The sequence below is a fragment of the Trematomus bernacchii genome, unplaced genomic scaffold (assembly GCF_902827165.1).
Source record: "Trematomus bernacchii unplaced genomic scaffold, fTreBer1.1, whole genome shotgun sequence".
NCBI classification, from domain to species: domain Eukaryota; kingdom Metazoa; phylum Chordata; class Actinopteri; order Perciformes; family Nototheniidae; genus Trematomus; species Trematomus bernacchii.
In genome coordinates this window covers 1,320,382-1,383,322 of record NW_022987640.1, presented here as the reverse complement: position 1 = coordinate 1,383,322, position 62,941 = coordinate 1,320,382, and the positions used below count along the sequence as shown (strand labels likewise).

The window sequence follows — 62,941 nt, the reverse complement described above, 5'->3', positions numbered from 1 at the left end:
TGATGCTGGAAAATGTGGCATTGAGGGCTCAGAAGGATGCCCTCAATGATGAGGTGAAGACCCTGCGCTCCAGGCTGAAAAAGGAGCTAAAACCCAGGAAGCAGAGTGCTGCTGTTCTTGAGGAAGAGGACGAATGTATACGATTTAAGGGCCTGGCAATCCCAAATACCTCCGGCATAAACACAGTAGCCTCAGGCAGCAATACCCCTGTGAAGAGCCCGGTGAAGACTGTCATGCAGTCCCCAGTAACCTCCGGTAGCGAGACCCCTGTGAGGAGCCCGGTGAAGACTGTCATGCTTGCAGTAGCCTCCGGTGGGAAGAGACCGGTCAAGAACCCTGTGAAGAGCCCAATGAAGACTGTCATGCTTGCAGTAGCCTCCGGTGGAAAGAGACCGGTCAAGAACCCTGTGAAGAGCCCAGTGAAGACTGTCATATTACCAGTTTCCTCCGGTAGCGAGACCCCTGAGAAGAGCCCGGTGAAGACTGTCATGTTTGCAGTAGCCCTCCAGTAGCGAGACCCCTGTGAAGACCCCGGTGAAGACTGTCATGTTTGCAGTAGCCTCCGGTAGCGAGACCCCTGTGAAGACCCCGGTGGAAACTGTCATGTTTGCAGTAGCCTCCGGTAGCGAGACCCCTGTGAAGACCCCGGTGGAAACTGTCATGTTTGCAGTAGCCTCCGGTAGCGAGACCCCTGTGAAGACCCCGGTGGAAACTGTCATGTTTGCAGTAGCCTCCGGTAGCGAGACCCCTGTGAAGACCCCGGTGGAAACTGTCATGTTTGCAGTAGCCTCCGGTAGCGAGACCCCTGTGAAGACCCCGGTGGAAACTGTCATGTTTGCAGTAGCCTCCGGTAGCGAGACCCCTGTATGCCGGAAGACCCGTGCCTCTAAGCTGGCTAATGACTTGCCCTCTCCCTCAAATTACTGGTCCACTGGGTGTGGACGGGGGAATACCATGCGTGAAATCACGTTGCCTAGAAGCATGGAGGCGTACCTTCAGACATACTTGGATCACTGTTTGGGTGTCGCTCCGACAGTAAAACAGAAAGACAATGTTGTGTCGAAGATCAGCCGGATAAAGAACTTCATAGTATACATGGCCCATGGTGTTAACCGCCTGTCAGACTGGCTGTTCCTAAGAAACATGAAGATGATCCGTGGCTGGAGCGAGTATATTGTAAAGCCGGGCCGGGCAGTCACAACATCAGAGTTCTTCCTGAAGAATGTGCACCAGTTCATGGGGTACATGTCTGAGTCAAAGCCCCGGGGGTGCAAGCTCACCCAGTCTGATATGACCCACATAATGAGAGAGGTGAAAGCCAACATGAAACACTTGAATAAGGCAGTCACTCTACATCAGTTTAAGGTGAAGAGGAACAAACTGGATCGTCTGCCGAGCCAGGCGGAGCTTCTCGCCGCCATGGCGGCCGCTGAGAAGCGCATCCCGGAGCTCCTCGACCTGATGGCCGGCACGCCGACCTCAACCACCCAGAAGCTTCTCTATGGCTATCTCACCCTCCATTGGAGCCTCCTGTATGGCCACCGTACGGGCGTGTACGCAAACATGAAAAACAGTGAGGTCTTAGAGGCAGCCATAAGGGGAACTGCTGAGGGCTACATCATCCATGTGCAGGATCACAAGACGGCCAAGACATATGGCGAAGCACAGCTGGCGCTTACAGTAGAGGAGTTTAGCTGGGTCATGCGGTGGATGGGGATTAAAGAGGCATTGCTGGGTCCTCAGAATGAATTCTTCCTTTTCACAAGGGGGAATCGGGCCTCCAAGAACCTGAACGCTCACTTGAAGAGGGCATGGGCTGATGCTGGGCTAGAAACAGCCGTCACCTTCACAATCCTGCGCACTGCCCTGGCTGACAATATCAAGCATCACCAAGATCCAGAAAGCCGGTCGATTCTCGCCAGGTTTATGTGTCACGACGTAACCACGGCGGACCGGTTCTACGCGAATGCGCCAGGTATAAAGGAGGCATTGAGAATCCGCTCCATGTTCAGGGCGTCATCAGATGCGGCAGCAGCTGCATCATCATCAGAAGGATGTCTACCGCTGTCAGATGGGGAGACCTCCGAAGAGGGCTGCTATAACAGTACAGCTCTATCATCTTCACCTGATGGGTCATTGGAGCGGCAGCAGCAGCGGAAGCGGAAGCGGGAGGGAAAGAGGCCAATGAAGTCGGGACCGGGGCTGGTTGACACTCCTGATGATGGGGCAGGGGCCGTGGACTCAACCTGTTTGCCCTGGTGCACCGTAAGAATTAGACGCCTAATTTGGTCCCCTGAATCCCGCTAAACATTGTGAATATGTATACCGTGTATATAATTATTATTATAATCCTGTGTATACATTTTGTAAATAGTACAATATCTCCAGGGCGCATAACTGCACTTTACAAGCCAGGAAAGGTGCCAGAATCCTGGGCATACATTTTGTTAATAGTGCAACACCTCCAGGGCGCATAACTGCACTTTAAAACGTAGGTTAAGAAATTTAGTAGTACTGTTATAGTAGCAGTAGTACGTGTAAATAGTTTATGTTTTAGCCTCTCTGTACTGTCAACTGTGTTTTTTGTTCAAATAAAATAAAAAAAAAAAAAAAAACAATAACCTTGATGGTTACCAGGGGCAGAAAAGTGCCACTTTCCATCAGCACCGGGGAGGCACTCTCCTTGGTGCTGAACCCTGTGATGAGCGCTCAAGTGTTGGCGGAGGAGGTGTAAGCCAGAGGAGGGTGAACAAAAGTTAAAGTGTTTGAACCTCCAGCCCAGAAGGGGGGGGTGATGCCGTGAAGAAAGCCGAATATGGATGCTGATGGGCGGACACAGAAGCACCATAAAACCACCCCCTTGTAAGGTCACCAGGGGCAACGAGAATACCCTCCAGCCCAGAAGGGGGGGTGATGCCGTGAAGAAGGCCGAATATGGATGCTGATGGGCGGACACAGAAGCACCATAAAACCACCCCCTTGTAAGGTCACCAGGGGCACGAGAATACCCTCCACAGAAGGGGGGGTGATGCCGTGAAGACGGCCGAATATGGATGCTGATGGGCGGACACAGAAGCACCATAAAACCACCCCCTTGTAAGGTCACCAGGGGCACGAGGTTCTGGTGGGTGTGAATACCTGTGTTTAGTCCGTGGGGGAGTGCTTAACTGTGGGGGCCCGGGGACTCAGGGTGTGCAAGGTTATGGAGGTCCCACTGTTAGGGGCCCATGCTGGAGGTAATTAGTCCGTCCTTGGGGCTCTGTGAGCGGGCAAAAAGAGGTGATTTCCCCCTGGTCTCTGCTGGAGGTGCAGAGTCCCACTGTTAGGGGCCCATGCTGGAGGTAATTAGTCCGTCCTTGGGGCTCTGTGAGCGGGCAGAGAGAGGTGATTTCCCCCTGGTCTCTGCTGGAGCTGTGAAAGAAAACAGAGTCCCACTGTTATGGGGACATGCTGGAGGTAATTAGTCCGTCCTTGGGGCTCTGTGAGGGGGCAGAGAGAGGTGATTTTCCCCTGGTCTCTGCTGGAGCTGTGAAAGAAACAGAGTCCCACTGTTATGGGGACATGCTGGAGGTAATTAGTCCGTCCTTGGGGCTCTGTGAGGGGGCAGAGAGAGGTGATTTCCCCCTGGTCTCTGCTGGAGGTGCAGAGTCCCACTGTTAGGGGCCCATGCTGGAGGTAATTAGTCCGTCCTTGGGGCTCTGTGAGCGGGCAGAGAGAGGTGATTTTCCCGGTCTCCGCCCTGGAGGTGTGAAATAAACAGAGTCCCCCTGTTAGGGACTGGTGCTGGAGGTCTCTAGTCCGTCCTTCGGTGCTCTGTGAGCGGGCAAAAAGAGGTGATTTCCCCCTGGTCTCTGCTGGAGGTGCAGAGTCCCACTGTTAGGGGCCCATGCTGGAGGTAATTAGTCCGTCCTTGGGGCTCTGTGAGCGGGCAGAGAGAGGTGATTTCCCCCTGGTCTCTGCTGGAGCTGTGAAAGAAACAGAGTCCCACTGTTATGGGGACATGCTGGAGGTAATTAGTCCGTCCTTGGGGCTCTGTGAGGGGGCAGAGAGAGGTGATTTCCCCCTGGTCTCTCCTGGAGGTGTGAAATAAACAGAGTGCTACATTTTGTAAATAGTGCAATATCTCCAGGGCGCATAACTGCACTTTACAAGCCAGAAATAATGTTTAAATGGTCGGGGAAAGTATTTTTAAATGTCTGGAAGAGAGTTTTAGACAGTCATTTTGCACGAAATCATTTAACATAGACGCTCTCCTGAAAATGCACAGAATATGTGCTTTTTCAGGAGACCGTCAATGTTAAATGATTTCGTGCAAAATGACTGGCTAAAACCTCGGAATAAGTGTTTGAAAAGCGGGGAAAAGTTGTTTAAAATAGTCTGATACCTCCAGGGCGCATCACCAAAAATGTACAAGCCAGGGAAGATGCCTGAATCCCGGATACTTTAGGTCTGTCACTTAGGGTGACCGCACCACTCCGACGCTCCCGAGAGTGGACGTCCATTGTTTGTAAGGCACCTAAGAGGGAGTAGAGATCCTCACTCTGAGAAACACTGTCAGCTACGGAGACACTATCCGATTCAGAGTCAGACTCCATATCTACTCCATCATAACCAGCTGATTTCCCCCCCTGCTCTGCCTCACTATCCAGTTTTTGTGACAGCTGAGCCTGTTTCCCAGAGACCCCCTGCAGCTCCCGCTCTGAGCACTCCATCACACCCTCTCTGCATCCAGCCCTGACCTGAGCCTCATCCTCCACAACTGCTTTCATATTAATCCCCGCAAACAGCGGCCTAACACCCACAGAAACTGCGGCTTTAACTGCCGTCATGGGACCAAACACAAACCCGCCTGGCACCACTGCTGCGGGTAACACAGGCACGGGCATGGCTACACTGGGCACAGCGAGTGCGGGTGCAGCGGGTGCAGCGGGTGCAGCGGGTGCAGCGGGTGCAGCGGGTGCAGCGGGTGCAGCGGGTGCAGCCGGTGCAGCCGGTGCAGCGGGTGCGGGTAACACAGGCACGGGCATGGCTACACTGGGCACAGCGAGTGCGGGTGCAGCGGGTGCAGCCGGGGCAGCCGGTGCAGCGGGTGCGGGTGCAGCAGGAGCGGGCATGGCGGCCCCCGGTGCTGCAGCCGTGTGCACGGCTGCACCGGGCGCGGGCACGGCGGCCCCGGCAGCTGCAGACACGAGCACGTCTGCCCCGGAAACAGGGGCCGGTGTTACCGTTTAACTGGTGACACCGGGGAACTCGTGACGTTCTATAACGGCAGGAATGTGTCAGGGGCGTGTACTTTGAGGAGCCACGAATAACCAGGAAATACACATTTCGATCGCTTCTTCTGTTGTTTACATTTATCTTTTGGTATATTTGGCTCCATAGGAAAACTTTGATGCACATTCAGTACCAGTGTGTGAGGTTGTGGTTGCGATGCCGATATCCGGACGCGTACAGCGAGGACTACACAATGACAATGAGGTGACTGGGGATGTCTGTTCAAAACATTGCAAACGTGAATAAATCATTTCAAATATATATTTGTCTCCGACTTTCATTTGTACATCGTTGTTAATGTGATGTTTAGTAGCTTTGATAGCTGTCCATGTAAGACACAAGTTGTTTACTCACAGCCCGAATGCAGCATCGAGATCCGTGGCAAGCTGTGATCCTCTCCGATTAAGTTGTGACAGGACTTCTGTAGCTATTCTCCAGCGAGTAAGGTTTTTATTAAATACCTCCATCCCTCTCATCACAACAACAAGACTCTACACTGTGCAAAATAAATGAAAATAACCTTGCTGGATAGCTTAGAATGAAACAAACAATCGTCCATGGCTGATATGTCACAGTAACGGGTAAAGCACAGAAAAGTCGAGCGGGACACAAGTTGAATCCATATAATGAAATTGTTATTTTATATGTATATACATATATATATATATATATATATACATACAAATACTGTAGATGATGATTGTTGAAAATGCACTTTTACCATAAAACGCCAGCACGACCAGTTGGTTGAGGCTCATAAAAACACTGTGTAGTCAGTCAAAAAAAAAGTAGTTTGTGGTAGTTTGTGTCCCATTTGATAAAAAAATGCAAACAAATAATTGTTCCATAGATTTTTTCTTGGTCTGGCAATTAAAGGGTTAAGCCTATATGTTTAAGCAATTATGTCTGCCTTCCCCGTCTTGCACCATTAGGACCCACTGATATAAAATGCTTAACTGCCTAAGTTGCAACTATGCACTTTGTGGCGCCAGCTTCACATATTTTTGGCTACGTTTAAAGTGCCCAAATGTAAGTTTAGATATTATGCAATGCAAAGTTTTTCTTGGCCTACATATATAGCATATATATATATATATATATATATATATATATATATACATATAAAATAACAATTTCATTATATGGATTCAACTTGTGTCCCGCTCGACTTTTCTGTGCTTTACCCGTTACTGTGACATATCAGCCATGGACGATTGTTTGTTTCATTCTAAGCTATCCAGCAAGGTTATTTTCATTTATTTTGTATTTTTTCTGCACAGTGTAGAGTCTTGTTGTTGTGATGAGAGGGATGGAGGTATTTAATAAAAACCTTACTCGCTGGAGAATAGCTACAGAAGTCCTGTCACAACTTAATCGGAGAGGATCACAGCTTGCCACGGATCTCGATGCTGCATTCGGGCTGTGAGTAAACAACTTGTGTCTTACTTTTAGGCTGTCTGAAGGTATGGACAGCTATCAAAGCTACTAAACATCACATTAACAACGATGTACAAATGAAAGTCGGAGACAAATATATATTTGAAATGATTTATTCACGTTTGCAATGTTTTGAACAGACATCCCCAGTCACCTCATTGTCATTGTGTAGTCCTCGCTGTACGCGTCCGGATATCGGCATCGCAACCACAACCTCACACACTGGTACTGAATGTGCATCAAAGTTTTCCTATGGAGCCAAATATACCAAAAGATAAATGTAAACAACAGAAGAAGCGATCGAAATGTGTATTTCCTGGTTATTCGTGGCTCCTCAAAGTACACGCCCCTGACACATTCCTGCCGTTATAGAACGTCACGAGTTCCCCGGTGTCACCAGTTAAACGGTAACACCGGTAGCTCCCCGCACGGGCCGAGCAATCCCGCTGTTTCCCTCTCCACTCTCATTCACAATATTTCCTTCCAAAAGAAGTGCTGCTATCAGTCTCTGTGGACAAGCGATCCTCTTGTGCCCCACATCACCACACCCAAAACACTTGACACTGCCAGCACTCGCATACACCATATAAAAACCCTCCTCATATTTAATACGGAAAGACACATCCAGTGTTTGCGATGTGCAGTCCAGAAACATGAACACCTGTCTCCGCAGAGACTGGACGTGCTTCAGCTTAGTCTCTTTACAGCCCAGACTCACCGTGCGGAAACCACTCGCCATTCTCCCGTAACGTTTGAGCTCTTTCTCCAGCGTTTCATTAGGAATAAATGGAGGGACTCCCGATATGGTAATCCGGGTAGAAGGCACTGCCAGCGGGGACACCTGTATAAACTCATCATTTATGTTTAAGCCACTTTCAATTAACTGGCTGACCAACTCCTGCTTCTTTACAAAAACCACCACAGCTTTATTCATGCGGGATGCGTAGGAGATGTTTCCGTGTCCCACCTGCTCCCCCACCGCCAGCAGCACACTCTCCACCGTGCTGTTCTCCTGAGGGATCACCCTCACCCCGTGTCGCAGGGACGGCATCTCACAGGAAGCCATCCCTGCAGAGAAACACGCTTCTCTCACGGAAGAAACACTAAACCACACTCACAACAAACAAGACCAATAAACAATCATACAATAAACAAAGTAGAGGAAGAAAAAAGAGAAAACTTTTACAAAAAGTTACCATCAAACCTCACCACGCTCTCAGCTCACCACCACCGAACTCCTCACACACTCACTCAGAGAGAGAGAGAGAGAGAAGATTTGATTTGTTAAACACACATCTTGAAAGCCATCTCTTCTCATAGAATCAGAGTTCAAAGCAAGGCCTCCCTCCACCACAGAGCTCACAGATGGAGTGAAACACTAACGGTTTAAAAACTCCTCCATGTTTCTCATCAGAGAGTGAAATCTAAAATCTACACTCACTCTTGCTTTCACCAAGAGAAACACATGTTATTGAGTTGCTGAGCTGCTGTACTGTTTACTTTGTTGTTCCTGCTTTTGGAGATCCACATGTTTGCCTGCCCCAGCAGCAACAATAAAAACAGTCTCTGTGAAAACCTCCTCTCAGTCTGAAGACACCGCTTTGAAGACATTACAAAGAGCTTTCAGTCTGTGACAGTCCAGGTAGCAGAGAGGGATTGTCTCTTTGTCAGAGAGAGAGAGAGACTAACAAAGAGACAGAGGACATGATGTCAGAAACAATGTCACTGATGGGCTTACCTGAGCAGGTGAGATTCAGGAGGTAGGTATAGGAATATGATGCTGCACACTCCCTCAGAGCAGATCCAGACTGAACACAGTTAGGGCCGATCCACCACACAGGTCTCTCTGAGGACTCCTCTCTCTGTCCCACAGAAACAGCAGAGCCACAGTCGAGCTCTCTGCAGGCGACTCCTGCTGCCTTCAGGTTCCAGAGAGGGTAGCCCATCACTGGTCTCCATTCTCCCTGATGTTCCACCTCCAGAGCTCCTGCACAGCGACTCTCTCCTCCCTCCAGCTTAACACCACCAGGCTCTGAAGAGAAACAAGAGAGAGATCAGAGAGAGAATAAAGTGAGTTTGATGAGAACAGAATGAACCAATCAAAGCTCCTCTCTACCTGAGCAGGTGAGGCTAACAGCTGTGCCAGGTGAGCAGGTGTTTCTCTCTGAGGCTGAGCTACAGTCCAGGAGAGCAGACTCATGGCCTCCACACTGGAACTCTTTGGTCCACATTGGAGCCTCCCCTTCTCCATAGAGCGCCCCCTGGAGGACTGAAGGAGCCCCACAGCCCAGCTGCCGGCAGACCACCTGAGCATCCTGCTGGTCAAAGCCAGCCTCACACACTGAGGACCAGGACGGGTTAGACTGGTTAGACTGGTCAGACTTCACCTCCAGTCTGCCTGAGCACAGACCAGTCCCCCCCAGCAGCCTGACAGAGTCTGCAGAGGACAGAAGATCAAACAGAGGTCAAAGACACACAATCATTTTTTTTCATTTCATTTCAAACCTTTATTTAACAAGATTGGTCCATTGAGATCATAGATCTCTTTTTCAAGGGAGATCTGCAGCAAATAGGTTCCACATGAAACATAAAACAAACATAAAACAATAAAGGACATCATATATTATATTTACAGGCTACATTTACATAGTTATCGACATTTACAAGTACCCATGGTATCAAAAAGCATTTCACTTAGCCTAGCTTTAAAAACATGCAGAGCAATGAAATTGCTCAGTTTCAATTCTTGCTGAAGATTGTTCCAAGCAAGTGGAGCTGCGCACATAAAAGCTGTCTTCCCTAAGACAGTCCTTGCTCTTGGCACATCTAACAAGACTACATCCTGCGATCTCAGACAATAGCTGCTTGCAACTCTCTGTGTTATCAGAGAGCAGATACAATACGGGAGTTTACCCAACATGGCTTTATAAATAAACGTGTACCAGAGACTGAGCCTCCGTACAGTAAGTGATGGCAAACCTCCTTGGTATACAGGGTACAGTGATGCGTAAGTGACTTTAAAAGTGTTAAATGTTGTGCATCAATAACAGATTTTATGTTGTTACATTTCTATAAAAAATGCTTTTGTGAGTGGATTTCTGAGAAACCCTGACGCCGCCAGATTCACAAATGAATGTATTCAAGATGGGAGTTTCTGTAGCCAATCAGATGTCTGCATCATTTAAGCCAATCACATGAGTGCATCCCTTTCGAGCGAAATGACTGCCCTGCCCACTTCCCGGTAAAACTAAGGCATCAGAACGAAGCGGAAAACAATGTGTTATATCAATCTTGGACCTAGTCATAGTAACTAGGTATGTTATTAAGTTACAGTTTCCATAGAATCGTCTCTTTGCTAATTATTACGTTAAGTGAGCTGACGCCGAGCTCAGAGGAAATGCAAAGGGGCTACATTTAGATTTAATACAGTTAAGTGTTAGTTAATGGAAGAAATGTATGTGCGTTCATGTGCAGACGTATATATAGTTTGTTAATTGGATAATTCATATCCTGCAAGACTCCTAAAGAAGTCATGAGATGATGACCTTTCGACATCTGGAACATGTCCAAGTTTAGGAGACCTGACAATGTGTGTGCGTTAAACATGTTTAGGGAACATGTTCGTGTGTCATTTAGGAAACCTATATTTGCCTTGTGTTTTCTTGTGTTCGTGGGAGCATTTCTGCGATTGGTTGCTGTTGAAGCAAGGTAATGTTTCCCCATTGTTGTTTGGTGGTGCGCAACTAAATAATAATGATTAATCTCAACTATTTCTGTGTTTGTGTTTCATTGATTCCTCTCTGTTTCATTCTTTCCTGTTGTGAGTACTGGATCTCCCCAACAAATGTTAATATCACTTCTACTCTAGCTTGGAAGAACACGATATGAGGTCCATCCTAAGTCTCTGAACTTGAGTCCATGCTTCCCTCACTTGCGTCCTTTCCTCCACACGAAGAGGGAGGGAGTAAGGAAATGTGTTTTCAGAGCAATGAGACGTCCTTTCCTCGGAGTGTGAAGTTAAAGGACTTCCGTTTGTGATTCCTGATCGCTGCTGGATCGGCTGTCAGTGGCTTTAACAGCTGCACACTTCTGACAGAGTTTGTGTTTGCAGACATGTTCGCTGTTCTATTCCTAATAAGAGGCTCCCAGTTATCACTGCCGGAGCAGCAGCAGTGTGTTACCTGTCTCACCTCACACCTGCACAGTGGGGGTTCTAGAACATTTTACATGGGGAGGCAAAGGGGGGTCAAGAGGTCAGGGTGGCATGGGAGGGCCGACAGTACGTGGTATTTCATTCTGTATATAAAACCTATTTATTGTTAAATCATGGCCTAACACAAGTGTTCTTAATGCACAAGAGAAACAAGGTGTTCAGACGAACAAACTAACATATAGTATAAAACAGCAGAAAGTACTCATGGTACCCTAGAACTCTGTGTACTGTAAGTACAATCAAAGTACTTAGTTATAATGAAGTACACACATGACATCACCCATCTCTTCAGAGAGCTAGAGGTGACCTGTGCAGCAACACATTTCAATATGTGTCAATACTAAGAGCTGCTAGATTGAGCTGCTGTGATGGAAGATGTGAGGAGAAGAAGAACATACCATGTGGTCCAGCTGGAGTCTCCTCTGCCTCCTGATCCCTGCCTCTGGCCCTCTTTCTGACACTTCATCTGTATTCCTCACATACATGTCTTCTTCTTCACTAATGTCTTCATCTCCTCCTCTTCCTCCTGCTCTGACCCTCCTGCTCTCTTCATCTCCTCCTCTTCCTCCTGCTCTGACCCTCCTGCTCTCTTCATCTCCTCCTCTTCCTCCTGCTCTGACCCTCCTGCTCTCTTCATCTCCTCCTCTTCCTCCTGCTCTGACCCTCCTGCTCTCTTCATCTCCTCCTCTTCCTCCTGCTCTGACCCTGCTGCTCTCTTCATCTCCTCCTCTTCCTCCTGCTCTGACCCTCCTGCTCTCTTCATCTCCTCCTCTTCCTCCTGCTCTGACCCTCCTGCTCTCTTCATCTCCTCCTCTTCCTCCTGCTCTGACCCTCCTGCTCTCTTCATCTCCTCCTCTCTGGTACAGATGCTTGTGTAACTTCACACGTTAGGGCCATGTAGCTGATAAGTAGCATATCATAAATAGAACATCAGAAAGTATTGATCAAGCGCACACAGGCAGCTGTGTTCAGACCCAGTTTGACGGTAAAGGATGTATCCTGCTTTCATTGATCTGGCCTCATGGCTGTGAGCAGTGGCACAGCAAGACCCTCTGGGGGCCCCAGAAGAGACATGCCCCCAACCCATCCAGCATTCAGCTAACGCTCTCCTAACACCAGCTGCTCCTCAAAGTACCGTGCACTGATGCATATTCACATAGAAACATACATTTAGCTGTCAGTGGAAATTGTAAACACTGTGTCCTAAATAAAGGAGGTTAAATATAAAGTCTCTCATATTAAATATTACGTATGTTCTGATTTTAAACCTTGTGTATGTATTGATTACACCTGATTACCCGTGATAAACAAACAAAGCTTCTGCCACATGAATATCAGACGGATTTTCATACAGATTGTGATGGATACTAAATGAGATGTCACTCTGCTACCAGATGAATGTTCAGTGACGTTTATATCATGTCTGGATTTGTTCTAGACACTTTTTAATCTCGGTTAACCCCCCCATGAACTGTGGTTGCTTAAAACGACTGTCTTAGATGATGTCACTGATGATGTCACTGATGATGTCACAGATAAGCTTACCTGAGCAGGTGAGAGTCAGGAAAGGGGAAGGGGGATATGGTGCTGCACACTCCCTCAGAGGAGATCCAGACTGAACACAGTCAGGTCTGATCTCCCACACATCTCTCCCTGAGGACACCTCTCTCCCCATAGAAACAGCAGAGCCACAGTCGAGCTCTCTGCAGGCGACTCCTGCTTCTTTCAGGGTCCAGAAAGAGTCATCGCCCCTCACTGGTCTCCATTCTCCCTGATGTTCCACCTCCAGAGCTCCTGCACAGCGACTCTCTCCTCCCTCCAGTCTGACCGGCTCTGAAGAGAAACAAGAGAGAGATCAGAGAGAGAATAAAGTGAGTTTGATGAGAACAGAATGAACCAATCACAGCTCCTCTCTACCTGAGCAGGTGAGGCTAACAGCTGTTCCAGGTGAGCAGGTGTTTCTCTCTGAGGCTGAGCTACAGTCCAGGAGAGCAGACTCATGGCCTCCACACTGGAACTCTTTGGTCCACATTGGAGCCTCCCCTTCTCCATAGAGCGCCCCCTGGAGGACTGAAGGAGCCCCACAGCCCAGCTGCCGGCAGACCACCTGAGCATCCTGCTGGTCAAAGTCAGCCTCACACACTGAGGACCAGGACGGGTTAGACTGGTTAGACTGGTCAGAGTTCACCTCCAGTCTGCCTGAGCACAGACCAGTCCCCCCCAGCAGCCTGACAGAGTCTGCAGAGGACAGAAGATCAAACAGAGGTCAAAGACACACCATCAAAGAGATGAAACAATATTTCAGAGATTCAAACTGGACTCAGTTCCAACATGAGTTGATGATGAACAACAGAACACATGTTTATAAGAACACAGACTGCAGGTACCCTCACATCTACATCTGATACCCTCTAGCAAGTGGTCTCCATTAGTGAACCCTTTCCCTGTGTCTTCAACAAAACCTCCTCCTCTGCAGATCCTCTGCTCCTGCTCAGCTCCACCTCTGCTCTCACACAGACACTTTCAAAAGGTTTCATTCTTTACTCTTACATGTGTGTTTCACATGTGTTATCTGATTGGTGTTTGTAAACACGTTGTTCTTCAAACATGGCGTCATCATTGAATTCAAGCTGTTGTTTGTATATTGATCTTGTGTTTTCCATTAAATGGTGAATTGTATCATTCTAGAGGTGGAGGCTCCAAATAAGCCGGTGGGTTTCATGATTCTTCATATCAGCCGTGCTCCAGGCTGCAATGAGTGAAATGACATGTAATACTGCTTGTTCATTTCTTTTGGTTCACATTACATTGATACATTTTAGAGACACAGAAAGCATAGAGAGGCAGAATCTGGAGTGAGACGGCCCCTGCTGTGAGGATGATGGTTCTGGCCTCTCCCCTCTCACTCTTTTGAAAACTCTGAACATGGATTCTTGTGACTCTGTAAATGAGTGCTATATTTTCCTCCTTCATCTGCGGGGTCTGTGGGACGTCCTACGTTGTGTTTGCGCCGCGCTTCGACTATGTGAACTATGTAGGCCAATCACAACAGGCTATTTTACATTGGCCTGTTGTGATTGGATAGAACATCTCACACAACAGAAGCCTGAATACGTTAATAAATGTTGCTTCTAATTGTATTAATTTTTTAAAGGGAAACTTATTTTTGCTATTATTTAATTATTTAATTATTCATTTTGATAATCAAAAATAAAAATCCGGTAAGCTATATTTTCTCTCAGTCATTGTTGATGAATGAGTGGGTGGGCCTATAGACCCAGTAGCCCACCCACAACGCCCGGCTGCTTCATACACTGTTCATCATTTGTTATTTGGGTTTGTGTATTTTTTAATTCTAAAAACAAGAAAATGAAAACAATAAATGAAAATGTCATCGATGATGTCACTGATGATGTCACTGATGATGTCACTGATGATGTCATTGATGGGTTTACCTGAGCAGCTGAGAGTCAGGATGTCTTTAGATGAAGCTGATTCTGCACACTCCCTCAGAGCAGATCCAGACTCAACACAGTAAGGATCGATCCACCACATAGGTCTCCATGAGGACTCCTCTCTCTCTCTCACAGAAACAGCAGAGCCACAGTCCAGCTCTCTGCAAGCGACTCCTGCTTCCTTCAGGTTCCAGAGAGTGTAACGGCCCTCCGCTGGTCTCCATTCTCCCTCATGTTCCACCTCCAGGTCTCCTGCACAGCGACTCTCTCCTCCCACCAGCCTAACACCAGGCTCTGAAGAGAAACAAGAGAGTCATGTACCTTCATTGATATTAGCATATTTTAATAATTAATCATTTATACTATTAATACTTCCGAGTGATAATCAGATCATTAACTCCAGCTCTCTATAAACCGGTGGTGGGAAGTAATAAAGTACATATACTCAAGTACTGTAAGTAAAGGTTTGAATTACTTTACTGGAGTATATGGTTTTATAATACTACTACATCACATGTATTCAACAAAATGAGTTCAAGTACTGTAAGTACAGGTTTGAATGACTGGTAACACTTTATATTACGGTACACATATTAACCATCAACTAGTTGTTAATTAACATGCTTATTAGCAGTATATTGGCTCTTTATTAGTCATTATAAAACACTTATTAATGCCTTATTCTACATGACCATATTCTACAAGTAATAAGCCATTAGTTGAGAGCTTTTCCTCAATAACCCTCTAATTAGTGCTTATTTATTGCAAGTAAGGAAGTTCTTGTTCATGAGTTCTGGTCTTAATATGCGCTGCACAATATGGGCCTAATAAGGCAGCAGTACCACAAGAATAGTAATTATCCCATAATAACACTTAACAAATATGATCTATTCTTATGTAACAAGACATGAAACTGTAAGTGTTAATTAAGTCTAAACAACTCAAAATGAGGTATTTCTATCTAAGAACATGTTCCCTATTTTAAAGTGAAGTCTTGTTAGTAGTATTACAAATCCCGCTTCAATCTCATTAGTATGCATAAAAAAGTGACAGGTCACACCTTCTAAGTCCCGCCCCCTAATTATGTTAATGACCCCCCTTTGATATGCTAATGAGACCCTTTGTTCGAGGTGTTATCGCGTATAGGTGTTACATCCTCCCCGGTAGCCCCCACCCCCCTCAGCCCACCCCCCTCCCCCTCACATACAGGTGTTACATCCTCCCCATAGCCCCCACCCCTCTCAGCCCCCACCCCTCTCAGCCCCCACCCCTCTCAACCCACCCCTCCTCCTCCCTTACAGTAGGCGTCACATCCTCCCTGTCGCCCCCCACCCCTGAAGATAGTGAGGGGGTGGAGTCAGTCATAAAAAAAGAAATCTATGCAAAACTAGATAAAAGCCAGTCATTTGAGCTTTGAAACAAATTGATATGATTCGATATTAAACCAACTAATTATAGTAGATTAATTAACTATTGAAACGTGTATAGTAATGTATCAGAAAAAGCAGTGCATCAAGAAACCATCGTGGATCCATTGTGGAATCATTCAGCCCTTGTATGTGCAATGTCTATGAAACCTGCATCAAAAAGCAAAGACACGCAAACTGTGGTCGAGATCAAAGAAGAGTTTTCATCGCAACCCCTCAATGTGGAAGAAGAGGAAGAAAATATTCACCCGCCGCCGCCAGTGAAAAGAATCCAGACAAGCACCGTCTGGGAAACTAAAAGCGGCCCGTCAGGTAGATGGTATTACCGCTCAAGCCGTTTGGTGACACGGGGGAAGGACCCCTCTGATGATTTTGTCTTGGAGTATTTCAACTCTACATGTGGGGTTTTTCAAACATTTTTGCGTGTGTCTCTGGCTGCTTGGCTGAAAATGATCGATGAAAAAGCTACAAAGCTTAAAGAACTTTTTAAACAGAGTCAAACAGCGATAGACATTATAATGGTAAAAAAAAAAAACTCACTTTTGCAGATGATTACTCCTCCTCCTCCTCCTCCTCCTCCTCCCCCCTCCTCCCTTACAGTAGGCGTCACATCCTCTCATCTTTTGTCTGTCACACACTATTCTTGTATGTCACATAAGTGGTGCAACTTTAGATACACTTTTTGAAGTAAGCAACACTCTACAACTGGTAGAAAGTTAAGTACAGATGGAGCCTCTTATTTTGGACCCCAGCATACAGCTTCCTGCCGACTGCCAGCCAGTTGCCTGCCAAAGACCAGTATTCAGGAATGTTAGGCCCTCCCACTATTCTCCAATTTCAGGGTTTAACCAGGAGATGGCGCTATATATTAAATAACTATGGCCAAAGTAAGACTTAGTTTTTCACAAGAGACAATGCAGATATTATATAAAAAACTAAAGTTAAAATCTTGTTTTTAATGCCCCAAGAGCAATAACATCTTGTCACAAGCTTTTTGGAAGAAAAAGACTTCAAGAGACCTGTAGTTGACTAATTACAGGCCTCAATAAAGTTCTGCCATTGGTTGTGAAAAACAACGGTGGACATAGTGGAAAGTGAAATTGAGATTGTCAAATTTAATAAAAATACAAAATAATGTATCTGTGTACGTGTTTTATGTGATCTGCATGCACTTATCAAACATCTAATTAAAGAATGGTAGCTGTACCTCTCAAACAACCTAAACTAGTTATAAATGTTTATTTTAAATAAAGTCTTTATGACTCGGAATATGAATAAAATGGGTCCGTTACAGTTTGTTTTCATCTGATTTCAAATAAACAAAGTCTTGGCTTTCAGAATATTAAACTTGTTTCGGCAAATTTAGATGATAAACTTTAAACTTTCACACACGTTGACCGGCGAAAAACTCTGCCCGGTTCACCGACCCCCCTCTGAGTGAATACCCAAGATATCTTGGTTTGATTTGGTTTGATTTGGAGAATTTATTTAGCTACTTGGCACTAAGAGTACAGATATGTCTACCCTTTCTTTTCAGAGTGTAATATCTGCATTTTCTCTTTTGGTTTGAATAGGAGAAGGGCAATGGTTATCGACGGTGCTTTTAATGCCTATTGTATACGAACTGTGTGATTTATATTGCTTTTCAAATGCATATAAGCCCCCCATTTACACTGCACTTCCCCGTCAAGAAAATGAATAGCACTTAGTTAGATCACTTTACAGATCAGGTTGGACCAGCCCTGTTGCTACTCTCTGCATTTCCTACTGCAGATAAAAAAAAAGCTACAAATATGTATTTCTTAATAAACTAAATAGGCCACCATTGGTAGCAGTTCTCATTATATACTTCTCAGTATACTTCCCCCACCCGCCCACTGTTTGTTGCTTTTTGACATGTAAATGGATAACTACCCCCCTCTGAGTGAATACCTGTTGTACCTGTCCGGGGCTAAGCCCATAGGACGATGCTCTGATGTCATCACCCTCGCACATTGGTCATATGTTTATGAGATCACTGTGATTCACTTCTCCGCGGCTCCTCCGTGCAGAGAGGCCCCCAATTCACGAGCGTCTAACTCTCTCCCCCCTCCCCCGTCGCACCTTCTAACAGAACCCCCACAGACCTAGAGAGTAGCAACATACAGTGAGTCCTAAACACAAGTAGTCAGGGTTCATTTATAACGCTTATTTTGATTTATTTTTCTCAAATGATGCTGTATGTTTCACTTTCTGAAAGCGTTAGAATCGCACATGAAAAATATTGAAAGCTGCCAGCTGCCCTCGGCCATGTCTTTGGCGGTGATCCAAGCTTCGGTACCACAGTGGATAAAGTTAGTAATACATTTATAGGCTACTGATCAAATGTCAATACATTACATAAGTCTTATTCTCATTCATACTTAATTTATTTCTTCTTCTGTCAGTATGAACACAAAAAACTAACCGGTATTACATTTCATTCTAAAGTTTACGGACAAACTACAGACTGCTGGAGAAGAGATATCACAGGGGGGGGGGGTTGGGACACACACATTCCGATGGCCAATTCGTTTTAAACAAAGAGTAGGCTATACTCAACATAGTGGGGTGGGGGCTGGTGAACGGTATGGTCAATGTTTGTAAACACTGTGACATTTTAACTTTATTTGATCATTTCAGTTAAAAACTAACGTTCATATTTCATATTACTGTTTTGCCTGGCTGGACCTGTAATTTACAGGAAAGGAGTGCACGCTACTAAAGAGACACGCTACCATGGAAACCAAACAATGGTGTTGCTGTATTGAAGTCCGAGTGGAAACAGTCATATTTGGAGCGTTATGTTAGAATGAAACAGCGAGGTCGTGACTCACAAAAAAAAAGTGTTACTTCACTAACTGTAAGCTTGTCACTCAGAGTAACCTACAGTTAACTTAACTGTTGGAAAAGAAAGATTAGGGGGGGAGAGAGCTGTGATGGGCCATTAGGAGTGTGAACACACAGCTGAGAGCTGCCGTTTCATTCTGACTGTTTAAAAAACGGTAACAACGGACTATTTTTCTTAGCGGATGCATGTAAATTCAAATCAATACATACAACTATTTTTTAAATCAATAAAAATATTTTCTAAATCCATAAAAGCATTTAAATTAATATTGGGAGTCATGTCGTTACTTTGTGGCCATGTAATAAGCGGGATAATTTGCAGCGACTTGGTCATTATGGGGAAAAATAACACCCAGGGATCAGTAATTTTTAGTGAATTACTGAGTTTAGGCACGTTAATAACATTTTAATGAAGTTGAATACAGTATATTCATATTTGTCAGTGATTTCATGTCAATTCGGCGAACATAAACGATTAAATTAGGATTAAAAATCGAGAGCCGGCTGCTGTTCGTTACGGCAACCCAACTAGGACACTTGACACAGTGGCTTTTGGCAAAGCACACAAAGAAAACAAAAAAAACCGAGAGAGATGAGTTATTGTTATTACAACGTGACATCTCGCACATGCGTATAACAACATGGTGATGTTTTATAAATTATTACATGTCTTATTCTATCCGTGACATATGGATCTTAACAAAGATCCGCTATACATTAGTACCAGATATACTGTTCACGGACATTTTAGTGAACCAGACCAGCTGTTTCCGCCGGGTCTTCGCTTCCCGGGCATCACGTTGTTTACAAGTGTGTTCAGATGCTAAATAAAAGTTTAGCTTGTACTTTTGATACCCCGCCTCTCGGCACCACAACATCCAGTTTACTGTATTTCACATGAGCGATGTCGAACATTGAAAAGTCCTTATAAAATCTCTGTTATTAGATCAGTACTTTTCTTATATGACTATTATTGACTTGAACACTGAGAATGTATTTATTAACTTCAGACCTCAAACCTAACAAGGCCACTGGCCACGACAATATCCCCTCCAAATTCCTCAGAGACACAGCAACCGCCATCTCACCAGTCATAGCTCACATAATTAACCTCTCCATAAAACAGGGAAAAGTACCCAAAGACTTCAAAATTGCAAGAGTAACCCCCCTGCACAAAAAGGGCAGCAAATTGGACCCAGGCAACTACCGCCCTGTTTCTATACTTACCTCCATCTCGAAAGTCATGGAAAAAATAGTATATGAACAGGTCGAAAAGTACCTTGCAGAAAAGAAACTAATCTATGAATTTCAATCTGGCTTTAGAACATCCCACTCCACTGACACATGCCTTCTTTATTTGAACGACCACATCAAACAAGAGGTGGACGAGGGTAAATACTGCGGCATGGTGATGCTGGACCTACAAAAGGCTTTCGACACTGTCAATCACCCCATTCTGATTGACAAGCTAAAAGCAATTGGTTTTGATAAACTATCGGTGAGCTGGATGCAATCCTACCTGGAGGGGAGAGAACAGATGGTGGAGGTAAACGGTACTCTGTCCCCCCCCCTCCCAGTGAGCTGTGGTGTTCCACAAGGAAGCATATTAGGTCCGTTACTGTTCCTAATTTATGCAAATGACATGTCATCAGCATGTGACTGCAACTTGTTCCTGTTCGCGGACGACTCAGCCCTGCTGGTCTCTGACAGGAGCAGATTGCAGGTTGAAAAAACCCTCAGCTCCGAGCTCGGCAGAATCTGCACCTGGCTCGCCGATAATAAATTATCATTACACCTGGGTAAAACAGAGTCCATTCTCTTCGGTTCGAAACATAATCTCAGCAAATCCGACGACTTCTCAGTTGCAGTGGGTGACATTATTGTCACAAGTAAGAAGGAAATTACATACCTAGGATCTATTCTTGAGGCAAACCTCTCCTGTGACAAAATGGCATCCAATGTAATAAAAAAAGTCAATCAAAGAACTAGATTCCTATACCGGATCTCCTCTCTGGTAAACAAAAACACCCTGAAAACTCTGGCAGGAGCACTCATTCAAGGGTACTATGACTATGCTTGCACGTCATGGTACCATAGCACCTCCAAGGCGCTAAAAATAAAACTTCAAACATCGCAAAATAAACTGGTCAGACTACTGCTTGACCTTTCATCTAGAACCCACCTCACCTCTGCCCACTTTGACAACCTAGGATGGCTTAGAGTAGACGACAGAGTACAGCTACTTGCAATGGGCCTGGTCTACAAGATCCACTACACCTCTATGGTACCCATGTACATGTCAAAATTCTTCCCAGAGGTCAAGGAATACCATGATCATAACACCAGAGGGAGCTCCACAAATCATGTAAAACCCAGATTTGGCACAAAAAAAGGGGAATACACGTTTCGCAATTATGCCACATCAAGGTGGAACGCTCTTCCCACAACTGTAAAGGAAAGTAAAACTATACTTACCTTCAAAACCTCTCTTAAAGAGCACCTTCGGGGGAAAGCATTGCAAAACTGGCCCCGGTAATGGTACAAATCTCAACCTGTCGTACAATGGACAGCTTCCCCCCCCCATCTATGTATATACTCGCATTTTAGACTCTGTTACTAACTGTATATCTGTAGACTTGGTATGTCTTAAATGTCCGGTTAGGATGTATTAGAACGAAATCTAAAATGAAAATTGTAAATAAGCCATCTGTATGTAAAAAACCACCTGTATGTAAATTGTAAATAAGCCATCTGTATGTCAAATATGTCTTATATGTCTTAAATGATATGATGAATTGGAAATGGGGGACCCTGATGTAAACAAGACGAAAGTCTTTCTCTGGTCTGCATCCCCTTAACAATTGTATGTTTTGAGCTGTACTGTACTGTACCCAATATACAAGCTGTTAATAAACTTTTCAATCAATCAATCAATCAATCAGACATTTGAAATATTTGAAATCAGATGAAAACAAACTGTAACGGACCCTGCCGTGTTATCTATGATTACTATACATTCATAATTTCAGCCGGAGGTAGGTGGTAGGCGTTGCGGAGGAGCAGATTGCGAGTGAGGTGCCTGTTCTAAACGAACTATTCCAGCTGTTAAATTAAATAAAAAGTAAGCAAGGAATACAGAATGTTTCGTTACGTAACTTTGTTGAGAATGTGGCCATGTACATGTAATACATGGGATCATTTGCAGCGACTTGGTCATTGTGGGGAAAAATAACACCCATCCTGATCGTTTCAATGAAGTTGAATACAGAATATTCATATTTGTCAGTGATTTCATGTCAATTCGGCGAACATAAACATCAATGATGATGATTAAATTAGGATTAAAAATCGGGAGAGCCGGCTCGTTCGTTTTTTCCGACTAAACAACATTATTTAAATGATTACATGTCTTATTTAGCACAGACTATGATCCTATCCGTGACATACACTGTATGGATCTTAACAACAAAGAAGTTGATTTCACATGACTCCAGTGTGGAACCCCACTGCACCCCCTGGTGGATCAATGATCCATTGCAGCTGGCTTCACAATAATTAAATGTATTTATCATGGGGGCGGTATCAAGTCAGACTGGGGGCCGGCCGGCCATCACGGAATGTGCACGAACCGATCACGACCCTCGCACTTTAAACTGTCCAAAATAAGACGCTTCATCTGTACTTTGTATGGAATTGGGTTTTCTTTAGAGCTGTTTTCAGTGAGACAATGCAGTTTCTGATCATTTTAAGTTTCAAGTTTCAAGGCTTTATGGCATATGCCCATTAGCTACAGTGTAGATATGTCAATGAAAAACATAGGTCACAGGCTCCTCCAACAGTGCACATAAAACAGATAAAATACTGCAATTTGTGCGTAATTCTCTCACAAAGGAACTGTAAGATACACGTTTATGTATGGAAAACTATATAACTTGGTAAAATATTCATTCATTTGTAATGAATTGAGTTTTCTTCAAGAATCAAACTCTAAATGGAGAGTTTGTGATTTTAACACTGTTTCGATGAAACAATGCAGTTTTCATAACTTGACTTGACTAACATTACTTTTTTTTAAATATATGTTTTTAGATGCTTTACTTTTGATTTCTTTCATATTATTTTAACACAACATTACTTTTTTCATATTTTTCAACATACTGTGATATATATATATATATTTTTTTCTCTCCATTATATTTTTGAATATACAGTGATTTTTATCAAAATACAACATGCAACTATTACATTATACAATATTATGGCTTTTTGCGATATTTTCAACACAATATACTTTTTTTTTTTGTAGGGCTTCAGGATATTGGGCATGTCATGCATAAAACCGGTGTCATCTTTCCTGAAACTGACGTGCTGTCCGTTTTACAAACAAGTTATCTTTCTGCTTCTTCATCCTCTGAATTTTCCTCCCCCGTCCCTCTACCTTCAGCCATCACAACAGCAATCAAGTCAGATCTGTGAAATTAAACACCTCTTCCCAAAGCGTGACTTCCCTATTGAGGGAGTGGGGCAGTGGGGCCTAACCCGATTTGGCCAAATATACTAACATGCAGAACATATGGTATGTTTGAAAAAAGACTAACCATCTATCCAGTTCAAGCTGTCTTTAAGATGTGACATTGCGCTCTGACTTTTTCCCGTAAAATCGTGACAAACTATTACTTATTAAATTTGACCTCATGCTGCTTGGTTGAAAATGATAGATGAGCATTTACCAACAGATCAACGCGCAATCAACCCATACAGGAGATCTCTTTCTACACATTATGTGTTATCACTATAATATCATGTCATTATTTAATGTTGTTTTGTTTGTGTGTGTGTGTACAACGAAGTCTCTTTGAGAGGAAAATTATAATTTAAAGATCTTAATACCCCCTTATTGTTTAATTACTTCACACAACTATTAAAGAATCCCTATATGAAGTTACATGAGGCTACATTTACGGGTGTGCTTCCCTAGATGATGTAAATAGTCTAAGTGTCATGTTAGGGGGGCATTACGGACCTCAGGAGTCCGCTCTAGGAGGCTTGGAGAGCGGATAAAGAGAGGTGTATTTACTGGTGTTGAGCCCTGGATGATGTAAATAGTCCAAGTGCCATGGAACTCAGGAGTCCGCCCTTTGAGGCGTTGTTAACATTAATGCTTTTTGCTTTTTGTTTTTGTTACTAAGATACTTTTTAGCCTTATGATAGGATGAACTTAAGCTGTAGTCAATAAAGACATGTTTAATAGAGTGTTGCTGTTAGAGAACATACCTGCGCAGCACTCCACCATGTCTTGGCTTTGGCTTCATGGCCTTCACTGTCCTCTCCCTTTGAGTTTTTTCAAAGGCTGGGATACATTTTTCCAAATGATCACTTGTTACCTGGTGACAAACATATGGTTATATAACCTTAAAGAACTAACAAAAAATAATTAAGTATTTGCAATGCATAAACATAGAAGTTATCACTGTCATATTATGATCACTTAATGTAAGTAAGTTTAAGTAAAACTAACACAAGTCAATATTATTCACCTGGGCATTAGTGGGCTTGAGGGTCTCAGGGAGCGTGGACAAAGTGACTTGTCTCTGTATTTGAGGATTCTCAGTGCAGGCACTAACAGGAAGCTGCTGTGCATTAGTGGAGAGTCCTCTGAAGGCAGCTGTTATTTCATTCACACACTCATCTGTTACCTGCTGACTCCTCATAGTAAGTCTAGCCAAGTCAGCTGTTAAGTTGTCCATACCATCGCTTGATAACTGGTAACTTTTGATTGACAGTCCAGCCATGGCAGCTGCCAACTCGTCCATATAATTCTTAAGAACGTGGTGACAATACTACAAAAAAGTGTATATATTAGGTCAGTTAACCTTGAAGAGCTAAACAGTTCAAGTGGTAAGTAACTAAGTATTTGCAATGAATAAACATAGAAATGATCACTGTCATATTATATAATCACTTAATATGGAGATAAGTAAAACTGACACAGACAGTTTAAACTGCTTGTTAAAACGCTATTGCTTAGTGTGTTTTCTCAGCACACTAACATAAATAAGGATGTATAATATAAAAAAACTAGAAAACGATATAGTATTTTCAAGTCTTACTTTAGTATGGTAAAATTAAGAATAAGTCACATTAAAGTTTGTCATGATTTTCCGTAAAAAAAAAGTCAAGTATAGTTTGTCAAAAGAATATCAAAAAATCATTTTGTAGAGTAGTATGTTGAAAATCTCAGTGTTTAACTGAACACACCTACATGTGATAACGCCTCGAACAAAGGGGTAATTAGCATACAAAGGGGGGTCACTAGCATCAGTGGGGGAAAGGTGCTACGGGAATGAACTTTGAGGAGGGGAACTTGTAAGAATCTCCAGCTTTTGAAGACAATTATATGGTACCCGTCCTTACAGCTAAACAAAATCCTATGCCAGGTATTCAACAGACCACAAGAAGCACAAGAAGCCCCAGAAAGGATTACATTCAGAGCTAATAATGGTGAAACCGAAGAAGAAGCAAAGCAGATTATAATCGTTGCGGGTGAAAGGATAGAGAATTTGCAAGTGATGTTAATGCACTTATCTGATATAAAAAATGCATTCATTTACTTCCAAGAGACCCCTAAACATCTACTTGGGCAATGTGAATTGAACGATAAACCGATCACTGTAAATGAAACGCGGAGAGAGGCAGCAGTGCAAATCGTTAAGTCTATTACCTTGTATGCACTACGACATTAACTTGGTCAAATGTAATATGTCTTTCTGAAGATGTGGCGAATGGTGTGTTTTTCAATTAAACAACCATAACAAATGAAAATGTGTTTTATTTTTTGCTTTCATATATAGTAATAATATTAACTCCTCTGACTAGACTGTACTAAAATAAGACGTTTCACTGTTAAATAAAAAATGGAAGTAGAAAATCGAGATAATGATGAGGCTCGTTATGTATCCAGTAACTATGAACAGCAGTTTTGAAAATGTTATTTAACCCTTTAACTCTAATTGACAAATCTAAAATAGCCTCTAGCTTATCTATAAGTTTGTGATTTTAACACTTATTCACTGACACAAGGCAGATTATGGCTTTTTTCTCTTGCCAAGATACTTTTAGACACACTTTGAGGTATGCAAAACCTTAAAACTAGAAAATGAAGTACATTGTCTGATTAGATTTTTTCGTAAAGACTGTTTCTCTAAAAGGCAAGTTTGTGATTTTTAACACTTATTTACTGACACAAGGCAGACTTTGACTTTTTTTTCTCTTTTCATGTGTTACCAAGATACTTTTTAGATACACTTTTATGTATGCAACACTTAACAAAGGGGTATAATATGAATTACTTTGTAAGGGAATGGGGGTTTCTTTAATACCCAGTTTTTTAATTTCTAAAAAACACTTGTACAGTTAAATAATGTAGGTTTTCTCTGATATTCTAGTTATTTTCAGCTACCAAGATACTTTTGTTGATACACTTTTATGTAGGAACATTTGGCAACTGGTAGAATGTCAATTATTTTGTAACAAAATGTATTTTCTTAAAGACTGTGACTCTAAAAGGGAAGTTGGTGATTTTAACACTTCTTTTTTTCCCCCGTTGTCTTTCACTTACTGTTTTGATACAGTTTTATGTATGACAACTTTACAACTGGTAGAAAGTTAAGTAGTTTTTCTGAACAGATTTTCTTTAAGACTGTGACTCTTAAAGGCACTCTGGGATTTTAGTAAGACAATCCAGTTTTATGGAAGTAACTTAAATTATTTTTGTTTTTTTCTCCTACAAAGATACTTATAGTTACACTTTAGTGGATGCAAAACTTTATAACTTGGTAAAATATTCATTAATTTGTTATGAATTGAGTTTCTTTTTTGTTTTTATTTTTCAACATACTACTGTACACAATGACTTTTCCATATATATATATATATATATATATATATATATATATATTTTCTGACAAACTATACTTTGACTTTTTCCGTAAAATCGTGACAAACTATTACTTATGCTTAAATTTGACCTCTTGCTGCTTGGTTGGAAATGATAGATGAAAAAGCTACAAAGCTTAAAGAACTTTTCTAAAAAACTCTCAATTCTATATATGACGGAGGCTTTTCTGCACAATCTCAAAAACTGCAGACGCCTCAAGGAGAGACTTGAAAAGATCCATGCCGAGCTGGATGGAGAAGAAAAAGACTAATAACCAGCGGTTGATTGAAGCCAGGGATTTTTTTATTTTCCCCGATACTTTGACTTTTCTTTAAAGTAAAATAAAAAAGGGGTAACTACTATGGAAAACAATCTGTATATATTTATCAGAATGCAGTCAATACCTGTTTAATAAGTGTGTTGTTGATGACGATTGAAAACAGAATGAGTAGTGATCCCCGTGTAAACAGAATGGCTGAAGTTTGTAAACTAGAAGACATTTTGGATATCGTTCATTCTGGCAGTACTATTCCGGGTCATTGGGAAACGATTATAAACGAAACATTTAAAGTGGTACTGGAATCTTCATTTTCCGAAACATTCTGTAACATTAGTCAAGTCATAGTATAGTTTGACAAAAAGATCTTGAAAAAGTCATGACATTGTGTGTTGAAATGGTTTTGAATAAACACATCAGTATTTAAAAAAGTAAAATTGTATCAAGTGCATCAGACAACTCAAATTACTCCGTTTGAACCATATTATAAATAAGTAAAGAATGGTCATAGTATATAGCAGGGCTGTTTAATAGTTTTCTGTGTTCTGTGTTTTGTGTGTCAGTGTGTCAGTGTTGCAGTGTTTCAGTGTTTCAGTGTTTCAGTGTTCTGTGTTTCAGTGTTGCAGTGTTTCAGTGTTTTGGGGTGTCAGTGTGTCAGTGTTGCAGTGTTTCAGTGTTTTGCGTGTCAGTGTGTCAGTGTTTTCAGTGTTTCAGTGTTTTCAGTGTTGCAGTGTTTTCAGTGTTTCAGTGTGTCTGTGTTTCAGCGCTTCAGTGTTCTGTGTGTCAGTGTTTCAGGGGTCAGTGTTTTGTGTGTCAGTATTTCAGTGTGTCAGTGTTTCAGTGTTTCAGTATTTCAGTGTTTCAGTGTTTTGTGTTTTAGTGTGTCAGTGTTTCAGTGTTTTATGTGTTTATGTGTTTCAGTGTTTTCAGTGTTTTGTGTTTCAGTGTTTCAGTGTTTTTGTGTTTTTGTGTTTCTGTGTTTCTGTGTTTTTGTGTGTCAGTGTTTTCAGTGTGTCAGTGTTGCAGTGTTGCAGTGTTTCAGTGTGTTCAGTGTTTTGTGTTTCAGTGTTTCAGTGTTTTTGTGTTTCAGTGTTTTGTGTGTCAGAGTGTCAGTGTTTACAGCCTTTCTTTGCTCTGATCAATCCCCAGGGAATATAGCAGGATGAGAGAAAAACATTTAAAAAAACGTATCTTAGAAGTGGCTATAACATTTGATGCAATTCTAAAAGATAGTCAGATTCCTAAAAAGTTACAAAAGGATGCTGGAAAAGAATTATTTAACAAGATTTTTGAAGCCTTGCTGAAGAAACAAATAATTCTTTTCCAGCATCCTTTTGTAACTTTTTAGGAATCTGACTATCTTTTAGAATTGCATCAAATGTTATAGCCACTTCTAAGATACGTTTTTTTAAATGTTTTTCTCTCATCCTGCTATATTCCCTGGGGATTGATCAGAGCAAAGAAAGGCTGTAAACACTGACACTCTGACACACAAAACACTGAAACACTGAAACACAAAAACACTGAAACACTGAAACACAAAACACTGAAAACACTGAAACACTGCAACACTGAAACACTGACACACTGAAAACACTGACACACAAAAACACAGAAACACAGAAACACAAAAACACAAAAACACTGAAACACTGAAACACAAAAAACACTGAAACACTGAAACACAAAACACTGAAAACACTGAAACACATAAACACATAAACACTGAAACACTGAAATACTGAAACACTGAAACACTGACACACTGAAATACTGACACACAAAACACTGACCCCTGAAACACTGACACACAGAACACTGAAACACAGAAGCGCTGAAACACAGACACACTGAAACACTGAAAACACTGCAACACTGAAAACACTGAAACACTGAAAACACTGACACACTGACACGCAAAACACTGAAACACTGCAACACTGAAACACAGAACACTGAAACACTGAAACACTGCAACACTGACACACTGACATACAAAACACAGAACACAGAAAACTATTAAACAGCCCTGCTATATACTATGACCATTCTTTACTTATTTATAATATGGTTCAAACGGAGTAATTTGAGTTGTCTGATGCACTTGATACAATTTTACTTTTTTAAATACTGATGTGTTTATTCAAAACCATTTCAACACACAATGTCATGACTTTTTCAAGATCTTTTTGTCAAACTATACTATGACTTGACTAATGTTACAGAATGTTTCGGAAAATGAAGATTCCAGTACCACTTTAAATGTTTCGTTTATAATCGTTTCCCAATGACCCGGAATAGTACTGCCAGAATGAACGATATCCAAAATGTCTTCTAGTTTACAAACTTCAGCCATTCTGTTTACACGGGGATCACTACTCATTCTGTTTTCAATCGTCATCAACAACACACTTATTAAACAGGTATTGACTGCATTCTGATAAATATATACAGATTGTTTTCCATAGTAGTTACCCCTTTTTTATTTTACTTTAAAGAAAAGTCAAAGTATCGGGGAAAATAAAAAAATCCCTGGCTTCAATCAACCGCTCGTTATTAGTCTTTTTCTTCTCCATCCAGCTTGGCATGGATCTTTTCAAGTCTCTCCTTGAGGCGTCTGCAGTTTTTGAGATTGTGCAGAAAAGCCTCCGTCATATATAGAATTGAGAGTTTTTTAGAAAAGTTCTTTAAGCTTTGTAGCTTTTTCATCTATCATTTCCAACCAAGCAGCAAGAGGTCAAATTTAAGCATAAGTAATAGTTTGTCACGATTTTACGGAAAAAGTCAAAGTATAGTTTGTCAGAAAATATATATATATATATATATATATATATATATGGAAAAGTCATTGTGTACAGTAGTATGTTGAAAAATAAAAACAAAAAAGAAACTCAATTCATAACAAATTAATGAATATTTTACCAAGTTATAAAGTTTTGCATCCACTAAAGTGTAACTATAAGTATCTTTGTAGGAGAAAAAAACAAAAATAATTTAAGTTACTTCCATAAAACTGGATTGTCTTACTAAAATCCCAGAGTGCCTTTAAGAGTCACAGTCTTAAAGAAAATCTGTTCAGAAAAACTACTTAACTTTCTACCAGTTGTAAAGTTGTCATACATAAAACTGTATCAAAACAGTAAGTGAAAGACAACGGGGGAAAAAAAGAAGTGTTAAAATCACCAACTTCCCTTTTAGAGTCACAGTCTTTAAGAAAATACATTTTGTTACAAAATAATTGACATTCTACCAGTTGCCAAATGTTCCTACATAAAAGTGTATCAACAAAAGTATCTTGGTAGCTGAAAATAACTAGAATATCAGAGAAAACCTACATTATTTAACTGTACAAGTGTTTTTTAGAAATTAAAAAACTGGGTATTAAAGAAACCCCCATTCCCTTACAAAGTAATTCATATTATACCCCTTTGTTAAGTGTTGCGCCGGTGAAGATGGCCGCATCGTCTTTGTGCTCCTCTCCAACTTTGCCCATTTTCGTATTTTGTACATATTTCTTTTACTTTTGCCGTTTTACTTTTAACATGGTTCGCAACATGCTAGCCGACCGCACCTACTCTGCCATACAATATAGCAGAGAGGAACTTTTCCAATTGCGAAACTTCGTGGACAATATTAACCCTCCGACAGACAATGGAGATTCACCATGGCTACCTGTTGCTGTTCTACCTGAGAGACGCAAGAAGAAGACAAAGCGAGGATGCCGGGCCGGGTTGCTGGTCAGACTGAGAAAACGTGAGAATCGGCCCCCTCTTCCGAGTATTCTTCTGGCTAATGTTCAATCCATTGAAAATAAGCTAGATGAACTCAGAAGCCGGATTGCTTTTCAACGGGACATTAAGAACTGTAACGTGTTAATTCTCACTGAGACTTGGCTCAACCCCGCTATCCCGGACTCCGCTATTGTCCCTGACGGATTCTCTATTTTTCGTCAGGACCGGACTGCAAACTCGGGGAAAAGTAAGGGAGGCGGTGTGTGTGTAATGACTAACAACAACTGGTGCTCAGATGTGAAGATTATTTCATCGGACTGTTCCGCACAGCTAGAGCACCTCATGATCTCATGTCGGGCCTTCCATCTGCCGAGGGAATTCACATCTGTTGTGATAACAGCAGTGTATATCCCGCCGCAGCCACTCGCCGACAACAACACGGCACTCGATCAGCTGTTTGGGTTTATTGATAAAACCGAGACTTCACGGCCAGATGCGGCGTTCGTTGTGGCCGGAGATTTCAACACCGCCAACATGAAGAAGGTTTTGCCAAAATATTACCAACACATCAACTTCCCGACGCGCGGGGGAAACATACTGGACCATGTTTATTCCCCTTTCCGGAATGGATATAAGGCTCTCCCTCGCCCTCCCTTCGGCAAATCAGACCATATCTCACTACTGTTGTTGCCTGCTTACAAGCAGAAACTTAAAAGGGACAGACCGATAACAAGGACAGTACAACGATGGAGCGAGGAGTCAGATTCAGCACTGCAGGATTGCTTTGCATCTACGGATTGGAGTGTGTTTGAGGACAATAACATCAACACACACACGGACACTGTCATCTGCTACATTGGGAAATGCATCGATGACGTGGTACCGAAGGTTTCTGTACGGACATTCCCAAATCAAAAGCCCTGGGTAAACGGTGAGGTGCGCGGCAAACTGAAAGCGCGCACTCTCGCGCACACAGCGGGAGATTTGGAGGAGTACAGGAAGTCTAGGTATGATCTCCGGAGAGCAATAAAAAATGCAAAGAGACAGTACAAAGAGAAGGTGGAATCTGACTTCAAAGGCTGTAACACTAGGAATATGTGGGCGGGACTAAGGACAATGACTGACTACAAAGGAGCAGCGGGGGGTGCTGCGGGAGTGTCTGCGTGCGCATCTCTCCCAGATGAGCTAAACAGTTTTTTTGCACGCTTTGAGAGCAGCCAGGCTGTGGAGGTACAGAGGGACCAGGAGCTACACTGCCCTTTTGTTTTAAATAGGGCAGATGTGTGTAAATCCTTTAAAAGGGTTAACCCACACAAGGCTCCTGGACCTGATGGCATCCCTGGCCGTGTTCTCAGGGTGTGTGCAGTTCAGCTGGCAGAGGTGTTCACAGACATCTTCAACAGGTCCCTGCTGCAGTCTGTAGTCCCCACATGTCTTAAACACTCCACCATCATTCCTGTCCCCAAAAAGACAATCATCACCTGCCCCAACGACTACCGCCCAGTAGCACTCACCTCCATCATAATGAAGTGCTTTGAGCGGTTAGTCAAATTATTCATCACCTCCTCCCTCCCTGAATCTCTGGACCCCCTGCAGTTTGCCTACAGAGCAAACAGGTCCACAGACGACGCCATAGCCCTCACCCTCCACACTGCCCTCTCACACCTGGACCCGAAGAACAGGAACACATATGTGAGAATGCTGTTCATTGACTACAGTTCAGCATTCAACACCATTGTGCCCTCCAAGCTGGCCATCAAGCTCAGAGACCTCGGGCTCAACAGCGCCCTCTGCGACTGGATCCTGAACTTCCTGACGGGCAGACCCCAGGCAGTGCGGGTGGGAAATATCACATCCTCCACCCTGATTCTTAACACCGGTGCCCCTCAAGGCTGCGTGCTCAGCCCTCTCCTCTACTCCCTGTTCACCCACGACTGCGTGGCCACACACAGCTCCAACACCATCGTGAAGTTTGCTGATGACACGACCGTCATCGGCCAGATCACAGACGATGACGAGACGGCATACAGAGAGGAGGTCGAAAACCTGACATCTTGGTGCCAGGAGAACAACCTCCATCTCAACATCAGCAAAACAAAGGAGCTGATTGTGGACTACAGGAAGCAGCAGGGAGAGGGACACGCCCCCATCGCCATCAATGGGACTACGGTGGAGAGAGTCAAAAGCTTCAGGTTCCTTGGGGTCCACATCACTGAGGACCTGACATGGTCTCTTCACACCACCACCATCACCAAGAAAGCTCGACAGCGGCTCTTCTTCCTCCGCAGGTTGAGGAGGTTCAAAATGGATTCCAGGATACTCTGCAACTTCTACAGGTGCACGATAGAGAGTATCCTCACTGGCAGCATGACGGCCTGGTACGGCAGCTGCACCGACCTCGATCGTAAGGCTTTACAGAGGGTGGTGAAAACTGCACAGCACATCACCAGGACGGAGCTGCCATCCATGGAGGACCTTTACTCCCAGCGGCTCAGGAAGAAATCACTACGGATTATCAAAGACCCCCATCACCCCAGCCACAAACTGTTCTTTCTGTTGCCGTCTGGCAGACGTTACCGCAGCATCCGGGCAAGGACAAGAAGATTCGGAGACAGTTTCTTCTTCCCGCGGGCAGTGAGACTGTTAAAAAATTGAACTGTTGAAACAACTTCAAACATTCAACTGCTACTCAGTAGTATGTATCTAATACCTAATATATATATATCATTCCAATAACTTGTATATAGACTCATACTGCACTATTCCACATCATAACTTTATTTCATTTTTATAACTATTATTATTTTTGTATTGCTCTTGCTCTTATTGTTATTATGTTATGTTATTATGTTGCATTGTTGGAGAAGCCTGTGACATAAGATTTTCAACTGCATAATTACTCTGTAGCTATGTCAGATTGACAATAAAGAACCTTGAACCTTGAACCTTGTTGCATACATAAAAGTGTATCTAAAAAGTATCTTGGTAACACATGAAAAGAGAAAAAAAAGTCAAAATCTGCCTTGTGTCAGTAAATAAGTGTTAAAAATCACAAACTTGCCTTTTAGAGAAACAGTCTTTACGAAAAAATCTAATCAGACAATGTACTTCATTTTCTAGTTTTAAGGTTTTGCATACCTCAAAGTGTGTCTAAAAGTATCTTGGCAAGAGAAAAAAGCCATAATCTGCCTTGTGTCAGTGAATAAGTGTTAAAATCACAAACTTATAGATAAGCTAGAGGCTATTTTAGATTTGTCAATTAGAGTTAAAGGGTTAAATAACATTTTCAAAACTGCTGTTCATAGTTACTGGATACATAACGAGCCTCATCATTATCTCGATTTTCTACTTCCATTTTTTATTTAACAGTGAAACGTCTTATTTTAGTACAGTCTAGTCAGAGGAGTTAATATTATTACTATATATGAAAGCAAAAAATAAAACACATTTTCATTTGTTATGGTTGTTTAATTGAAAAACACACCATTCGCCACATCTTCAGAAAGACATATTACATTTGACCAAGTTAATGTCGTAGTGCATACAAGGTAATAGACTTAACGATTTGCACTGCTGCCTCTCTCCGCGTTTCATTTACAGTGATCGGTTTATCGTTCAATTCACATTGCCCAAGTAGATGTTTAGGGGTCTCTTGGAAGTAAATGAATGCATTTTTTATATCAGATAAGTGCATTAACATCACTTGTAAATTCTCTATCCCTTCACCCGCAACGATTATAATCTGCTTTGCTTCTTCTTCGGTTTCACCATTATTAGCTCTGAATGTAATCCTTTCTGGGGCTTCTTGTGCTTCTTGTGGTCTGTTGAATACCTGGCATAGGATTTTGTTTAGCTGTAAGGACGGGTACCATATAATTGTCTTCAAAAGCTGGAGATTCTTACAAGTTCCCCTCCTCAAAGTTCATTCCCGTAGCACCTTTCCCCCACGGACGCTAGTGACCCCCCTTTGTATGCTAATTACCCCTTTGTTCGAGGCGTTATCACATGTAGGTGTGTTCAGTTAAACACTGAGATTTTCAACATACTACTCTACAAAATGATTTTTTGATATTCTTTTGACAAACTATACTTGACTTTTTTTTTACGGAAAATCATGACACACTTTAATGTGACTTTTTCTTAATTTTACCATTCTAAAGTAAGACTTGAAAATACTATATCATTTTCTAGTTTTTTTATATTATACATCCTTATTTATGTTAGTGTGAGAAAACACACTAAGCAATAGCGTTTTAACAAGCAGTTTAATCTGTCTGTGTCAGTTTTACTTATCTCCATATTAAGTGATTATATAATATGACAGTGATCATTTCTATGTTTATTCATTGCAAATACTTAGTTACTTACCACTTGAACTGTTTAGCTCTTCAAGGTTAACTGACCTAATATATACACTTTTTTGTAGTATTGTCACCACGTTCTTAAGAATTATATGGACGAGTTGGCAGCTGCCATGGCTGGACTGTCAATCAAAAGTTACCAGTTATCAAGCGATGGTATGGACAACTTAACAGCTGACTTGGCTAGACTTACTATGAGGAGTCAGCAGGTAACAGATGAGTGTGTGAATGAAATAACAGCTGCCTTCAGAGGACTCTCCACTAATGCACAGCAGCTTCCTGTTAGTGCCTGCACTGAGAATCCTCAAATACAGAGACAAGTCACTTTGTCCACGCTCCCTGAGACCCTCAAGCCCACTAATGCCCAGGTGAATAATATTGACTTGTGTTAGTTTTACTTAAACTTACTTACATTAAGTGATCATAATATGACAGTGATAACTTCTATGTTTATGCATTGCAAATACTTAATTATTTTTTGTTAGTTCTTTAAGGTTATATAACCATATGTTTGTCACCAGGTAACAAGTGATCATTTGGAAAAATGTATCCCAGCCTTTGAAAAAACTCAAAGGGAGAGGACAGTGAAGGCCATGAAGCCAAAGCCAAGACATGGTGGAGTGCTGCGCAGGTATGTTCTCTAACAGCAACACTCTATTAAACATGTCTTTATTGACTACAGCTTAAGTTCATCCTATCATAAGGCTAAAAAGTATCTTAGTAACAAAAACAAAAAGCAAAAAGCATTAATGTTAACAACGCCTCAAAGGGCGGACTCCTGAGTTCCATGGCACTTGGACTATTTACATCATCCAGGGCTCAACACCAGTAAATACACCTCTCTTTATCCGCTCTCCAAGCCTCCTAGGGCGGACTCCTGAGGTCCGTAATGCCCCCCTAACATGACACTTAGACTATTTACATCATCTAGGGAAGCACACCCGTAAATGTAGCCTCATGTAACTTCATATAGGGATTCTTTAATAGTTGTGTGAAGTAATTAAACAATAAGGGGGTATTAAGATCTTTAAATTATAATTTTCCTCTCAAAGAGACTTCGTTGTACACACACACACAAACAAAACAACATTAAATAATGACATGATATTATAGTGATAACACATAATGTGTAGAAAGAGATCTCCTGTATGGGTTGATTGCGCGTTGATCTGTTGGTAAATGCTCATCTATCATTTTCAACCAAGCAGCATGAGGTCAAATTTAATAAGTAATAGTTTGTCACGATTTTACGGGAAAAAGTCAGAGCGCAATGTCACATCTTAAAGACAGCTTGAACTGGATAGATGGTTAGTCTTTTTTCAAACATACCATATGTTCTGCATGTTAGTATATTTGGCCAAATCGGGTTAGGCCCCACTGCCCCACTCCCTCAATAGGGAAGTCACGCTTTGGGAAGAGGTGTTTAATTTCACAGATCTGACTTGATTGCTGTTGTGATGGCTGAAGGTAGAGGGACGGGGGAGGAAAATTCAGAGGATGAAGAAGCAGAAAGATAACTTGTTTGTAAAACGGACAGCACGTCAGTTTCAGGAAAGATGACACCGGTTTTATGCATGACATGCCCAATATCCTGAAGCCCTACAAAAAAAAAAAGTATATTGTGTTGAAAATATCGCAAAAAGCCATAATATTGTATAATGTAATAGTTGCATGTTGTATTTTGATAAAAATCACTGTATATTCAAAAATATAATGGAGAGAAAAAAAAAATATATATATATCACAGTATGTTGAAAAATATGAAAAAAGTAATGTTGTGTTAAAATAATATGAAAGAAATCAAAAGTAAAGCATCTAAAAACATATATTTAAAAAAAAGTAATGTTAGTCAAGTCAAGTTATGAAAACTGCATTGTTTCATCGAAACAGTGTTAAAATCACAAACTCTCCATTTAGAGTTTGATTCTTGAAGAAAACTCAATTCATTACAAATGAATGAATATTTTACCAAGTTATATAGTTTTCCATACATAAACGTGTATCTTACAGTTCCTTTGTGAGAGAATTACGCACAAATTGCAGTATTTTATCTGTTTTATGTGCACTGTTGGAGGAGCCTGTGACCTATGTTTTTCATTGACATATCTACACTGTAGCTAATGGGCATATGCCATAAAGCCTTGAAACTTGAAACTTAAAATGATCAGAAACTGCATTGTCTCACTGAAAACAGCTCTAAAGAAAACCCAATTCCATACAAAGTACTTAACTTTCTACCAGTTGTAGAGTGTTGCTTACTTCAAAAAGTGTATCTAAAGTTGCACCACTTATGTGACATACAAGAATAGTGTGTGACAGACAAAAGATGAGAGGATGTGACGCCTACTGTAAGGGAGGAGGGGGGAGGAGGAGGAGGAGGAGGAGGAGGAGGAGGAGTAATCATCTGCAAAAGTGAGTTTTTTTTTTTTACCATTATAATGTCTATCGCTGTTTGACTCTGTTTAAAAAGTTCTTTAAGCTTTGTAGCTTTTTCATCGATCATTTTCAGCCAAGCAGCCAGAGACACACGCAAAGATGTTTGAAAAACCCCACATGTAGAGTTGAAATACTCCAAGACAAAATCATGGTCATTAACATAATTAGGGGGCGGGACTTAGAAGGTGTGACCTGTCACTTTTTTATGCATACTAATGAGATTGAAGCGGGATTTGTAATACTACTCTTGTTCATAACCAATAAGCTAGTAGTTTGACTCTAATTGACCTGAACAGGTTCCCTATTCTAAAGTTGCCTCCTCTTCACACTTTGTAAATACATTATAGCACACAACTACTGAGATGAACCTCAACAGTACATGAACAAAGTAGGCACACGTTGAAATATCTGTTTTATTAATGAACCTGTCAAGTTTCTCCAAGGCTGAGAACATATGCAGCCTGTACTTTCTAATAAAAACAGATTTTGAACAGATGTTATGTATTTGTGATCATACTGTGTGACCTGCTTGTATGTACTTACACACTAGGTGTACTGTTCTCTCTCTGTGTTGTACTGTCTCAGTGTGAACATAGATTAAACAGCCAGCCAAACTCTTTTGAGAGCCAGGGAATGAGCAGCCATGCTCCTTTATTGACTTATTTGCAGTCCACTGACATTCAAACGGAGTATTAATGATGGTACTTTAAGCATTATTTGATCCTAATACTTTTACCTAAGTAGATTTCAATACCAGACTTGTTCTTGTTACAGTATTTCTACACTGTGGTATCACTTCTTTTAATCAAGTATAACATCCCCCCCACATCTATAAACTAATAGGACCTGAAACATGAAACATATGATTAAGTAGCTTTATCCATAAAAGCTGCTTAAGAAAACAATTATAAAGAACATTTTCAAAACTGCTTAGAGGGAGATTTCTCCTCTTTTGCCTCTCCTCCTTGCTGCAGGCTAAGCACCGGATGTTGATGTGGTTTGACATGCAGCTCTGAGATAGAGATCAGCACCCCCGCCCTTACATACTCTCACTACTCTCTGGACCTGAGACAGTGACAGCACGTAATGGAGAGACCGAACGTTACCTCTGAGAATGCTTCATCCCAGTCAATACAAGAGATCCTGATTGGAATCATTTTGACTATTTTTTAATTTAGTTTTGATTACCCCAAAGTCATTAAAGAATGGGGGATTTGTGACTTTGATCTTAGCTATCCCCATTTTACTTATTAGAAACTGGCAAAATGGCCTTATCAATCGGCCAACGCTGAGTTGTTTATTGATTTATCCATTTTGAGCAGAAAGGAGAGTTCAGTTGTGTTATTACTTTCTTCCTATCAGGGAGCAGTTCAATAAGTAGAATAATGTTAGAAGGTTTTTAACTGCTAAAAGTCATTAGAATAGGTTTGCTCACTTTGGAGATTTTGACCAACTTCCTTTTGTAATATCTGGTGTTTATCCAACTCCTGGTTGGTAGTAATTAATTTAAAACCAAGTAGATGTAACAATATTTTTAAGAAAATGTGTGATATTTACTATAGCAATGTTTCAGTCCCTTTATAGACGTTCTGTTGAGTGGTTGGTTGGTGATGGACGCTTATATCAGAGAGAAGATTTATCTGATCATTTGTTGCCAGCATCTAGGAGGGATCTCTCCCTGAGACTCCGCGGGGATAACAGGGAACCACCTCGCTGGTATGTTACAGAACATTTAGAAGATTATTTTGACATTAGTCCTAGGGAGCTTGGGGAAGGGTCTACCTGTCCTCCTCCGGCTAAGAAGTCTAGAACTTCTGTGCCACCAAACTAATCTTTTACAGCAGCTGACCAGACGAGGGCTCCAGAAATGCTGTGGACCTGACCTGCCGACATTGTGCCGTTAAAAGTGCAGAGTATCTTGATGTATTTTTAACATCATGTTACTATACATTTTTGACTACTTATGATAATGCTGTTAAGCCATTTAGCTTTGTGTTGTTTAAACCCACTTATATACTCAGTGGTGCATATCTATGTTTTCTGATATACATGATTGTTAATCATTATATTATTTTATTTTTGTGTGACATTATGATAATATTCAATTGTTTCGAGATAAGTTTGCTTTTTAAACTTTGGCAAGAATTTGCTTTTGACTTTTATGTATTACTTTGAAATCAAATTTTGATTACATTTGTCTTCTGCTTGACTATTTCAGGTAAGCGTTTTCAAGCAGTCAAACACCATGCTGGGCCTGACACATAGTGACACGTTTATTAAGAGGTGCAGATGGTGAAGGTAAAGAAGTAGTGTGTCACCCTCCCTAGTGATGGTAGCAGAGAGGGGGCCGCCAGCCTGAGGGGCCAGGCGGTGGACGGAGGATTTGACTGCCCTATAAGGGTACCTGATGGTCCTTGCACTAATAAATGTGTATTGTCCTTAACCCTAATCAGCGTCATCGAATCCTGCCAGTATGCCACGGAGGCTTGAGAGCTTGGAGTAAGTTTTCTGAGGCCCAAGCCCTGGGCCGTGAGCCTGGGCTCTTTTAGACGGCTTTTTTAGGACATTTGACTTGTGAACCTGTTGCTTTTGTATTTTGACTTGGTGTCTTTTGTTATTTTTTGGATTCTTGTAAATCCGCTATTTTTGTTAAAATCTTAATAAAACCGGTTTGCACTTTGTACATTTTGACCCAATTCCTGGTCTCTCTCGTGGTTTCTGAAGGTATCTGCTTGGTCTTAGAGTGAGGTAAGAACACCCTTCCTTGGAAAAGGCTGACATTAGTTGATCATTTGGATTTTAAATTGTTTAAGGGGAATAGAAACTCTGCTAAGGTTAAACTATAGTTTCACATTATGGGTTAGGCTCACTTTATTAATGTTTGACTCTGGCTGGGTTTGATATTACTTTTGCATTGTTTTGATTGGTATAAGGGGATCAAAATTGGGGGTTAGGGATTGAGGGTCCTGAAGCTGCCTTAATTACCAAGGAGTCTCCCAACGACACAGGGTCTCTCCTCCAGGGCCAGTTTAGATACTGCTCTGGGGTTCTACCAGCCCACCAACACCTACCCCTTACGCAAAGAAAATATATTTCCCCATATATTAACTGTCAATATATTGCATTATTTTGTTTTCTGATTTACTGGTTAATTGAAAAGATTTAATAAAGGAAATCTTGCTGTTGGCTACACCAAGTGATACTGATTAATAATCAACATGAAAAACATATTTATTCATATCTACAAAATATATTGAAAATATATTGAAGATATATAGAATAATATATTGTGTTAATATATTACAATATATATATATTGAATAATATATTGTGATAATATATTGTAATATATGGGATAATACATCAGTAATTGCCACTTTCCATATATTGAGTAATATATGTAAATATATATAATATATTGGTTGTGTATATATGTGAACATACATTTTACTATATATTAACATTTATATGGGGACATGTACTATATATATTCACAAATATATGGGGACATGTATGCTCTATATATTCAGATTTATATGGGGACATGTATGCAGAATATATTCACAATTATATGGGGACATGTACTATATATATATGCACAAATATATGGGGACATGTATGTACTATATATTCAGATTTATATGGGGACATGTATGTAGAATATATTCACAATTATATGGGGACATGTACTATAAATATTCACAAATATATGGGGACATGTATGCGCTATATATTCAGATTTATATGGGGACATGTATGCAGAATATATTCACAATTATATGGGGACATGTACTATATATATATGCACAAATATATGGGGACATGTATGTACTATATATTCAGATTTATATGGGGACATGTATGTAGAATATATTCACAATTATATGGGGACATGTACTATAAATATTCACAAATATATGGGGACATGTATGCGCTATATATTCAGATTTATATGGGGACATGTATGCAGAATATATTCACAATTATATGGGGACATGTACTATATATATTCACAATTATATGGGGATATGTATGCGCTATATATTCACAATTATATGGGGACATGTATGCTCTATATATTCAGATTTATATGGGGACATGTATGCAGAATATATTCACAATTATATGGGGACATGTACTATATATATTCACAATTATATGGGGATATGTATGCGCTATATATTCACAATTATATGGGGACATGTATGCACTATATATATTCAGATTTATAAAAGACCATGTACGTACCATATATTCTGAACATGAGTGCAATATATGTTCACAATGAGGAGAAATGCATGTTCTGATAAAAAAAATCTTTCATTTCATTTCAAACCTTTATTTATGCAGGTGAATCCCATTGAGATCATTGATCTCTTTTTCAAGGGTGACCTACTGCAAGTAGGTTCCACATGAATACATATAAACATAACAGAAAAACAAAAAAGGACATCATACAGCATATTTACAGTGACTACAGTTTACATAGCTAGTAACATTTACAGGTTCCAACAGTTTCCGATTGGATAGTATCTATCCTTGCTTTAAAAACATTTAGCGGAACCAAATTGCTCAGACTGTTCCAAGTTAGCGGAGCTGCGCATCTAAATGCTATCTTCCCTAAGACAGTCCTAGCAGTTGGCACATTTAATAAAACCACAGCATTCGATCTCAGGCAGTAGCCACTTACAATTCGCCGTGAGATCAGGGAGCAGATGTAGGAAGGAAGTTTCCCTAACATGGCTTTGTATATAAAAATGTACCAGTGACTGAGCCTCCGTACAGTTAGTGAAGGCAAACCTGCCCTTGCATACAGGGTACAGTGATGGGTTAATACTTTACAGTTTGTCACAAATCTCAGTGCACTGTGATAGGCGGCATCTAACTTGACCAGGCAATTGGCAGGTGCATTCATATAGATCAGATCACCATAGTCCAGTACAGGTAAAAAGGTCACAGTGACTAGCCTTTTCCTGGCCTCAAGTGAGAAACAGGACTTGTTCCTGGAAAAGAAACCTAGCCTAACCCTCAGTTTTTTAAGCAGGTTATTGACATGAAGTTTAAAAGTGAGACAATCATCAAGCCAGATACCAAGGTATTTGTAACAGGTAACCACTTCAAGTTTTATTCCTTGTGTAATTAAAATATCTAAAACAGGCTCTGGTGTCTTTTTAGCTTTTGAAAAGAGCATTACCTTGGTTTTATCAACATTTAAAAGAAGCTTAAGCGCTGAGAGCTGAGTCTGAATAATGAGAAGCTTAATTTGTTTTTTTCTATCAATGTGTAACAGTTATCAAAATACTCATTAAAAGAAGGACAAGGAACGAATAAAAGAAAAGGCCTATAAACAACACATTATGTCATGACTCAAGAACATTTTTATGTAATTATGTAATAAAACCCACATTTTGTAATAATCTGCTGCATTCTGTAACAGCCTGAACGCAATATAAAATAAATGTCCCTGCATTTTGTAATAAATTATTACATTTTGCAATGGTTATTACAAAATGCGTGAGTTGCCCTTTTAAAAAACTGTAATATTCATTATGTAACCATAACCAAACTGTAAATATATCCCAAAATTGATGTTGATATACATGTTGGCTAATGAATATGGTAACACTTGATCTAGTTTTGGCCAATGAAAGATATTCTACTGAAGTATTTTTAAATTATGAGTAAGGATGATTCATGGTTGAATAAATAAATAAACAGTTGTAATGTTATTGTTTGCAACTCATTTTGTAATAACCACAGCAATATGTAATAATATATTTCAAAATGTGGCGACATGTATTACATATTTGCATTGAACTTGTTTACTACATAATGGGCAAATTATTACAAAAGGAGGTGTTATTACATAATGAAGGGAAAATGTATTACATTTTGTATAGGTATAGTTAATAAATGATGCATTGTTATTTCATACAGGGCCAAAAAGAGCAGTCTGTTATCCTATTTAACAATCTTGTTTTTTGTTTCACCTGGTGACAACTTTAAACATGAGCTGATCACTCATTAAAACAATGTCCGGAACAGGGCCAAAAAAACAGTCTTGTACCCTATTTGATCATCAATCTTGTTTTTTTCGTGCCTTTACTCACAAATTCTTGTGTTAATGGATGTTCTTATATCTGATGTCTTGGTCCCTGGATGGTGGTTTACTACAGCATCTGTGGAACAGAACAATTACAAATAATTAGAAGTTCACAAAAGACAGCAGGAATTATAACAATATCCATAATATCTATATTAAAGCATGGGCTGGCTTGGTGAACAATGTGGGAATACAAATAGTGGAAGAATAGGCTTTGTACATTTTCGTCTGAGTGTGGCGCTACTGGTTGGTATATTTTATGGAATTTGGACCAAGCATCTGCATCTGTAACAGTTCTGTTTAAAACTTTTTTAAATGTAATTGCATTCATCTTTAAAGGTAGGGTAGGTAAGTTTGAGAAACCGGCTCGAGATACACTTTGTGTTATATTCCATGGAATGCTCTTAACATCCCGATAGCAATGAATATCTGAAGTGCTTTGACAAAAAATCCATAAAAAAATATCATCTGTGGAAGCCGTGGTACTGTAAAAAGCACATCCAATCATTTTAGCCGGCCCGGCTGAAATGACTGGATGGCCTACCTGCCTGTCAGCCTTCCATCTGTGCACAAACTTATCTCGTGCCCTCATTGGTCATGTGCGCGTTCGTGTGTGTTGGAGGAGGGGCTCTGTGAGGAAGTGGCAGATTTTTTCCGGCTGTGTATTTTCAAATTCTAGCGCACTCAAGCTGGTTTCTCCAAAATTACCTACCCCACCTTTAAAAGACTACTTTTATTGAATGAGAGTTTTACCTAGCACAATGAGCCTGGGGTGGTGGGAAGGGAGAACTGGGCCTCGGCATCGGCAGGAGTGGTAGTCGCCTATGAGTATTAGAATTTAGATGAACAAAGGCATAGAAAAACCCTGAAATATGTACTGACACAAAGCTACAACCCTCGATTTTGTAAGTAGTAGTAGTAAATACATACGTATATACAATATACAACAATACGCATAATGCAATTAGCAGTACCAGTAATAAAATAACTGAATAAATAGTAGTAGAACCTTTATTTATCCAGGAAAATCAATTAAGAACAAATTCTTATTACAATGATGACCTGACAGGAGGCAAAAGGCGTCCTGAGGGGATGGGGTTTGGGAGGAAAAAAATAAAAAGACAGACTCCGGGCACTACAGAACCCAGGAGACAACACAATGACACAGAGCAGAGATGACAGGCATAGCAGTTAAACATATAAAATCTCTAAAACAATATTGCTGTGGTTCAATCTGTCATTAAAATAATATAGAACATTCATCCATTCAATCCTTCATGGCAAGGATAACTAAGCTGAATAGTGAATAAAGTGATATGTGAAAAGTAAAATGACAGTGAAATTAAATGACAGTGCGTTCCTTACCACTGCGATCTGGCTCCTCTGTCCTCGTATATTTTGGGTCTGATTCCTCACTACTGATGTCTGCCTCTGCATGGGCCCTCTCTCCTTATTTATTCTGTCTCAGTCACCACTGCTATCTGGCTCCTCTGTCCTCTTGACTTGTGGTTCTGCAGGCTTAGTTCGACCTATGAATTTCAACAATGCTCCTGTAAAATATATAGTATTATGGGTCAACATTAAAATAACATACACTGGAGAGCAAAATGTGAAATGCCATTGACTGTAGGCTACATATTATCCACACAATTGTCAGCAGGGGCAATAACAACTAAAATGTGAACTAACTTGAATGCATTAGTCCACAACACATAGCCTAACGTAGAGTAGAGAATGAATGAATGGTTTCTGCAAAATACACAGAAATAGAAATAAGGTTCAAATTACAATAACTAACCAGACGATGGTTATTAATAATAAGCAACAGCAATACTAATTGTTGCTAAAACACATTAGACACGTTGCAAACACACGGCTAATAAAAGCTAAGTTAGCATCTCATCCACACACTATCATAGCTTAACTTAGCTAACTAGCTAGCATTAGCTCAATTCCTGAACAACATAGAAACTAAAAACGGGACATCAAGACTCATTAACACACTGACTGAGCAGGACACTATGCATACAATCTTATAACATTACCAACACTAAAGATCTGCATATATGCTCACATTCTTCACGAACGCATTCTCTCTGTGACGATGGTAATTATGCATGTGACGATGCGCAATAATGTCCTGAACGCACATGTGTAACCAGCTCGAAGACCCGTAGCTGAACTACTTTAGCTGTCCCTAAATGTGCCTGACTAAAACACGAACGATATAATGCAGATCAAGGAGAACAAGGGGAATTTACAAGACATAGACTAACTGTGGTTACATTACTTAACTAGCTCATCGTCGTCACCAGTCAGAAAATGTCCGTTAGCCGTGGGGCTAGTTTTCGCTATGTTAAACTCCATTGACTTATGCTAAAATGTTAGTGATCTAAAGGTCCGCTATTTTTGGCTGTTTTGGGTCGACTTCAGTTGACTGTAAAATCGAAAATCTTCGAAATTGAATGTTCACAAAGCTGCGGACCGGTTATACACTCATACACGAGGGAACTAACATAGCTAATTTAACTAACGTTAGCTAATGTAGCTGGTGTAGTGCCGAGAGACGGGACATACGGATTAAGCAACTAGACTACTTATAGTGTACATGCAGAATTATTTCAATTTAAAATAGTTTTAAATGCTCACACACATACCTGACTCTGGTGCTGTATTTTCCTCTCGTTTCTTTTTAATTTTCCGTTTCGAAGCACCTGATGAATGCTTTCTCTTTGACACTCAGCGACAGAATCAACAGACAGAGGCAGCAACGCAGATTTGAATCTGCCAATCAGATCAATCTATTGCTGGAGAGGGGGGGGGGGCTCCCCGAAATCAGCCGGAAGTGGCGCATTCGAATACTGTTTGGGCTGTCTGCCGTGGATGGGCTGCGTTCCACTCCAAATAGCCGGTCGGCCGTAATATATGCATAGATATATATGCGTGCATATATACATATATATATGCGTGCATATATGCATATATATATATTTATATATATATATATATATATGAATATATATATGCGTGCATATATGCACGCATATATGAATATATATATGCGTGCATATATGCATATATATATGCGTGCATATATGTGTGTGTCTATATATATTTATAAACTGTATATTATTTTCCATCATTCAATGGACAATTTGTACTTTTTTTATATGTAGGCTACCATCAAACATATGTTCATATATAAAGTGGGTAACTATACAAAACGAAGTGAGATAACTGTTTATGAATATCTGTTCAATTTTATGTAAACTCATGAAAGATAAATGAGTGTTTCAATAAAACTATTACATATAAATGTATAGTGCAGTTTTTGTTTTCATTGCAATATATTTTTTTTATATGTATCAATATATAGCCATACATGGTCCATGCATATATTGCAATATATTTAAAAATATAAGGACTACTTTCCCATATATGGAAATGTATGATCCAATATATTGTATTATATTTACCAATATATTACAATATATTTTTGTTTCATAAGGGACTACACTATACACTCCGTTTTGCTATCCTAGCGGTCGGACATCCGTGGCTGGAGTGCCTAAATAGGGATACGACGGGCAGTTTGGTGTTAGAGGCCACGCTGTAAACGCCCCCCTAAGCAGATTACGTTGCTCTTGCGTGTAGATTCTGGGGGTTTAGTCCTAAAAAGATTGGACGGCCGTTCACCGGAGCCTTATCAGCACCGGAGTTCGGTATCGGAGACGGCCTAGATATTAACGTTGGTTGTATCGAAGTTAGATTCCTTTTCAATGTGATGATCTGATGGCATTTATAAAGTATAATCATGAAAAGTGGTGGTGATGAAAAGGTGATGATGGTTTGTTGTTTACCTTTGAAGTATATCCTGGTTTCACAAATATGGTAAAATCATAAAATGATGAAACTAGGATCAGTTAGTGGTGAAGTCTTTAAACTACATCATGTTTTATGATAAAGGTTGTTTACAGACTGTAATCACTTAAAGAGTAACAGGGTGAATAAACTGAGCACTTTACCTGTTGAGTTGTGTTCTCCTTCAGCCTGGAGTCCTGAGGAGAAATCAGAAGATAAGGTAAACAGAGTTTTCTATCATCTCAGGAACACGTCAGTGAACTCACTCTGGAGTCATTTCACCAGTTTACTCTAGCTGAGAATAACACGTTCATACAGAGAAGTCACATATTCAGAGTTAAAGCAACAGTTCAGTTTAGAGAATATGCTCCTTCAATTCAGATGAGTCATGGTGCACCATCATCACACTGAAACATGTTCTACAGCAACAATTACATTAGGAGGAACCACAGAGGAAAGAGATGCTGCTAGTTCCCACCTTCTGCTGTCACCTGAACGCCTCACTCCCCTATCACTAACTGCAGACATTAACTAGCTGACCTGTACCTGTTTTAATATGACCTGGTATAGTGTGTGTGTGTGTGTGTGTGTGTGTGTGTGTGTGTGCAACCCTGTCTCCTAGAAATTACGTTCCCACAAAACTAAACTGCATTCTCAAATACGTTTCGCAAGAAACGTATTTCCTTCCACGTTACGTTTGTTATGAACATATCTTAAATACGTTTATTTTCTACATATCTTCTAGAAACCTATTTTCTCCCACATGACGTTTGTTATGAACGTATCTCAAATACGTTTGCTTTCTACCTATATTTGCCATTTCTTTTCTAGCTTATAATAATGATAATAGTAATTTATTAATATCATTTTAGAGCAAACTTATTTTCGCGCTGGCTGGCGGCTGACTTTTCAGTTGACCAAATCCGTTATTATGCTGGTTAATGGTTAATAATCACAATATTGTTTGTAGTCGTTTCATACAGCATTCTCAATTACGTTTAACAAGAAACGTATTTTGTCCCACGTTACGTTTGTTCTGAACATATCTTAAATACGTTTGCTTTCTACCTATCTTTGACATTTATTTTCTAGCTTATAATAATGATAATAGTAATTTATTAATATCATTTTAGAGCACACATTTGAAATCGACGATCGGGCTTGATATCCTATGGTTAAATTAAAATCAGTAGGCGAGGCTGTAATTTCGCCAGCTGCGAGGCAGAAAATAATAGTTTTAACATGCCAAAAAGCTGCTGTGTCGTTTATTGCACCTCAAACATTAAAACAAATCCAGAGTTACGTGTTTCTGTACTTCCTCTAAGAAGAAAGGACAGTATACAACAGAAGAGCTCTGTGGCTTCAGGCTTGATCGCCGTTCAAATGACAGCTGGTTTCCCCAAAAGTGAGCAGGGCTGTAAAGTGACGTAGGAAAGATCATCAGCTCGCTGATTGGATGTTTTAGCCGCAATGCACGTCGGGATATGGTGTTAATGCGATATGAAATCCGAAAAAAGAATCAGAGTTTAGGATGGCCGAAGACACTACACTACCCATAATCCCCAGCTATCGTTTGGGACTACAGTCCTGTTGACAAACCCCGTGATTAATCTTCAAGCTCTGGGATTGGATGTTGGAGTGGCAGTGCGCCAAGGTTACGCCGAGCGCCAAACAGCTCTTTGAAATGGAACGAAACCACGGCAGACTTTCCAAAACTGGACTCGAACGCCCCCCCCAGAACTACAAATGCTGGCTATTGTGTTTCGCAATATGTTCTATGGCACGTCTCTACTGGGAATTGTAGTTTTAAAAGACGTTTTCGTTTTTCCCAAAATTAGAAGTTGACAGTATTAAACTGTGTACAGCCCTGGAGGTTTAGGGGATAGGAAACAAATTGGTGTGTACAAATGTAAAACATGTAATTAATAAATGGGTGAAAATCGCTTGTGTCCATAATGGGAAGCATTAATATATACCCACATGCCAGCTCATTGTTACTTTGGAATTCTACTCCACTACAATTCAGAGGTTAACCTGGTATTTTTACTCCACTACATTTATTTTAGTTACTTTGCAGATTCTGATTAATGATGTGAAATATAAACAACCCTTAAAGCAGACTTTAGTTACACCTGATTAAAATTCAGGGAAAGGTGATTGTCAAGTGCCAACAATCAGGAGAGATATTAGTTGGTGCTTGAGAAGACTAAACATTTATCTGCAGATCTCTATAAAGTATATTCATTACTCGTTATTCTCTACTAATAGTTAATTAAAAACTGTATATAATAGCTATTTTGCACATCCCTTTCAAGATTTTCTAAGGTTTATTGACATATCATATACACCACGATGTTGAAGTTATGCAATTAATGAAAAACTTGGGTCACAGGTTTCTCAACAGTGCATTACAAGACATCTATCAATATGTGTGTATTCCTCCACCATTAAACTCAAATTCTGCACATGTCTTATACTATCTACATACATAAGAGTATAATTAATATATATATAATATCAGTTAAAATAAGTGCTTCAACACAGTTAACATTGCAGGAAAGCAATATATTAGACGCTAAGTACTTTGTCAGGCTTAATATTTATCTGTAGATAGATACCCCCAAAGCTTTTTTCTTATTTGAAAGAAAACCTAAAGTGTTCTTTAATGTGTTAATAAAGGTTAATTAGTTTGTCTGTTTTGCACATCCTCCTATTAATATCTTTGTACATCAGGCACTAAACTGTTTTATTGTAGAGATCACTTACAGTATCTTCTTGATTTTTTATATTCTATATTTCTATCATTGACCTTCTACTTTCCCCCTATGAAAGTATGTACTCTTAATATTTTATTCATCAAATAACATTATTCAACAAAAATAACATTATTCAACAAAAATGATTAAATAACGTGCTTTAACCACTAGGCGGTGCACACAAGGTACACACAGTATACTAATAATAACTTTGTATTATTAGTGTAGGACACTTATGTATGTATAACATCTGAAGATGTGTAGTTTTATTCATGTTTTTACATAATTGTACAGGATATTGCTATATTATTTCTCATGTTTACTTCTACACATTAATATCTGATTTGTAAAACATCACAGACAGAAAGGTATATCCGTCATTTAATGGTAAGCTATTGAAATTGTGATTCCATAGATGTGTCTCCCATCACCCAAAACCCCTGACTATTCTCTCAACTCAGTATTTACATTCTTATATTCAAAGAAAATCAGTAATATCTTTAAAAACTACAAGTCCTTTTCTATCAGCTGTGCACCGTTATGGTGTAAATATAACCTATCTACCAATTGGATCAAATATAAAAGTCAGCCGTATTAGTATTGATACTGCAAGGAGACGTATTTTGTGAAAAGAAATGTAAGATGTTGTTTAATTGTTGATATATTTATGATCCACGTCACGTATTCAGTTTCGGCGGCAGTTCTTCCAGAACTTCAGTCCAGAAGTCTTCTCATCAGGGCTCTATAAATAAAGAACTATGGCAGATGTGTAATATTTAATGTAGCCGAACCGTGTATTACAATGCGGTTATGTGATGACTTTCAAAGAGAAAAGCAAGAACACTCAGAATAAAGTATTATTATTTTTTTTTTTAATGTTTTCGGATTTCACATCGCATAAACACCATATCCCAACGTGCATTGCGGCTAAAACATCCAATCAGCGAGCTGAGGATCTTTCCTACGTCTGTTTCCGGTATTGTTCCTGTAATGAGAGTTCACATTTATGCTACATTGAAGGGTGGAATTGACTACACATCTTCAGAAACATAATTTGCTTCAGATATATACTGTAACTCATAGCAATATTGTAACCATTAAGAAAAGCCAACTGCATTAAAAACCCAGTTAACAAACACAAGGTAAAGTATTTTTCCTTCAGTAATGAAGATGTAATTCCAATGTAGACACACCTGGGGTCGCTGTTCAGTCTGTTACGCTGAGCCATGCATTGTCTGGAACGTAAAAGGGACGAAGAAGACAAAGTGAAGTGACGTACTTCCGGTTCAATGTGAAAACATTCCCAGTTAAACCATAGATATATATAAAAACATATGTTTATATATATATCTATGAGTTAAACAACATAAACAAATCGCTTAATAAAAAGATAAAACACTGGCATGTAATTTACGTTTGGATTAAATAGAATGGTTTTGAATAATAGATGAGAGTAAAATCTACGTCACAGCCCCACCCACTTTTGGGGAAACCAACGCTGTCATTTGAACGGCGATCAAGCCTGAAGCCACAGAGCTCTTCTGCTGTCCTTAGAGGAAGTTTGAGGTGTTTGAGGTGCAATAAACGACACAGCAGCTTTTTGGCATGTTAAAACTCTGCCTCGCAGCTGGCGAAATTACAGCCTCGCCTACTGATTTTAATTTAACCATAGGATATCAAGCCCGATCGTCGATTTCAAATGTGTGCTCTAAAATGATATTAATAAATTACTATTATCATTATTATAAGCTAGAAAAGAAATGTCAAAGATAGGTAGAAAGCAAACGTATTTAAGATATGTTCAGAACAAACGTAACGTGGGACAAAAGACGTTTCTTGTTAAACGTAATTGAGAATGCTGTATGAAACGACTACAAACAATATTGTGATTATTAACCATTAACCAGCATAATAACGGATTTGGTCAACTGAAAAGTCAGCCGCCAGCCAGCGCGAAAATAAGTTTGCTCTAAAATGATATTAATAAATGACTATTATCATTATTATAAGCTAGAAAAGAAATGGCAAATATAGGTAGAAAGCAAACGTATTTAAGATACGTTCATAACAAACGTCATGTGAGAGAAAATAGGTTTCTAGAAGATATGTAGAAAATAAACGTATTTAAGATATGTTCAGAACAAACGTAACGTGGGACAAAATTAAACGTAATTGAGAATGCTGTATGAAACGACTACAAACAATATTGTGATTATTAACCATTAACCAGCATAATAACGGATTTGGTCAACTGAAAAGTCAGCCGCCAGCCAGCGCGAAAATAAGTTTGCTCTAAAATGATATTAATAAATGACTATTATCATTATTATAAGCCAGAAAAGAAATGGCAAATATAGGTAGAAAGCAAACGTATTTAAGATACGTTCATAACAAACGTCATGTGAGAGAAAATAGGTTTCTAGAAGATATGTAGAAAATAAACGTATTTAAGATATGTTCATAACAAACGTAACGTGGAAGGAAATACGTTTCTTGCAAAACGTATTTGAGAATGCAGTTTAGTTTTGTGGGAACGTAATTTCTAGGAGACAGGGTTGGTGTGTGTGTGTGTGTGTGTGTGTGTGTGTGTGTGTGTGTGTGTGTGTGTGTGTGTGTGTGTGGTGTGTGTGTGTGTGTGTGTGTGTGTGTGTGTGTGTGGTGTGTGTGTGTGTGTGTGTAAGACAGCCAGGGACATGCACAGACATTTTGGGGGGCAGGGGCTCAAGTGAGAAAAAGGGCACATCCCATAATCATTTATTTAAAAAAATGTAAAACTAAAAGTTAAATATAGTTGCACTTCTCTGGCTTACCGACCAATTGATTTTAATACACTCACGCAATTGTTTAATACTAAAGATAATTCTACAAAATAATCAGTTAACACAGAGACAATGGTCTACTTTAGTATTCACTACAAGAGCAGACATCAACAAAGGAAACTATGCCACAATGTGCATGTTTTCTATGCTACTAGTTAAAATTGCTATAATAATTAGTTTATTTTAGCACAACATTAAGTCCTTTGAATTATTTTTGTGGTATTCAAATAAATAACAATTCAAAATCAACAAAAATCTTCACACAAAACTGAAAAAGGCTGTTCTCTACATAAATACGCAAACCAACCTACACTCCAAACTACAAGTAGGGCTAAGTTTAGTTACAACAATTACACTTAGTGCATTCTGCTCTCCTCTCCTACTCATTTAAGGTTCAAGGTTCAAGGTTCTTTATTGTCAATCTGACATAGCTACAGAGTAATTATGCAGTTGAAAATCTTATGTCACAGGCTTCTCCAACAATTTACTTAATTTAATTGGACAAAACACATCAAAAATGCTGAAAAAACGGTGCAAAAATATTTATTAAGAACATGCAAAAATACTGCAACTTTACTGAAATTATTTTAAAATGTCTTGAAATCTGAAATTAAATATTTTGTTAATAACTTCTTTTGTTACTAACTTTCTTTGTATCTTTCTTTGCACTTGGAAGTTGTTAAAAAATGTTTTCGTGTCTTCACTTGTTGTCTCTCCTTCCTCCCTTACAGCAGCAACCTTCTGGGGGCCATGTCCCGTAGATGTTTATTACTTCACTGGATAACAGGAATGTCCTTCTCAATAGCGAGGAGGAGGAGATCAGAAAGCCTCTCTTCTGTACTTTGGCTTCTGAGTGTGTCTTTCACACACTGGCAGCTTAGTCATTTGTTCATCATCAGTCACCTTCAAAATAAACCAAGAAAAGCCGGCATAATGTGGGACAGTAAAGTGGGAGGTGCTGCTACCTGTCTGTCTGAAGGGACTGCCGATGTCCGCACCGCGGTGCGCGAGACGTGGAGGGAGGGAGGGGAGAGAGAGCAGCAGAACTTCAGTCTAATCTCCCGAACTGATATTTTTATTTTTTATTCAATCAATATATTTTTGGAAAGTGTGCGCAAACAGCAGTAGAAACATATTCATTTATTTAAAAAAATAAATTAAAAAAAAAGCACCCCAGAAAAAGGGCAGGGGCTCAAGCCCACTTTGAGGTCTATGTGTGCACGTGCCTGAAGACAGCATGAATATATGGAACCCACATCTGTCTTAAACCCAGACTTTATGAATGTATGGAACCCACATCTGTCTAAAACCCAGACTTTATGAATGTATGGACCCCACATCTGTCTAAAACCCAGACTTTGTGAATGCATGTCTATAAACCAGATGGTGTGTGTGTGGTCGCCCCCTACAGGTCAGTAGCTGAACGTCTCCAGGATGATGCTTCCAGTCAGTGACCTCTGCTCTTTCTGATGATGATGATCTCTGTGTTTAGGTTCAAGGTTCAAGGTTCTTTATTGTCAATCTGACATAGCTACAGAGTAATTATGTAGTCGAAAATCTTATGTCACAGGCTTCTCCAACAATGCAACATAATAACAATAAGAGCAAGAAAACGGCAAAAGTAAAATAAATATGTACAAAATACGAAAATGGGCAAAGTTGGAGAGGAGCACAAAGACGATGCGGCCATCTTCACCGGCGCATCATGTTTACTCCAGGATCCTGCCTGATCTGATCCATGCTGTACCACCTTCAGAAGGGGGGGTGGGGTGCATGTTTGTGTCCTCAAGTGTGTGTGTGTGTGTGTGTGTATGTTTGTGTGTGACAGTGTGTGTTTTTGTGTATATTGTTTGAGCGTCCTCCCATGGGTGTGTGTGTGTGTCTGTAAGTTTGTGTGGGTGTTTGTGTGTGTGTGTGTGTGTTTTTGTGTGCATGTAAGTTGGTGTGTCTCTGTGTGTGTGATGTGTGTGAGTGTGTGTGCATTTGTGTGAGTGTGTTTGACAAATATCAAAGTATTTGGTGATAAAACTTGATGTAAGACTTTGTTTGTGTGTGTGTGTGTACGTGTGTATTTAAAGTGACCCCACTGATGCCTAAAAAAGAGACTGTGTGTATATATGGATCCCACCTCAGTACCTCTGTGTGTGTGTGTGTCAATGTAAATGTGTGTGCGTAAGAGTATGTGTACATGTGTTTTTGTTTGTGTGTGTTTGTGTGTGTAAAACAGTGTGTATATAGACCCCACTTATGCTTAAAAACCTGACGGTGTGTGTATTTGGACCCCACTCATACACACACACTATATCAACCACAGGTAATTCACAATAATGAACAATGGTGTAGGCAGACTCATTCAAATATGCAATAATAGAGATCAGTGTAAATGATATAATAGAGGTGTTAGAACGTGTTGGAGGACAAACACTTTGAGTTGTCTCTACACAAATATTAATGCCTTAATATAACTGAGTATAAACACACTGATGGGATGTTCAATACAACATTTATTAACCCAAAGACAAATAGAATAACAAACTGCTGTCAGTGTGTGTGTGTGTGTGTGTGTGTGTGTGTGTGTGTGTGTGTGTGTGTGTGTGTGTGTGTGTGTGTGTGTGTATGTGTGTCTAAGACAGTGCGTGAAGTGACCCCACGTATACACAGATCAATCTGCACTCTCATCATATACACTACACACTTCTCTTGGCCTTGTTAACACCATAGTCCCTAATATATTTGTAGAAAGGCAGGAAATGGAATTAAATTGAGAAAATGTCTCATTGCGGAGGACCCCTGTTTTGTCCCCCCCCCACTTCTCAAACCAAAGTTACACCCTTGTTGAAAACAAACTCTTTCCGTAGTTTCTGCTGATTATGCAACTGATGACGTGTCTTCATTTGATCTTATCGAAGTTACAAATAATTATAAAAAAACATGTACGCACATCCCAACCACACACACACACACACACACACACACACACACACACACACACACACACACACACACACACACACACACACACACACACACACACACACACACACACACCACCACCAGCGATAAGGACAGGGAGCTATTGCACAACTGTGAGACACGCTCTCTGTGGAGGCGTCAGCGCGGCCTCCAATGAAAAAAAACTCTTAATGTCTGAATATAAAAACGATGATGGGAAGATCAATAAAATATTTATTTACCCAAAGAAAATAGAATACAAATCTGCTGTCAATGTGTGTGTGTGTGTGTGTGCGTGTGTGTGTGTGTGTGTGTGTGTGTGTGTGTGTGTGTGTGTGGTGTGTGTGTGTGTGTGGTGTGTGTGTGTGTGTGTGTGTGTGTGTGTGTGTGTGTATGTGTGTATGTGTGTATGTGTGTGTGTGTGTGTGTGTAAGACAGCCAGGGACATGCACAGACATTTTGGGGGGGCAGGGGCTCAAGTGAGAAAAAGGGCACATCCCATAATCATTTATTTAAAACAATGTAAAACTAAAAGTTAAATATAGTTGCACATCTCTGGCTTACCAACCAATTAATTTTAATACACTCACGCAATTGTTTAATACTCAACATAATTCTACAAAATAATCAGTTAACACAGAGACAATGGTCTACGTTAGTATTCACTACAAGAGCAGACATCAACAAAGGAAACTATGCCACAATGTGCATGTTTTCTATGCTAGTTAAAATTGCTATAATAATTAGTTTATTTTAGCACAACATTAAGTCCTTTGAATTATTGTTGTGGTATTCAAATAAATAACACTTCAAAATCAGCAAAAATCTTCACACAAACCTGAAAAAGTCTGTTCTCTACATAAATACGCAAACCAACCTACACTCCAAACTACAAGTAGGGCTAAGTTTAGTTACAACAATTACACTTAGTGCATTCTGCTCTCCTCTCCTACTCATTTACTTAATTTAATTGGACAAAAAACATCAAAAATGCTGAAAAAACGGTGCAAAAATATTTATTAAGAACATGCAAAAATACTGCAACTTTACTGAAATTATTTAAAAATGTCTTGAAATCTGAAATTAAATATTTTGTTAATAACTTCTTTTGTTACTAACTTTCTTTGTATCTTTCTTTGCACTTGGAAGTTGTTAAATATGTTTTCGTGTCTTCACTTGTTGTCTCTCCTTCCTCCCTTACAGCAGCAGCCTTCTGGGGGCCATGTCCCGTAGATGTTTATTTATCTTCACACTTTGTAAATACATTATAGCACACAACTACTGAGATGAACCTCAACAGTACATGAACAAAGTAGGCACACGTTGAAATATCTGTTTTATTAATGAACCTGTCAAGTTTCTCCAAGGCTGAGAACATATGCAGCCTGTACTTTCTAATGAAAACAGATTTTGAACAGATGTTATGTATTTGTGATCATACTGTGTGACCTGCTTGTATGTACTTACACACTAGGTGTCCTGTTCTCTCTCTGTGTTGTACTGTCTCAGTGTGAACATAGATTAAACAGCCAGCCAAACTCTTTTGAGAGCCAGGGAATGAGCAGCCATGCTCCTTTATTGACTTATTTGCAGTCCACTGACATTCAAACGGAGTATTAATGATGGTACTTTAAGCATTATTTGATCCTAATACTTTTACCTAAGTAGATTTCAATACCAGACTTGTTCTTGTTACAGTATTTCTACACTGTGGTATCACTTCTTTTAATCAAGTATAACATCCCCCCCACATCTATAAACTAATAGGACCTGAAACATGAAACATATGATTAAGTAGCTTTATCCATAAAAGCTGCTTAAGAAAACAATTATAAAGAACATTTTCAAAACTGCTGAGAGGGAGATTTCTCCTCTTTTGCCTCTCCTCCTTGCTGCAGGCTAAGCACCGGATGTTGATGTGGTTTGACATGCAGCTCTGAGATAGAGATCAGCACCCCCGCCCTTACATACTCTCACTACTCTCTGGACCTGAGACAGTGACAGCACGTAATGGAGAGACCGAACGTTACCTCTGAGAATGCTTCATCCCAGTCAATACAAGAGATCCTGATTGGAATTATTTTGACTATTTTTTAATTTAGTTTTGATTACCCCAAAGTCATTAAAGAATGGGGGATTTGTGACTTTGATCTTAGCTATCCCCATTTTACTTATTAGAAACTGGCAAAATGGCCTTATCAATCGGCCAACGCTGAGTTGTTTATTGATTTATCCATTTTGAGCAGAAAGGAGAGTTGATGACGTGTCTTCATTTGATCTTATCGAAGTTACAAGTAATTATAAAAAAACATGAACGCACATCCCAACCAACACACACACACACACACACACACACACACACACACACACACACACACACACACACACACACACACACACACACACACACACACACACACACACACCACCAGCGATAAGGACAGGGAGCTATTGCACAACTGTGAGACACGCTCTCTGTGGAGGCGTCAGCGCAGCCTCCAATGGAAAAAACTCTTAATGTCTGAATATAAAAACGATGATGGGAAGATCAATAAAATATTATTTACCCAAAGAAATAGAATACAAATCTGCTGTCAATGTGTGTGTGAGTGTGTGTGTGTGTGTGTGTGTGTGTGTGTGTGTGTGTGTGTGTGTGTGTGTGTGTGTGTGTGTGTGTGTGTGTGTGTGTGTGTGTGTGTGTGTGTGTGTGTGTGTGTGTGTGTGTGTGTGTGTGTGTGTGTGTGTGTGTGTGTGTGTGTAGGCCCGGTCTACAGAGAGGGCCTGTGAGGACCCACTAACCCGTCATGTAGATAAGATCCAGCAGCATGGCCAACATCACTGCGTAGAGACACAGAAATAAAGAGCAGCATAGAAACCACGTTTGAAACACCGTGTGCACGGCGGCACGATCACTGGGAACACAGCACTCAGGAGCAAGGCACACACTCACAATAACTAAACAAAGCAGCTTTGCTTGGGCCTTCAACTTGGGCAACCGCTGACCGAGCAGCAAACACAGAATACAGAGTAAGCACCAAGATGTTTATTCCACATGCAAACCATCTCCCTACTGCGTGATGCTTTTCAGGTTCCCACATTCTGCAGTGGAGACCCCGAAAGTTAAGGCAGACTTAAATGCCCCTATGACACTTGGCATGGCTACCAGGGTCTTGAGGAAGGTGGTGAGGAGTTTATTAATGATCCATTTCCCATCACCTCGGGGCGTATAGAGCCTTCAATTGTGTGCAAAGAAACAGTTCGAACACAACATACTCGGCTTCTACAAGTTTAGTGCTGCTCAATTCCTGATTGGTCTGAGTGTGGGCCAATCACAAATCACAAATGTCTATACAACACATGTAGAGTATTTGACGTAGGATATATTTAATACATTTTAATTACTATCTAAGATCACACACATCGTAGAATTAAAGTGCACCACTGTGATGGTGCCAGGCCTGTGTGTGTGTGTGTGTGTGTGTGTGTGTGTGTGTGTGTGTGTGTGTGTGTGTGTGTGTGTGTGTGTGTGTGTGTGTGTGTGTGTGTGTGTGTGTGTGTGTGTGTGTGTGTGTGTGTGTGTGTGTGTGTGTGTGTGTATCTTGCTGTCAGTGTTTACGAGCAGTGATTTCTTCAGAGATCACAAAGATATTTGAATATAATAAATAATAAAGTGGATTATTACCTGAGCTACAGACCAGTAGCATCAGCAGCAGCAGCAGGTGATCCATGTCTCTCTTCTGTCTCTCTCTCTCTCGCTCTCTTTATTCTGAGCATCTCATGTTTTGTCATCGCATTATATCAGCGTAAAGCGAGAGGTGGAGTCTCTCTGGAAACATATCTGATGGTATTGATATGGTATTGATATCTGATGGTCACTTCCCGCTCTCTTCTCTCTTCAGCTACATGTCAAATCATCACATCAGAGGCTGAACATGATCCTATTTTGAGGGAAATTATCCAACGCTAGTCTTTAGAAGGAGAACAAGTAAATGTAAATGTCTAATTTAAAATAGCAAACTCTTTCACACACATACAGAATAACTAACATTGGGGTTTGCTGCTTAACATTTTGTTTGGTGCAAAAAACAAAGTGTGTGAAAAAGTAGAAGAAGGACTCAGAGATCAGAGTCACAGAGCAGAGGACCAGAGTCCGGGGAGGAACAGGTTCAGGTGGAACCAGCTTGGTTCTGACTATGGAGAGGTTCTGTAATCCTCATTAACCTGTTAAGCTCGAGAGCTCCCGGTACCGGGGCCTGCGGGTCTTTTTTCACGAAACTGTGTCTCAGGGCTTCTTACCTAGTTAGTATTCTTTCTTTTTATTTCTGCATATTTTACTAATCGCTCCCCTTTTAAACTGTTTTTTTTACTGTCCTACATGTATAGTACACATTGCAATGATTTCTTACTCATTTTGTGATATTCACACTGAAGAGAATTATTTGCCCTAGACTTCTGAGAGAGTCAATAACGTATAATACATTATTTTACATATATTATATATTTATTTATATAGTCTTAAAGTTACAACCGGCCCTTTGAGTGCAAACTTAATGCTGATGTGGCCCGAGATGAAATGGAGTTTGACCCCCCCTCTTTTTCTTCTCTGAATTATTTTATTTCTATTGTGCACTCTAATCAATATTAATCTAACTATTGTTCGTTTATACCTTTTAAGAATGGCGTTTATCTTTTATGAGAATGAGTTCTTATTTTATTTTATTTATTTGGGTCTACAACAGATGATACAAATGTATATGTCAGTAAATGTGTACTAACAGAGGCGGGGGTGTGTGTGAAAACAACGGGGACAGAGCTGCTGTCAGACATCAGCTGTGCGGCGTCATCACAAATGGACGTCGCTTCACGTGACGCTCCGGAGGAAAGGACGTCCCATTGCTCTTAAAACTCATTTCCCTGCTTCTCGTGGTTTCCTTGCGTCTCCATGCTTCCCTGGTGGGAGGGACTAAACGCAGGGAAACGACGCAAGTGAGGGACGCAAGGATTCCATTTAATCGACCTGAGAAGCAGCCTTAATCCTTGACAGAAGGCCCTTGCCCTCACACTGAATGAGAGCGTTTGGATTGACAGTTTGATCAACCAATCATATATTGATTTGTAGCCAATGGGCGTGTTCTTTCAGAGTTTCCCTCGGTTCCAGGTGCTCTAGAAGGCCCGGGTTGCGGTCGAATAGTCAAAAAATCAGCTCCTAACGTCTATCCCTATCGTCTATTCCTTGACCTCTGAGTGAAACGTCACGGGGTTAAGGGATAGTGGATAGGAGAATTCAAAAGGATTTAGGAGAAGAGACTGCGGTACTTTAGAGAAGCCGACTGCACTTTCACTATCCGACGTGTTTATGATGCGCCAGCGGAGGTCATAAATGTGCGCCTGCTGCTGTGGGGAAACTATGGAAACTACAGTTTTCTATACAGCGGACTACAACATGGATGTTTAATAAGAACGAGGGACTACTGTAAACTCATCTAGAGACTCTGCACCGTGCTCTGATGCTGTTGTTTTATGCTTTATGAACGGGGACAACAGAGAAACATATTCTTCATGACCAAAGTTGGAATTGAAATAAAAAAGGAAAGTGAAACTTATGCTCGTCACCCTCTCCCTCCGGTCCACATTAATACAAATGATCCCAATACGTATGATTGTATGAAAAGATCTTAAAATCAATACAAATGTATTTATTATAAACGTTAGTCCTTAACATCTATCACTGTGTATATCACCATTCAAACATCTTTTAAAAGTTGAACAAACCCCACACAGCTCAGTAAAGACTGTGAAATGTTGACTTTATTTGATCATTTCAGTAAAAACTAACGTTCATATTTCTCTTTTTGATTATAATACTGATGGACGTTCAAAACAAAGCACTTTGGCAACTTACCACATACGTTTTAAAATGCTTAATAAGCACCGTAACTTTCATGATATCATTTCTCGTTCATAATCGGTTTGTAACCGTGAACGGCCCGACTGTTGTGTGACGGCAAATGCTGCGGCCGCAAGGCATTGTGGGGCAGCATTTTCTCCTCTGCTTTAGGTTAGGGAGGTCCAGTGGTTCCTAAGCTAAAGGAGGTTATAAAGGAAGTTTGAAACCTCCTTTCCTTTCATTTAGAGAATTCGAACGGCACTTATCATGGCTGCCACTGAGGGACTTCCGGGTCATTTCACTCCGTTAGGAAGGTTCCTAAGCTAAATGGACTATTCGACCGCAACCCCGGTAGTTCACTGGAGAGAGACAGAGGATCCAGAGAAATGCCACGAAGCAATTCATCTGAAGTTTTATTGTTTTAACGTTGAAATGGAAACAGGTGAAGATGATGTTGTTGCAGAATTGTTGTCAGTACCTTTTCAAGACGATAATTCAGTGAAAAGACGGATATTATAACGGCGTGGGGGGGGGGGGGGGGGGGGGGGGGGGGGGGGTGGCGGTGGGGGGGGGGGGGGTGTGTGTCTACAGAAGGTCCAGTTGTGATAGACACGGTTCTCCACTGGTGTTAACGGGGCTGAAGTGTTGTGTCGACTCACATCAATGTTGTAAATGCTCTAAAAAAATACTTAAGACAAAACCTTTATTTGTACATTTGTCATATCGTGATTTAATAAAAAAATGTTTTTGTTCAATTGCATTTTAAAATAAAAACAATAATGGTCTTTATTTATAATTGTGATCCAACAAAGGTAAAGGGCAAACATGAACCTTATCAGCTGTTTGTACGGCTTGTAGTTGGGATAAAGGGAACATCTGTTGAGTATGTTTACATCCAATTGTTTGGTTGTGTTCATTTACAAACCCAGTAGCTCAGCGGGACTCCAGACCCCCGAACACCGGCTGAATAACAACGATATGAACGCCATCCAAGGGTTAAAGTGAACTCAGATAAACAGGAACACTCTCAGGGGGCTCTAGAAGTTACAGCACCCCCCCACTGTAGATACATATGTGCAAAGCGTGTAAATATAGAATTATGCAGCATATTTAACTCGTATGCTTAACCTGTATATAGCATGACATGT

General features: G+C 40.4%; 1 long non-coding RNA gene across 1 annotated transcript; it reads right to left on the bottom strand.

The window, feature by feature from the left end:
* Nucleotides 1-14,558: 14,558 nt before the first annotated feature.
* On the bottom strand, nucleotides 14,559-59,658 carry LOC117484820. Its single transcript, XR_004556171.1, has 3 exons — nucleotides 59,589-59,658; nucleotides 47,544-47,576; nucleotides 14,559-14,673 (listed from the first exon to the last, which is right to left on the bottom strand). It is a non-coding gene; the product is annotated as an uncharacterized LOC117484820 (long non-coding RNA).
* Nucleotides 59,659-62,941: the final 3,283 nt, after the last annotated feature.